Source organism: Aegilops tauschii, chromosome 7, assembly GCF_002575655.3.
Source record: "Aegilops tauschii subsp. strangulata cultivar AL8/78 chromosome 7, Aet v6.0, whole genome shotgun sequence".
Lineage (NCBI taxonomy): Eukaryota > Viridiplantae > Streptophyta > Magnoliopsida > Poales > Poaceae > Aegilops > Aegilops tauschii.
This window is the reverse complement of record NC_053041.3, coordinates 487,136,954-487,209,042: the sequence shown is the minus strand read 5'-3', so window position 1 is coordinate 487,209,042 and position 72,089 is coordinate 487,136,954. Positions and strand designations below refer to the sequence as shown.

Sequence of the window (72,089 nt, the reverse complement as noted above, 5' to 3'; positions counted from 1 at the left end):
TGAGGTGGTGAAGAAATTGTTGAGATCGCTTGATTCCTCATTTGATACTCTGGCATTGATGATACAAGAACGTGCTGATTACAAGTCACTTGATCCCGCTGATATCCTCGAGAGGCTAAATACTCATGAGTTCCAGCTTGCTGAAAAGAGAGATCTCTATGGTTCAAGCTATGGCAGATCACGTGCACTGAAGGCCAAGGCAGTTTCTGAGTCCGAAGATGAAGACTCTGGCAGCAGCCTTGGTGATCCTGAAGAACTGAGCCAGGAACTAGCACTGCTCGTGAAGAAATTTCAGAAGTTCTCAAGACGTGGTCGCTTTGGAAGATCCTCAAGGAGCTATGATTCCTCATCCAGTGACTACAAGAAGAGGCTTTGTCACAAATGCAAGAAACCTGGACACTACATTCAAGATTGTCCTCAGTTGGAAAAGGAATCAAAGAAGAAGAAATACAAGCATTACAGTTCTGATGATGCGAAGAAAAAGAAGAAATCCTCAAAATCTTCATCATCAAAATCCTCAAAGTCTTCATATCACAAGAAGAGCAGCTCCAAGAAGGCTCGGGCATTCATTGGCAAGGAAATGGACTCTGAAGCTGAATCTGAGGGACATGAGGAAGAGGAGGCATCTGAGGAGTCCGAGTCTGGAGTAGCGAGTCTAGCTCTCGCTACTGCATTCGTCAGCAAGTCTATCTTCAACTCTGAAGAAAATGGCTTCACCAACAAGGCTGATGAAGGCAATGATGACTACGCTCCCACCTATTGCTTCATGGCAAAGGGTGCCAAGGTACTCAAATATACCTCCTCTGAATCTAGTGAGAATGAATCTGATGAAAACCTCAAGCCCAGCTACTCTAAACTTGCTAAGATTGCTGTGAAACAACAAAGGGCTTTTGAAAAGGTTCAAAACATGCTAGACAAAAGTGATGATATGCTGGGTGAAGAAATGGATCGCACTAAAACCTTGACTGAAAATCTCCAGAGACTTCAGACTAGGTTTGACAACCTTCAAGGTCATCATAACACTCTCTTATCTGATCATGAGAAGCTTTCTTATGAATTTCTTCAAAGAAAGCAAGATCTTGAGAAGCTAAGAGTGAGTTATGAAGATCTTTAGAAGGAGCGCGATTCATTACTGGCTCAACAAATCAGCGCTGCTCAGGAAGAATTTGTTCCTCCATATTTGAAATGCATTGAACGTGAATCTGCTAATTCTTCACCTGAATGTTCAAATGCTTCTGCTACAAATTCTTCAACTGTCTCTGCTATCACTAATTCCTCATCTGAGGACATTGCTAGTATCACTGACGATGCAGGGCTGAAGGAATTGTACATGACAGGCATGTACAAAAGCCTCAAAGGGCATCAGACTCTTTGTGATGTGCTTAAAAAGCAGATCCTCAACAGGAACCCTAGGAAAGAGGGTATTGCCTTTGAGAGGAAACTCAATGCTGATGGTACATATTGGAAGCCTGAGCAGTACCCCAAAACCTCATGGGTTGCTGCAAAGGGACCTCCAGTTGATCCATCTATTTATCTGGCTTTACTTGTGAATCTTCTCATTCTTCTGATGAGTCATTTGACTCCAACTATAAATTGTTTAAAAATCAGAATGGTGAAGTATTTGCTAGATATGTTGGCACTAACTGCAGGAACGGTTCTCCTATGAAGAAAAGCTGGGTTCCCAAAAGGTGCCTTGAAAGTCTTTAGGTGAATGTCCTCATGACACCACCTGTGAAGAATAGGAACCCCAGATCAAATTCTTCATATGGATCCAAGTCCTCACACGGATTGAATTCCTCACGTGGATCATATTCCTCAAAAGGATCAAAGTCCTCATATGAACATCATCGTGCTAACAACTCTGTTTCGCAGGGAAGAGCTAAGGGCTATGAATATGAGCATTATTCTTCTAATCATTATGTTCATAAGTCCTCGAAGAATTTCTCTGCTTATTCATATGCTTACCCTAACTCCTCTTATGTGAAACGAAATGGATTGACTTCTATGCCACCTTTCTCGTATGGAGCTCGCAGAGTGATGAACGCTTTGCCACCCCTTCAGATGTGGGTGGTGAAGAAAAAGAACTAATCTCTTCTGCAGGGTCAGGTCTCCAGACGTGCTTGAACGTCTGAAGAATTTGCTGGAGACCTGAAGAGTGCCTGAAAGGACGCATGCTAATCATGAAGAAATGAACTTTCATTTCTCACGTCCTCATACTGTTTTAACTGTTGCATTTCTTGATGAAATTGGTCTGATGAATTGTGATGTCATATTCTTCACTGATGAAGTATATGAAGTTCGTAAGCTGCACTAATTCATCTGCAGGATGATCAACCCAAAGCCACTGAGTGGGTCCTCGATAGTGGATGTACAAATCACATGACTGGTGACAAGAATCTATTGATGGATGCTCCCTTATCACCATCGCATCTGAAGCATATCATCTTCGCTGACAAAGGCAAAAGTCAGGTATTGGGTCTAGGTAAGGTTGCGATCACAAAGGATCGACACATGGACAAAGTCATGCTTGTCGAGTCCTTATGATACAACATTATGTCTGTCTCAATGCTTGTTGATCTTGATATGGTTGTTGTCTTTGGCAAGTATCGTTGTGTTGTGGTTATGGAAGCTGACAATTCCAAAGTCTTCGAAGGCTTTAGGAGAGGAGACTTGTAATTGTTGATTTCTCTACATGACCGCAACCAGCCGTGTGCCTACTTGCAAAAGCTTCAGAAGGCTGGCTATGGCATCGACGACTTGGTCATGCAGGCATGAGGAATTTGCACACGCTTGCGAAGAAGAAGCACATCATTGGCATTGAGAATGTCAAATTCCTCAAGGATCACTTATGCGGAGCCTGTGAAGCTGGAAAGATGACCAAGGCTAAGCATCCAGCAAAGACTATCATGACCACTACTCGACCATTTGAATTGCTTCATATGGATCTCTTCGGTCCTAACCATTACTCAGCAGTCACAAATGATGCATCTCTCTATGGCTTTGTTATTGTTGATGATTACTTTTGTTACACTTGGGTACATATTGTCACTTACAAACATGAAGTGCGGGAAGTCTTCAAACGATTTTCCTCGAGGGCTTCAACCAACTTCGGTGTGAAAATCAAGCACATCAGAAGTGACAATGGAACTGAGTTCAAGAATTCTGGTCTTGATGACTATCTTGATGAACTTGGTATTACTCATGAGTTATCTGCTCCTTACACTCCTCAGCAGAATGGCGTCGTGGAGCGCAAGAACAGAACTCTTGTTGAGATGGCTCGCACTATGCTTGATGAGTACAAGACACCTCGTCACTTCTGGATTGAGGCAATTTATACTGCGTGCCACATCATCAATAGGGTATATCTTCACAAATTTTTCAAGAAGACTGCCTATGAACTCCTCACTGACAAGAAACCCAATGTGAGTTATTTCAAAGTCTTCGGTGCTAAATGTTGGATTAGAGATCCTCATCACAATGCTAAATTTGCACCAAAAGCACATGAAGGTTTTATGCTTGGTTACGGAAAGGACTCGCACACCTACAGAGTCTTCAACAACGTTCTTCACAAGGTTGTTGAAACTGTAGATGTGCGGTTCGATGAAACTAATGGCTCGAAAAGAGAGCACCTACCCTCTGTGATAGATGAACCAGCACCTGAGGAAACTATCAAGTTCAAGGCTACTGAGGATGTCATTCCTACCGAAGAATCTGCTAAAGAATTCATTCCAGAACGTGAAGAATGTCGAGCTAATGCACCTGAAGAAAATGCTGAAGAAAATGGTGTTGAAGAAAATGCTGATCAAATTCCTCGACGACAACCAGCTCATCCTCACGTTGCAAAAGAAGTGCAAGTTGAAAAGATCATCGATGACATTGAAGCACCAGGTCCTCTCACACGCTCAAAAGCTTCACATTTATCTAACTTTTGTGGGCACTATGCTTTTGTCTTTATCACAGAGCCCACTAAGGTAGATGAAGCATTTCTGGAGCCTGAGTGGATTCAGGCCATGCAAGAAGAATTACATCAATTCGAGCTCAACAATGTCTAGGAACTGGTCAAACGTCCAGATCCTCGCAAGCACAATATCATTGGCACGAAGTGGATCTACCGCAACAAGCAAGATGAAAATGGCCTTGTGGTGAGGAATAAGGCACGGCTTGTAGCTCAAGGCTACACACAGGTTGAAGGAATTGATTCGATGAAACTTTTGCACCTGTTGCTAGACTTGAGGCTATTCGCATATTACTTGCTTATGCTAACCATCATGATATCACTTTATATCAAATGGATGTGAAAAGTGCATTCCTCAATGGTAAGCTTGAGGAAGAAGTATATGTTGCTCAACCCCCAGGTTTTGAAGATCCAAAGAATCTTGACAAAGTCTTCAGACTCAATAAGGCCCTCTATGGCCTCAAGCAGGCCCCTCGGGCGTGGTATGATACTTTGAAGGAATTCCTCACGAAGAAAGGCTTCAAACCCGGTTCACTCGACCCTACTCTTTTCACTAAATCTTATGATGATGAATTGTTTGTGTGCCAAATATATGTTGATGATGTTATCTTTGGCTGTACTGACCAACGTTATAGTGATGAATTTGCCTATATGATGAGTGAAGAATATGAAATGTCTATGATGGGAGAATTGAAATTCTTCTTAGGTCTTTAAATTCGTCAACAACGCAATGGCATATTCATATCTCAGGAGAAATACCTCGAGGATGTACTGAGGAAATTCGGCATGCAAGATTGCAAAGGCGTCAAAATTCCGATGCCCACAAATGGCCATCTGTGCACTGATGAAAATGGTATTGACTTCGATCAAAAGGTATACCGCTCCATGATTGGTTCTTTATTGTATTTATGTGCATCTAGGCCAGATATTATGCTTAGTGTTTGCATGTGTGCCTGATTTCAAGCTACACCGAAGGAATCACACCATAAGGCTGTGAAGCATATTCTTCGATATCTAGCTCACACACCAACACTTGGATTATGGTACCCCAAGGGCTCGGCTTTTGATCTCATTAGATATTCTGACTCTGACTATGCTGGTGATCGTGTGGACCGCAAGTCAACATCTAGTGCATGTCATTTCCTCGGACGATCTTTGGTCTGTTGGTCCTCGAAGAAACAGAACTGCGTACCACTGTCTACTGCTGAAGCTGAGTACATTGCTGCTGGTTCTTGCTGTGCTCAATTGCTGTGGATGAAGCAAACTCTCAAGGACTACGGCGTCAACATGAAGAATGTGCCTCTCTACTGTGACAATGAGAGTGCCATCAAGATTGCTCACAACCCAGTTCAGCACTCGAAGACAAAGCACATTCAGATTCGTCATCATTTTCTTCGCGATCATGTGTTGAAGGGCGACATTTCTATAGAGCATGTGAAGACTGAAGAACAGCTAGCCGGTATCTTCACAAAGCCCTTGGATGAGAAGAGATTTAGCAAGTTGCGGTGTGAGCTAAATATCTTAGAATCTTCGAATGTTCTTTGAAAAGGACACTCATCCTAACACTTATGCAAATTTGATGACTTAGATGTGCAACACATCTAGAAACGTTTTTCTTCAATCAATGAAGAATAACACTCTAAGTGTGAAGAAATTAACGAAGAATTTGATTCTCAGAACCTACGACAATTGTACCCGGTGTCTGAAATCATCACTCTTATACGGTGGGTCACGCCACCACCAAAAGTTGAAAATGTTCAATTTGAGTTTTTCCTCAGTTTTGAAATTCCTCGGTTGTTCATTTTCTTCAACTTTGCAAAATCTTCACTGTTTCCGTCGTTTTTCTTCATTCGCTATATATATATATATATATATATATATATATATATATATATATATATATATATATATATATGAGTTTATGTCCTCTACAACATTCACTTATGGCTAATTCTTCAAGTTGGTTTTTCTGCCAAGTGAATGTGATCGGACCCTTCGCCCTCTATGCTATACTCAACCCAATCTATTCACAAATTCTTCATGTGCGTTCTATTTGAAACTCGTTCAAAATCTTCATTGTGTCCTTGTCAGCTGAAGAATTTGCGAACGGAACTTTTAACTTATCTTATCTAAATTTTCGGCTTTGCCGCTCAAACCGTTCCGCATCCCACGAAATACTTATCTATTCATCCACGATCTCCACTTCTCAGTACGTGGGTGACACATGCCAAGCGAATGAGAAGGGTCAGGGGCACGTTCGTCCAAAATCTTCGGGCGAACAGTTTTTCACCGTGGCTATAAATACCCCCTCCCCCCTTCCTCACTTCCTTTACTCCACTTGACCTCTCTCCAGCTCGAGGTTCTCAAACCCTAGCGCCGCCGCTACTTCATCGTCGCCGGTGAGAAAGAGCTTCACTGCCTCGACCTCGTCGCCGTCGTACTCGCGCCGGCCGCGAAAATCTTCACTCCGCCGCCGCCGTAGCCGTCTTCCTCCGCCGAGTTAGGGCGTGGAAGATCTGCACAGACGAACTTCTCATCTCTACCTCACAGTTCGTCGTGTTCTTCGTCCAGGGTAATTAAAAGTTACTTTTACTGCCCTCTTTGATTCAAATGATTTTTACAAAATCTTCAAAGGTGTTTATTCTTCAAATTCTTCACACACTAAACACCTCACAGGTCATCTATTCTTGATTCGTTTCTCTAAGCAATAATTTTTCTTCAAGATTTCTCAATTGTGTGGATCATCGATCTATACAACTCTGGAACCTAAGACAAAGAACGCTTAGTGAAATTCTTCAAGACTCATCTGGTCAAATTCCTCAAACTTGTTCTTTTTGAAAAACCTTCTGAGAACGCATATGACCTCTCCAAATTCCTCGCAACTATACTCTGTTCACAGGTACTCATGTCCGCTGCTGAATCTCTAGGTTCTCATCAACTTAACTCATTTGCAGCGTTCCTCGAAGAAAAGTTGCATACTTCTTCAGAGAATTCAATTGTTCAAATTCGTCATCTGAAGAAAATGGCTGATGGAAAGAAGCCACAGAAAGGAGGAAAGAGGATTGAGGTCAACACTGCATTTGAAATCCCTGAGGACATCTATGCTGGGTACTGCACACCCCTTGAGGAAGATAAAAATCAGCGCAAGGTGCGCATTCAGAAGATAGAGAGGAGATGGGCAAGAGAGTGGAGGGAGTACAGGTATGTGACTCCCAAGTACATGAAGAAATTCGCACTCAATCCTCCATGCCCAAGACCTCCGTTGGCACCTGACCAAGAAGCTGATCCCACCAGCCTCAAGCGTGGTGAGGATTATCCTGATGAATGGGCCAAGCGCCAGGCCAAGCTGGCTAGACAAGCCAGAGAAGCAGTGAGGGAATTCAATGAAGACTCTGCTGCTGCTGCTGCCGCTGAGGCCTCTGTCAAGCCGAAGAAATCCATGGCAAAGAAGCCTGCGCGTAAGCCAAGTGCTTCACCTTCAATTCCCTCACGGCCAGAATCCTCAAAGCCCTCACGGCCGATTCCTCATGCTGCTCCTGCTCCTCCAAAATCCTCAGCTCCTCTGCATAAGTCCTCAGCTGCTCCGACCAAATCCTCAGCACCTGTGCATCTTGCCATGTGCCAAAGGACTACAGGCATCTCTATTGCCTCTGGAGCTTCAGCTAGTTCCTCAGCTGCTCCAAATTCTTCAACAGGACCCTCTCTGCTGAAGACAAAGACCACTACTGGACGAGGTTCTCGCCCAAGTCCTCACAAGAAGCAGGTCGCCTTCCAAGTGCCGTCTGAAGAAGACGAAGCTGATGATGAAGAACTTGCTGAAATCATCAGAGATAGGCAAGTCAGGGCCGCTAGAGCCAAGGGCACAAATGTGCCTCTGTTTTTGGATCCAAAGTTGATCCTCGATTACATTGATCTCTGGCACAAGGACCCAAACACTCCTATGCCTGATTTCAAGTTGACTCCTGGCCAAAATCATATGCTGACTGCCTTCATCCAAGAAGAGAAATGGAAATTTGAGAAGGCCAGGCAGATGAAGAAAGCGCAGTACAGGAAGGAAAAATTCTTGAAGAACAACGTTGTCTCTATGACAACTGATGATCTTGTGAAGACCAGTCTGAAATCAAAGTCCTCAGCGATGATTTCAATGCTTACTATGCTGATTGGCAAGGAGCCAAGGTCAGGTTTGTTAAACTGGCTGAGAAGTTCACCTCCAATGTTGTAGCCCCATCACAACAAGAAATTCCTCAGACTGAAGCATCTTTTCAGCCAACTGAAGAACATGCCAGCACCGCTGATGACGTTCAGGCTGCTGAAGAAAATGTGAGTTCCAGGGCTGATGACTGCATTCCAGCCGCTGATGAAATTGCCGAGGTCAGGGCAACTGCATCAGTTGTGCCTGCAGAAAATCAAACACATTCCTCTGCTCCTCCTGCGCTTACTCCAACTCCAATCCTTCCATCTGCATCAGATGTGAAGAAGACCAAGGCTGCAGAGCGTGGAGCAGTGAAGAAAAGGAAAGCATCAGCTTCTTCAGATTCTTCAGCTCCGAAGAAGATGAAGAAATTGACCAGCTCAGTTGCAAACCCCATTGATGTTGTTCTGATCTCAACCATGCCATCAAAGGACCTTGTTCCTTTTGATGAAGAATATGTGATCCCTAGCGGACCTGATGAAGAAAACCCTTCTGCTGCTTCGTCAGAGCAAATGGATGAAGAAATTGAAGTGGATGAAATCCCATCAACTCCAGCTGTTTCCTCGCCTATGCCTCAGTTTACTGCTGAAGAGGCCGGCATTGAAGAAATAGAAGATGAAGACGTGGACATTGGCTGTACCACACCAGTGATGAATGATGACTTTTGGGAAAGTCAGCACCCCAACTCTCCACTCTTCACACATTTACAGCAAATTCCTCAGTCCCCTGTTGCTACTGAAGTACAAATAGGATATGAAGAACCTCGTGCAACCCCATCTGTCCATGAAGAAATTCTAGCCACTAGTGCTGAAGAAAATGTACATGAAGAATTGAAGACCCAGGCTGTCACTGGAGTAGAAGCTGAAATTCCTCAGCCTAAAGAACCTGAGATTGCGATTCCTGAGGTGATAATGCAATTGACTGACACTCCTCAGCACAAGCCAAAGGATCCATTCTCAAAGAAGCAGAAATTCAAGGCTGATGATTTCTTTGGCGAGCACGTGTTCTTCACTGACTACAATCCCTATGATTCTGCTCGTCTTAGAAGGAAGCGCTTCTGGACCGCCAGCCAGGCCAACTTCTATTCTTCACTGCTCTTCAACAAGGACAAAGTCTTCGACCACGAGCATATTCCTCATGTGGACATGGAATCACTGCCATGCTTCACTCCTGTCCTCAGTGTGCTTCATGACACAGGCCTCCTCAACTTTTGCACAGACATAGTTGATTGGAATGAAGAACTCATTCTTCAATTCTACGCAACTTTGCACATCACAGGAGATCCTGACGATGTGAACTCCTGGGTTTTGGACTGGATGACTGAAAACACTCATTACAAAGCACCGGCCTCTGAATTACTTCACGCCCTGCCCATTAGTCCTCCACCTGAAGGAGCTTGTTGCATGTACCAAGAGCCTGAGCTTACAGATCACTATATGCAAGTGCTGATGAAGCCATTGAAACCCGGTCAAGCCTCAAGGACAAAATTCCTCGTGAAGGAATTGCAGTATGTACCAAGGACAGTCTATCGCATTCTCACGAAGACTATGAGTCCAATCAAAGGCCACGACTCATCTGATGAGGAAATTGTTGGCATCATGAAGAATCTGGTATTCAACATCATTCATGGCATTCCTGTCAATTATCACGATTTCTTCATGAGGACTCTGGCAAATGTTGCACTCTCTCCTTTTGAGCTGAAGCCTTATGCACCTTGGATTATGAGATTCCTCGGAACAAGGTCTTCACTCAACTACAAGGCAGATTTTCAGAATCACCTCAGCTACTTGCCCCCAATTGAAGTCCTCAAGCAGACTTATTCTTCTGCTGACGAAAAGGGCAAGGCACCAGCTGTTATAGATGAAGGCATTCGTCCATTGGATGGTCAATTTCGCAAGGCTGCATCTTATTCCACCAATGATGACTCTGCCACTCATGATTCTGCTGCCCATGCCTCCAAGCCAAATCCTCAAGCTACTGCTCCTCGTGTGATGACTGACCATGAGCTTCTGCTAAGTCTTCACCAGAAGGTGGATCGAAACCATAAATGGGTTAAGCGTCAGTTTGGTTCAATTCTTCACAACATGACTGCTACACATAATGCAGTGAAGAAAAACCATTACTACCTCCATGAAGTCTTCGGTCGCACCTGGGCTATTCTGTCTCACATCTATAGCAAAGAAGAACTGAAGAATATGGGTCTCAAGGAAGACTTTGACTGGTCTGCTCCTCCACCAAAGAAATACAAGAAGGTCAAGGTTTTTTCCTTGGTGGCCAGCTCCTATTCTTCATCGCGCGGAACTGATGAGCATGAAGACTTGGACGACACTGCGGCAGGCCCTACATCAACAAACGACCCCAACAACGCTGGCGCTCCTTCATCAACTTGATATTCTTCAGGGGCGTTAGTCCTCATTTTCGAACCTTTTGGTCATTTGATGACAAAGGGGGATAAATTTGAGTTAGTCTTCAAGCGGGTCTATCTTTTATGGGCGTTTTTTTTCTAAGTTACAACTCTCGTTCTTCTGATGACTTTGTTGGATCGAGTTGTAAACTTAAAACTCTATGGTGGCCTGATACTTTTGCTGTTTCTTCTGCATGCTTATTCCTCGTTAATGTTATTGCACGCATGCTGAATTACATCAATCACCATATTTCATCATGCATCTCAAATTCTTCATATATTATGTCAAATGCGTGTATGAATTACAAGATATAGGGGGGAGATCTCCATGATTCAACTCTTCAAGTGTGCATTGCTTCAAAAGCAAATTCCTCACTATGCACATCTTCAGGGGGAGTTCTTCTATATCTTGCAATCAAATTCCTCAATATCAGTATTTACACTTCATATGTTTATCCCCGTTGAAAACTTAACCTATATTGTCATCAATCACCAAAAAGGGGGAGATTGTAAGTGCATCTAGTGCCCCTTAGTGATTTTGGTGTATTGAAGACTTATAGGTTAAGGGACTAATGTGTTTATGAGTGTACATAGGTCTATAAGTCTATGAGGAGTTTGATATTACAGAGAAAGTCGACCCCTAAAAATGAAGTTCTTCGACTGAAGTCTTTGGATTTCTGAAGACTTTCTGAAGACTTTGAAAGTGAAGAAATTGGTGTGACCTTGAAGACTTGGTATTCATTTGTGGAACATGAAGCGTGAAGACTTTTGTTTTTGTAGTTTCATTTTCTCTTTCTTGAGTCATAGGAAACACCGTACTGTTAAAGGGGGTCGAGGAAATACTAAGGAAAAATTTCCATGTGATGCTCAACTCAAAATCCTACACCTACCAATCCCTTCGAGTGAAGCCATTGGAAATCTCATACAGTTCAGTCATATTCTTCAGTGACAGAGACGAAGTTATTCTGGTCTCTGAGGAATTTGTTCTGACCGAGGAGTTAGGAATTCGCTAGTGCGGATTGCCTACACAGTGGGGAACATGATAGCCCTGAGGAATTTGATACTCAAATTTCCGACCGTTGTTGTGCTATGCGCCAGCTGTCCCAAAACATCTACCCACCTAACGGTCATATCATTGAAGGGCATTTATGTCTTATCATGTCGGGTTGCTCCCTAGGCTATAAATAGCCGCCCCCTACAACCACTAGCTGGTTGGCTGCTCCGAGAGAAACTGACACTTGTCATTTGAGAGCATCCCATCCTCCGAGGACTTTGAGCAAAAATCATCAAGTGAGGAAAAACCCAAACACCTACAAACCCAAAGTGATTGAGCATCACTGAAGAGATTGATTCTGCGTGGATCCGACGCTTGTTACCTTTGAAGACTGTGCTTCTTCCAGACGGTTAGGCGTCATGGTCTAGAGCATCCAAGAGGAAATTATGGATCGCCGAGTGACCGAGTTTGTGAAGGTTCGGAAGTCACCTGAAGACTTACCACGAGTGATTGGGCGAGGTCTGTGTGACCTTAGCTCAAGGGGAATACGGTGAGGACTAAGTGTCCTGGACTGCGTGTTCAGGACTGGGTGTCCGGGACTGTGTGTCTTCAGGTTTAAATACCTAGCCGCCCTAACCAGATGTACAACTGAGACAGCAGTTGGAACTGGTATACCAAATCATTGTCTTCACCAAGCTTACTGGTTCTATTTACTCAACTCTTTCATTTCCTCATAACTGTGTTGTGCACCTGTTCATATATGTGTTTGAAGACTTTGACTGAAGACTTTCTCAATTTCCTCAGTTCAATTTCTTCAGTCTGTTTGTCTTCATCCTGTGTTATCCTGTGTTTACGCTTTCTGTACTCTGTGCTTGTCTTCATTTCATCATGATGACCATGCTTGTGTTCTGCTATGTTTACTTTTGAGTACTTATTTCACTGCAAGTAGTTCTTCGCTAAGGAATTTCCTCACCTGCAAATTCCTCAGTGAAGAATTCATAAAAATCGCCTATTCACCCCCCCTCTAGTCGATATAACGCACTTTCAACATGTAACTTGAGTATTCAGTCTGTGCAAGGAAATGTGATGCTTGGTCTGAAGCCAATAACAATCTTTCTACATGTAAGAAGTTGAGGTAATATATTTGTTTCCATTTGGAAAAGGAATTCTATTGTTCTTGTGGATATATGTTATGTATTCTGTCAAAGCATGTGCGTGTGTAAACTTTGTTTTTTAGTATAGCATGGTTGGGACTGAGGTTCACAGTTTTATTTGTGTCTAGGTATATATGTACAGGCTTATTTTAGTACCATGTTCTATTTCTCCCCATCTGTAGTGCAACTTTATTGATATTTGTGCATAGACATGGTATTTTTTCCCTTAGGTTTCTTCGGCGATTGTATTTTTATGCTCTGCTTATTTGTGCTGCTATGTAATATTCATGTCAATGCCTACTAGGTACATACTTACCTTGTGCATTTGTTGGTCATGTCTTAAAATCAAGACTGTATTGTATATTCTTCTAACAAACTAAGCGGTAGGATGGTTCGATAGTCCACAATATGAATCTTTTAAATTATAACCGAGTTTTAGTACACCACGTCGATTAACCTGTGTCCGAGGCGAACATGAGAATGTACACCACGTCAATTAACCTGCGTCCGAGTCGAACATGAGAATGATACTCGATATGGTCCCACTTATTTTGGTTCACAAAATGCAGTAGGTAAGGAATTCATTTATTTTAGTTCCTGAATAGATTACTATTTGTAGTGTCAGTGCAAGGCAAGTATGTAGTTGTCGCCCAGCCGAAGGCGAGAAGAAGGGTGCATCATCTGGGGTCATGTATCCGGCTACAGTTCTTATTCTGTGAAATAAGTATGACTTTAAGTTTAGTTGTAGTTTTACCACAATATCCTAGGAGATGATATGCCTTCAGTGTCCAGTTAGTACATGTCTCTCCTTTTCTTTTCTTGATACGATCCATGATAGCACTCTTTTAGGTGGATTTGCTTTGTATTAAACCCTAAGAATAGTTAGTAATAGCTGTGCTTTTGCTCGTGTCATCTATAACGATGCCTATCTCTGTGGATGATTTCCTTTTTCTGGGGTGCATCGATAACGAGGCTTCCTACTGCTAGCGTGTTTATATGTATATTATGATCATGCTATCTCTGCTTGTGTTAAAGGAGCCCTTAATGATACTTAGATCTAAATTTTATATGCTACTTGCTCTTCAATAACTGTATATACTATGAACGGTCTGGTCTTGTTTTGTTCATATAGCTTGCTTCATGATAGAGTTGAATTATGTCTGAAAAAAGGTTATTCCATGTAACACCTTGGCTTTCCTATTCTGCATTATTTATCTCTTGTTTTTGATGAGTATCCTGTCTTCTAATCTTTTCTCCGGAGGCTATCTAATATTTGATGATTGCTATTTCTACAGATGGAGTTCAATCTTGTGTCCCTGCTTCGTCAGGGAAATACCATTTGGCGTATCCGTGTGTATGTCTCACGACTATGGCAGCACCGTGGTGGGATTGATAATGGACCCATTAAGGATACATACCGCCAGCGTACAATCATCCTATCGACTATGTGATTGTCGCCTAGACAGTTCTTTAATGCCCATTCTCACAAATGCTTACACCATAGTTCTTCGACTGCCAGGGTAACCACATGTACGCTGAGGTGCTATAAAAGAATATCAACATCTTCATGGAACATATTGAAGAAGGTGATGTCATCATGACTCCAGCAACTCCCTTACGCCATCCAGCAATCTTGCAGGAAATAGTTCTAATCCATCGGCTTCAGTTGGCATGTTACCTGAGGTAAATTCATTTTCCTCTTTGCCTATCTCTGTAGAGTTGATCGCCATGCCTCTGTGATCACATTACTTCCCATTTTCAGGGTCATACTTCCCATTACAGGCCGACGAGACGGCAGATTCGGTTAGTGAGAAGATCATCCAAAAGAACATCGTCGAGAAAGATAAGGTGACGCAAAGAGGTGATTACTGTTATTCTGCCAGTCGACATCGCTTCCACTGAAAATGTACCCATGTTTATTGTCTGGTATAATTTCCCCCCTTGTGTCCATGGTTTTCAGGTCTGAACCATCTGTTCCTATTATTGCCCCAGTGAGTGCGGGCAAGAAAGGCAGGAAGAAGTAATCCCATCCCTTCGGTTAGGTATTTATCTTCTCTGTTCTACCTTGCTTTGATGTGCATGTTACTATTTCCTTGCTTTCCTGTGTACTGATTGTTCTACTTCATTTGTCCTCCGTTATCATTTTACCTTGTATCAAATCATGGAGTGCTTTGCGCCCTCGCATGATGTGCACCATCCTTTGGAGTGCTTTTGGGCCCATGCATGTACTTGCCAATAGATTTGACTTTATTGCCTTGCCTTGATACAATGGTACTATAGATTTGACTCAGGCAATAAATTGTGGGATTCGGAAACAGTGTGCAGTATAATTGTATCAAATCTATTGGCATTTTTCATTATGCTTATTGATATATCTCCTCCCTCCCTGAACTATTATTGCAGCTGCTCTTGGCCAGGGGCGCAATGTATGTAGAGGTGTTCAATAGAGGGGTCATTCTGCCGCCCTAGAGCATCAGGAAGAGGAACAACAGGACCGGGCCGCCCTACACTATTTAACATTCAGTTTTGTTTTCTCAGTTCTTTGTAGAAGATGACATGAGGCCCCACCCTACACTGGCATACCCAGGCAGGACTGTATCCTTCCACTTGACATTTCCTTCTCAGTTTTGTATGTTTAACTTTTAGAGCCGTGGTTACTATGTAAACTGAGATGTGGAGATTGCAGTATTGATCTTAGTTCAGTTCATTCTATTATGTGGCCTCACTTTGTTATCCATGATTTCCCTCATTAGATTGATTTAACACATGTTCATTGACTAGATTATAGTCTACTTCATTTCTAAGTGATACTTGATTTCTTAGCATTGTTCATTGCCTCGAGCCATGTCTGATACTGAATTTGACCATGATCCTCTTGCAGTTATTATGACTTATTTGCTCACTATTATAATGTTTCTTTTCACATATTGCTAGCTCCTTAGGTGTAATGTTGTTTAAAAGATTTGTCATGGAGCTCCTTTGCTCCTGTTCTTGGTGTAGATAAACCAAAACTGCTCCTTTTAGGCCACCCAAGAGTGTGAAATGACCAACATTGTAATTAGCATATGTGGACATATATCCTACAATTCTCCCAACTATTTTTCAATGATAACTCTTGCTCCAAATTTTGCTTTCCGAGAGGTGGTTGAGGCAGATATTGTTGTGTTGTGGCAGTGCACACTACGGTGCCCGGTTGCATAGGGGCAATGCCCTTTCTTAGTATTCAAATAGCATGTGCTAGTTGAGTTCTCACTTTTTATTGCCTACTCACAGATGTAAGAATGTGGAAATGATGGCCAAGTAGCAGGTTGGAATTATCCCATGAATTATAGGAAATGGGGTTGTGGTTTTACCATCTCCACAACCAATGTGTTTGACTTTTGCTCTCTATGTTTATGTTCTTGGTGCCAAACTTACTGTCAGCTAATTAACTTTTGTAATCTCTTGACTGGTAAAAATATTGGTGACTACACTTTAGTATGTATAAATCTGTTAATTTGCAATGCTAAACACATATGTGACTTACCGTTTAATTACTTCTAGCCCAACTTATGGCTTGGTCTAAATGGTAGTATTACTGATGGTACATACCAAGGTTGCCGGTGACGGGACGCGACCACCGCTGCCGATCCCCGCTATTTTTTTATATTAGATTCTCTCCTGCTTTAGCTAAATCAGATAGAGGCTTTAAGCATATTTTGTTTTACGGGTCGTAAATCTGTACTGGCCTGTTCTGAAAAATGGCCTGCCAGATAGCTTCTGCCACTTTTCGTTATATTCAGGGGTAAATTAATTTGTACTCGTACAGCTCACTTCATAATGCAATCCAGACTCTGTCAATCTTATTTCATGAATAATGATTTGTCTTTGGTTATTTTGTTCAAATACCCCCAACCCAAGATGTATCTGTGTAATCTTACATTCAGAATTCAAAAGCTTATTGTTGAATTTGGCCACTACATTCTGCTGTTTGTTTAGCTTCTCAGTGTGCGACTAATGATCTGATGCATCTTGGGGCGACCCCCTCCTCATTGTCAGTGTATTTTGCTTGTGTCAGTATACTCTGCATAAGATATTTGTGTGGATCGTCTTATATGAATTTATGCAACAGCACTAACTCTTGTGTCTGGCCTGTAGTGTTTGGATGGTTTCTTCTTGTGGAAGCTGGGAAAATCCTTTGAACTTTTGGACTATGCTCTACGAGGTGTCTCTGTTTGAGAGGATACAATGGGATTGCTCCATATGCTAGGTAGTTATTCTTTTCTTTCATTGTCTATATGTACACCGGTAGCCTGTTGTTGATCTTACATAGTTGTTTCATAATTTGTTTTATACGTGCTCGTATGGACAAATTAATGGGTCTGATAGTGATTATTCTTTTGGGTATGATAGTGACTGTACTTTGTTTGTGTGTTGTGATTCGGTGATTTGTTAGTTATTTCTTCATCACCACAGGATGTTTGTTGTTTATTCTTCTAACCCGCGTCGGTATTCCGTTCGTTGTTTGTACTCAAAAGATATATAAGACAAGCCCTGTTAGTAAGCAGAGGCAATCTAACCAGGCTGGAGTATACACTAAAAATATATCTAACCAGGCCAGGCAATCTTTTTTGTCGTATGCAATGCATGTGTACCTATCTTTGTCTGTCATCCTTGCCTTACTAAGTTTGATGTATTTCAACATGCTCTGCTTCTGGATGGGGACTATATGATGATAGTTTTGTTATAAAGGTGAGATGTCACCACCATGTTTCAGTGGCTCATATCTGTCTGTACTCATTAGGCAGAACTTGTGTTGTAGTTTTTGTTCCGCGCTTCTCCAAATTCTCTCCTGGCCATCGTGTATTTCTCCTACATAACTAGCCCGGTGCCATGTCAGTAGCTAAATCAAAACTTTTTAAATGCTTGTGTAGCAAAATGTGTTTGGAGATCTTTCAGTTACTCTGTATGAAGTGTTTCTATTTGGTTTTGGTTACCGGTGATGTCTAATTCTCCAGGCTTTTAAAAATGATGGTTCTGCTCAACCTGCTCATACTAACCAACAATAACAACTCAGTTGTATCCAGCTTTCCTATTCATTGGTTACAATAATTGACTTGTGTGTAGGATTCTTCCAATATATATTATGGGATAAACAATGGTTGGGCAATGCTATTAGTTATTCATGAAAACTTCAAGGATGATTTCCGATATTATTTTATTGTTAACGAGTCATGCCAGTAAGCTTTCTGTGTTTGTTTGCCGTCAGGAGCAATGGGGCAATGCACACTTACCTGTGTGTACTGCTACCTGGTTATTGTTGGTCTTTGTATAAAGGCCTTGCTATCATTATGTATGGTCCTTCTTTAATAATGTGTATTATAAATGGTATTTCGACCTGTCGAATGTATTCCTAATCTTGGTCCATAGAACTGCCTTTTTGAACTTGATGTCTCAGTTGTACTGGACCAAAAGCGCACGGAGGGAGCTCTTCTACGCTACGCCGACGACAGGAACAGGGAAAATTCAGTCCATGTTGCCACCAATGAACAAGGTAAACGCGAGCTGTCGGTCACTTATAAATTCTGTACTTTTGTAGTGTCGATCTAGGGTTCTTGTGAGTAAATCTTACTGTTCCTTGGTCCGTGTATAAAAATACTGCTCGGTTTTTCAGTAGTAGCTGCAGTTCTATTGTTGTGAGAGTCTCATGGTCCATTAGAATACCCTTTTCGGAGAGAATACTCCAGATCTATTGATTGTGATTTAGTTGTGGCATTTATTTTTATTTAGTACGAATACTCACATAATGAATCTATTTACCAATCTAAATATCACCAACTTGCAGATTAGCTTATGCTACTGTTGAATTTTTACTTATCGTGTTATTCTTATTTTTGAGCTTGCAGGCCTGGCACATTCTGTTTCCAAATATATTATACCTATCTAATCATTTGGCGTCTCAGGCACAAGAGCATGAGGTGTTTGCACCAATTGTTTTCTTCACACCAAGGCCATGGCTTTGATCATCGATGGACGTCACCGATCACCTATTCTAACTCTGGCAAGTACCCGATGATACATGATGCCACCAGCTCTTGTGATGTACCGTGTAAACTACCGTGTGATCTCCCTCTTCTTTTGTTAACACGACCTCTTTGGCACATCTATCCATCCTTTTGTATTCAATATCTACCTTGTACCAACATTGCATTCTTTAATTTACCATGTATGAACATTTGCATCCTTTAAATGTGTTTACTATAGTTCTGGTCGCTATGGAGATGTGTTGGTACTATCATTCGGTATCCATTGATGATGTCTTGCTCCTATTATATGTGAATATTTTTTTCGTTATCCCTGCTTGAGAAAAACGTCGGGACCGGCACCCTTGCGCCAAGGTGCGATACCGATCTAGTTCACACTATAGGCAGAAGAATCACCGGCGGGCATGCTGCAAGCTGGTGTTTGCCTTGCCTCTACGTCCTGATGTGCTGCTTATCTCTCAATTCTGCAGTATCTCTGTTTGCTCTGGGCTGTAGCCTGTATCCCTGTGCCTGTTTTCCACCATATCGCTCACCTATTTTCTTGTTGTAGAAAGGCTTTAACGCCATACCATCTCTGGTTGACGGTTCCGTGTTTATATAGCAGGGTCGCGACCTCCCTGATAGCGTACAAGGTTCGGTAGTTGAGATACAACTTGTGCTACAAGGAATAGGATAGAGATAGAGAGAGTTGTTACAAAGATATAAAAGGAAAATACTAACAACCTAATCTATCTCTCCACCGTCGCACCTGATTCCTGTTGTAACCGTGACAACCATCGGGTGTGCTATGTTTAACACCCTCCCTTAATCATAACTCCATGAGATTGAGATTACGTTTGAATTCAGTAAAGTTCCTTGTAGGCAATGCCTTTGTGAAGCCATCTGCAACCTGGTCTCTAGAGTGAACAAAACGAATCTCCAACTGTCGATTAGCAACTAGTTCTCTGACAAAGTGAAAATCGATCTCAATGTGTTTCGTTCTTGCATGGAACACAGGGTTAGCAGACAGATAGGTAGCACCAAGATTATCACACCATAAGCAGGGAACATGTGTGGATTTTAGTCCAAGTTCTTTCAACATAGACTGAACCCAAATGATTTCTGTTGTGGCATTTGCAAGTGCCTTGTACTCAGCTTCTGTACTTGACCTGGACACAGTAGCATGTTTCTTTGCACACCATGATATAAGGTTAGGTCCAAAGAATATTGCAAACCCATCAGTAGAACGTCTGTCATCCAGACATCCTGCCCAGTCTGAATCAGAAAAGGCACTAACAAGAGTAGATGAAGATCTATTGAAGGTCAATCCAAGATTCATGGTACCTTTCACATATCTCACTATACGTTTTGCAGCTGTCCAGTGAACTGTGGTAGGTGCATGGAGAAACTGGCATACTTTGTTAACAGCAAAGGAAATATCAGGCCTTGTCAATGTCAAGTACTGTAGTGCTCCTACTAAACTTCTGTAATTTGTACTATCAACTTAGTTCAAAAGATCTCCTTCTGTAAGAGACAATTTTTCTGAGCTGGATAGAGGAGTTGGTGAGGGCTTACATCCTTGAAGGCCGGCTCTTCTCACCAGATCAGTAGCATACTTTTCCTGAGAGAGATGAAGACCATCATCATGTTTCTTGACTTTTCAATCCCTAGGAAGAAATGCAAATCTCCCAAATCCTTGAGGGCAAACTCAGCACTCAAGTCTTTCAATAATCCTGTCATTGCCTTGTCAGATGAGCTTGTGACAATAATATCATCAACATATATGAGAACAAATATGGATGTATTAGACTTATTGTAAATAAACAGTGACGTGTCAGACTTGGAGAAAACAAAACCAAGTGCCTGCAGCTTCTGACTTAAGCGTGAGTACCATGCTCTAGGGGCCTGCTTGAGTCCATATAAAGCTTTGTCAAGTTTGCACACATGATATGGTGAGCTTTTGTTTACAAACCCAGGAGTTGTCTCATGTACACTTCCTCTTCCAGAACACCATGAAGGAACGCGTTCTGTACATCTAGCTGTCTAAGGCACCATCCCCTGGAAACAGCAATAGACAACACAAGACGGATAGTAGCAGCCTTAACCACAGGACTAAAGGTGTGCTCATAATCTATACCATATCGTTGTTTGAATCCTTTTGCAACGAGTCTGGCTTTATAGCGGTCTATGGTTCCGTCAGATTTCCTTTTAATTCTGAAAACCCACTTGCAATCAATTAAGTTTTTACCTTGCCGTGGGGGAACCAAATGCCATGTTATGTTTTTTTGTAGTGCCATGTATTCTTCTTCCATGGCTTTCTTCCACCGGGGATCTCTAAGGGCTTCTTCAACCGTGTTAGGTTCACCTGAAGAATAAGCAACAAGACCAAATTTGGTTTTATAGTTCATATGCTGGATTACCCCTTTTTGGAGCCGTGTGCGTGGCTGTACAGGAGATGCAGCAGCAGGCCGTGGCGTAGAAGATCCTGTCCTCAATCTCGAAGCAGATCCCCCTGACGCAGGTGCAGCCCCGTCAGGTGCGCCCGGATTCTTTGTGGCGTCAGGACGTGGCGGGTGTGGTAGAGATGGCGCAGAGGATCCCGAGCCAGATCCCGCACCTACCACACCCTCATCATTGCCGGATGATTGCACTGGGCCGGCAGGATCAGCGTCGGATCGCGAGCCCGTGGGCCCAGACGAATCAGCGCCGGTGGACACGCGTGCCGTTTGTCGTCGCTCGTAGCAGCGGGGCCCTCCTGGCGCCCAACGACTCTCAGGCAGCCGCGTGTCGGCCGCGGATTGGTGCGGGTCAGCGCCCGCGCGGGGACGAGTTGGAGTGCGCCGCACGGTAGCCGCTGGTTCGCTGCTGTCACGTCTGGCAGGTGATGCGGTTTCCTGCGCGACGTCGTCTCTGGGCGACGCGGATCCCGGGTCAGATCGCCTGGGCAGATTCTACGGCAGCGATCCCAAGGAGGATCTGTCCCCCAATGGTGAACACATAAAATGTGCCCTTCTGGACTGATCTCCTGACTGTTTCGGCCATTTCCTTCGCCATTTTCTTCGCTGAGTGCATCTGCATCTGTATCACAGCAAAGCTCATGTAGATGGTTATGATGATTAGTCAATGTATGGTCATCACAACTGTTGCCCCCTTGATCTAATCCGCTAAGTTGAGGTGGAAGAAGTTGGATTTCTTGGCGAAGGAGAGCGCTGGCATTTGGATGGAGATCAGCAAATGGAAATTTAGTCTCATCAAAAACCACATCGCGAGAAATATAGACACGGCCGGTGGACACATCAAGACATTTAACGCCTTTGTGCTGGGCACTGTATCCTATGAACACACATTGTTTGGAGCGAAACATAAGCTTGCGGTTATTATAAGGTCGAAGATTCGGCCAGCAAGCGCATCCAAACACACGAAGAGAGGTGTAGTCCGGTTTGATGTTGAGAAGCCGTTCCATGGGGGTTTCATTATTGATAACACGACTGGGAAGCATGTTTATGATGTGAACGGCAGTGAGGTACGCCTCATCCCAAAATTTGAGAGGCATGGAGGCACCCGCAAGGAGAGCTAAACCAACCTCTACAATATGCCGATGCTTACGTTCGGCCGACCCATTCTGTTGATGGGCGTGAGGACAAGACACGTGATGAGAGATTCCAATTTCTTGGAAGAAAGAGTTCAACTTCTCATATTTGCCCCCCAATCAGATTGGAGGGCGATGATTTTTCTATCAAATTTTGGTTCAACGAGTGCTTGGAAATTTCTAAAAACTTGGAACACATCGGATCGTCTTTTTAAGAGATAGATCCAAGAATATTTGCTATAGTCATCTATGAAACTGACATAATACGTGTGTCTACCAACAGAGGAGGGGGCAGGCCCCCATACATCGGAAAAAATGAGTTGTAAAGGTTGAGTAGAAACACTTGTCGAAATTGGATAAGGCAATTGATGACTTTTAGCTCGCTGACAAGAATCACAAATAGTTTCGACATCATGCTCTCCAACATATGGGAGCTTATTTTTCCTAAGCACACGTTGAACTAAAGAAAAAGCTGCATGTCCTAATCGATCATGCCACCGTGTTGAAGACACTTTGGTGGCACTAAAAGCTTGTTTATTGAATCTTCTAATCTCTGGAATCAAAGGGTAGAGCCCACGAACGCATCTACCTCGATAGAGCACCTTCTTCGTTGCCTGATCCTTGATCAAAAAGAAGTAAGGGTGAAATTCAAGAAAGACATGATTGTCAAGAGCAATACGATGAACGGAAAGAAGACTTTTTGAGGCACTAGGAACATGCAATATTCTTCTAAGATGAATGTTTCTGCTAGGGGTTTTAACAATTGTGTGACCAACATGACGAATCTTCATACCTTCTCCACTTGCAGTGTGGATGTGGTCTTGTCCGCGGTACTTTTCCCTCATGGTCACCTCCTCGAGCTCGCCGGTGATGTGGTTTGTAGCACCACTGTCAACATACCAGTTGGTGTCCACTCCATATGACCCGTCCGCTGCTCCGGCCATCTTCTCATCTTGTGATGAGTCGTCCTCATCTTCTTCATACCTGTACCAACAATCCTTAGCCGAGTGGCCAGGTTTGCAGCAGATCTGACAGCGGATGGCATCTGGACGTGATCTGTTGGAGGAGTTGGAGTTTGTGCGGCGGCCCCTGTTGTTGTTGGAGGAGGGCCTGCCGCCGCCACTGCTGTTGCCGCGGGAGTTGTTGATGTTGGCTTGGCCGCCGGTGTTGCGGCCCCTGCCGCGCGCCGGTCCTCGATGGCAAGAGCTGCCCCCACGACCACGCATGGCTGCGTTGGCCGAGGACTTGAACCCGCTGCCGTGCACGCCCTGATAGAGGGCGACCCTCTGGTCGAAGTTGCTCATCATCGCGAACAGATCGTCGAGGGAGACCGGTTCTGTACAGGCGTCGAGCGCGGAGATGAGCGGCTGGTACTCCATGTCGAGGCCTGCGGTGATGTAGGAGGCCAGCTCGTCGTCACCGAGTGGTTTGCCCGCCGCCGCGAGCTCGTCAGCAAGCGAGCGCATGTGCGCGAAGAAGCTTGCCACAGATTGCGTCCCCTTGCGTGCATTGGCGAGGGCGACGCGTATGTTGTTGACGCGGGACAACGACTGCGACGAGAACATGCTCGACAGCGCTGTCCAGAGATCATGGGCATGGCCGATCGATGTGACCTGCACAAGTACCTCTTTGGAGAGATTATTCAGAAGGTATCCTAGTACCTGTTGATCTTCACGGATCTAGATCGGATGAAGGGGGTTCGGTGTAGACTCCTCCTTCCCGTCCTTGTCCTTCGTGACGATGACTTTGGCCGGCTCCGGCATGCTGCCGTCAACGTAGCCGAAGAAGCCCGCACCTCGGAGCTATGGCGTGATCTACATGCGCCACAGGATGAAGTTGGTGCGGGTCAGCTTTTCGGTGATCTGGCCAAAGAGGCCAGAGTTCGCGACGCTGGAGAAGGCGGCCACGGCGAAAGCTTTTCTGTGGATGGCGATAGGCTAGATGTATTGTGGAAGAGTTAGACTCTGGTTACCATATAGAAAGGCTTTAACGTCATACCATCTCTGGTTGACGGTTCCGTGTTTATATAGCAGGGTCGCGACCTCCCAATAGCGTACAAGGTTCGGTAGTTGAGATACAACTTGTGCTACAAGGGATAGGATAGAGATAGAGAGAGTTGTTACAAAGAGATAAAAGAAAAATACTAACAACCTAATCTATCTGTCCACTGTCGCACCTGATTCCTGTTGTAACCGCGACAACCATCGGGTGTGCTATGTTTAACACTTGTTACATTTCTTTTCTTTCTGTCTCCCTTGTAAGGATTGCTGCGGTTTCGCTAATGTAACTGGGGAGAAAGAAAATCCCTTTTATCAACAAAAAAACGAAGAGAGAGAAACTCTGGCAACCCGACAAATGGTAAGACCAATGTCGTTCCCATTTTGCATTATACATTTAGACTTTAGAGGTAACTCAGGTCAGGTGTAGGATTTCTTTCTTGCATCATTATTCTAATATGTATGCTTGCTACAAAATGTCCATAGAAAGGCCGGCATTCTGAAGTCCAAGCACAAACCAGGTGCGACCGGTGACAACACAGTTTCACAAGTCCCAACGTACACCTGGTAACATCACTCAAGCCTCTAACTGGGCACCATGAACCCCTGCCAGCAAGAAGAGACACCCCCCCATCCCGCGCCACGTCAAAAAACCAGTTGGCCCGCCCGCCCGATCATGCCGAACGGCGGCGAGTCCTCAGTCCTCGCCCAGCATCTGCATGATGATGTCGTTCCACGCCTCGATCGGACCGGGCAGGCACCAGTGCAGGCAGTCGTTCTGCACCTTGCCGGCGTCGGCCCCCTTGGCGAACGGCTGGTACGCCCGGTACGGCCCGGCGTGGGCGTCGGGCCGCTGCAGCGACATCTCGTACGTGTCCAGCAGCCTCAGGCGGCGTCTCTCCCCGCCGTCGTCCGCGGCCGCCTTGGCGAACTCCGCGCGCTCCACCCGCCACATGAGGTTGTCCAGCGCGCGGTCACCGGCCTCCCGCGGCTTGAACGGGGCCTTCCGGTCGCACCGCCCGCCGCTGAACCACTCGCCGCCCTCGAAGTGCGACGGTGACCAAGTCCGGTAGAACACCACCGGCCGGTGTGCCGATGTCGTGATGAACCGGAAGGCCTCCCGGAGGGCCCTGCGGAAGGAGTAGTCGATGCTCACCTCCCTGAGGCTCTTGTCCTGGCAGAAGTGGCAGCCGATCACCGCCCCCTTCTCCAGGTACACCGCCTTCTTAAAGAACCACTGCCCCGTCGAGATGATCACGTAGTCGAAGGTGGTCCATTGGCTTATCCAGTTGGCGTCGAGCACGTCGAAGGTCAGCCGCGGCTCCGCCGACGAGAATCCGTTCTCGTCCTCGAATACATCCGCCTTGACGAGGAATGGTGCCCACACCAGGGAGAGCGTGAAGTTGTAGGATGGGAAGTGCCATCTCCGGGACTGGTAGGTTTTGTCATGATACACCTCTGTAGGATCTTCAACCTGAAGAAGGTAACAGAATTATTTAATTACATGCTGAAAGATTTTTGGCTTCTGATAAATCCTGTTATGTTGTTACTCCCTCGGTTGTACTAAATCAGCGACACTTATTTTGGGACGAAGGGAGTACAAAATTCAGCCAAGCACAAATGATAGCATCAACTACATGCCATACAGAATAATGTACCACAGAAATCTGAATGTTGGAAAGGGCAAAGATGGATTTCAGAAACTAGAGTTATTACTAGGTGTTAAAATGACACACCGGTAGCTGGGCAATCGGCCTCAACAAGAATATAATCCATCAAAGATTCTTCAGAATTACCTCAATTATATTTGTTACCTCCGGATTTTGACATATCATCAGTGGATTTTTATCAAGTATAAGAACATAAAAAAAATGCACAAGGTCGAATGTCTGATCATAAGGTGATAAATTCACAGTGCGCAAGACCCATCGAAGTTGCAGCGAAAAATGCAGAGGGGGATAAATACCTCTAAGGATCTTTAGTATGTATTTTGTTTTTTTGCGAGCATAGTAAGTTAATATGTCGTCTGATACCCCTTTGCTAACGGAAAGTAATGAAACTGCAAACTATTCATCTTATTAACAAGGACAAAATAAACACATCATTCTTGACCACTTTGTATCCTTCTCTAGTTCTCTTAAGCTTGATACGATTAGTTATTTTTTTGTCGGAATGATACAGTTCGTTATGCGTACTACTAAAGCTTGACACATGCCTAAAACAAATTCTGCGGCAACGAAACACCTACTTAAACAAATGCTTTACATGTGTAAACACTAAATTGTTCATATATGTATGATATGAATCCTTTCTTCATACTAGAGGCGCAAAATACAAAGAAGAACACGCTTTAAAATTCCATGGAATTACCTTGGAAAGAAGGCAGAGCAACGATTGGACATGGTTGCGGAGGATCGAATCCCCGACTAGTGCCCAGTGTTTGCCCCTCATGTCCTCCAGAAACGTCTTGCTCTCAAACGGCGGTACCTCGCAGCCATATGGCTTCCATTTCCAGTACAGATAACCATCGTCAGGCCTTCCATTTGACATACAGTTCTGTGGAGTCTCAATGAACCGGCAGGTTGCATTGGTGTAAGCTGGGCCAGAGGAATCATGGACCCATTCCCCATGGAAGAGATCGCACATCCCTGCACCTGTCAGTGAAAAACAAGAGAACACCATTACCAATCAAGTCACTGGTGGTAGTAGTACCCTGTGGTACCACTGTGACACTGTTCTGAAGGCAACACCGACAGTTCACAGAGGATCTATATATCTAATCGCATCGGTTTGTTTCAGTAAACTAATGATAGGGATGAATGAATCAATCACAATCTTCTTTCACTCCCCCAAAAATTTAATGCAGGTAGCACATGCCGCAGATCAAGCCCGACTGTAGCAAAACATGCATCTAGGGTCAAAGACAGAACAGAATAATAAGCTCATGGAACGAGAGGAGATCCACACGTCCCCCCACGGAACTATAAACTATATTTTAAGTTGAGATTTCTGAACATGATAGCCATACTGCAGAACTTTCTGAGCTTGGAAAGTTTGATCATTTCACCCAAGAAAATTTTACTGTTCTCTTCTCATATATACTTTGTTTTCATTTTTGTTAACCAAGAACTCATATGTGAATCATACACATTGGAGATTCAAGTCATCCCTCACTGGAAAACGCAAATATTCCCCCACACTCACACACAAAAAAAGAAAATATCCCCCTATTGTCCAGCTCCAATCAACTGATGATTTTCAGAAACCTACAAAAGATACCCTTTTATGCTGCATATCCGAGTATAAATTGTGGCCAATAGTACATGCTAAACCCAGAATTAATTGTACTGGAAGCAATGTTAATTTTCCACTAAAAGCTGTAGCTACCCATCCATCCATCTGTCGGTAGTGAAGAGCGAAACAGAAGAGGAAAGCATTTTTTTCAGGGAGCAGAAACGGAAAGTAGAAAATGGCAACGAACGAAGAGCATCCCAAGAACCAGCTGTGCTCACCGCTGGGAGTTACGGGCACCCCGTCCCCGCCGCCGGCCTCCTCCTGCGCCGGCGGCGCCGTCACGGCGAGCGCCGCGGCCTCCTCCGTCCGGGTGGTGGGCGGCAGGAGCCGGGAGGCGCAGCGGTCGGCGAGCAGCCGCATCGCGAGGCCGACGAGGAGCAGGGCTAACAGCAGCTTCAGGGCCGCCCGCCCGCCCGCCGCCGGCTTCTTCGGCGCCGGCTCGTACTCCATCCCCATCCCCCCGAATTCCTCCGAACGACGCCGGCACCCCGCACGCGCGCTCGCGCAGTGAAGTGGAGTGGTGCCGCGTCGGTGGTTGGTGGGTACTAGGTAGGGCAGGAGCTGCTGAGCTGATCTTGATGCCACGGTGAATCGCGGGTGTGTCAGCGCCGGTGTTACCGCTGTGTATCCGCGGCCCTCCGGGGAGACGACGGGAGAGAATATATAAGCGTGTGGACGGGGGTGAAATGACGCCGTGGTGTTCGGGTCATCAGGTGACTGTCGGCGTTGGACTGTTGATCTTGCACAATTTGCAGGAACCACCTCAGGTTTTCGCTGAAAGGTGGCCGTTTGTAGAGGCCCTCCTTTTTGGTATTTTATTTACTTTCCACTTGTATCTATGCCATTTGTTTTCCTTTCTATCCGGGGCTTGTCTTTTCATCTAGTACAGTACAAGAAAAACAATCAGCATTGCGAACAAGTGTAGGGTTTCTGGGGTACATCCCATACTTGACAAGTTCTTTTTTCTTTTCTTTTTGCCGGTTCTCACACTTGACAAGCAACTCACTGACTATAATACTCTTGAACGTGCCACTAATGGAAATGGGTCCACTTGAGATAAAATCTTACTAAACTCCTTACACCCTACTAGTGGAAGGGGTCATAGACAAGACTACGTTAGAGAAATTACAAGAAATTGGGAGTCCGGAAATCCCGGAATATAACACAAGGAGGCAATGCGCTCGACGTCACTATGGACAACTAGATTGATAACGGCTACTTTCCTCTCGACAAAACGGAATCGAGTGTGAGAGTAGCTGGGCAAGAGCCCTAGACCGACAAATTTATGGTCAAGGGGAGTCCCGACAATCGCAGAAGGCGCCAAAAACTTCACCATTATGACGTATGCACCACAGTTGGCATTGTCGTGCACGAAACTAGCCAAATGCAGATACGTGGTATGGAGCACCATTTGGTTGCACCATGATATTTGTGTGCCAAACGTGCATTACACATAAAGTAGAAAGTAATATAAGATCGTCCTCGGGTAGTTGAGGTATATTTATGTGTAATCCTAGTTATAAACTGTAAAAAAATGTCTTAATATTGGTTTACATAGGGTAATATGGTTGAAGGGGTTTGCTTTCCTTTACTTTTTAAGCAATTTCTAAAAACCTCAGGGATGGTGTTCAAAAAGGGTCATCACGGATCAGGAGAACCAAAAGTTGTGTAGCCCTTGGAACTGTGACACCGCAGGAGGGTTCACCATCACCAGCGTGTTTGCTTTTTGTGGGGAAACCTCGCACTGGTAAATTTTCTGGCCCTGGCCCCGGTGCATGCGGCCACCGAGCACACGTGCTCGTGCGTTTGACGTGTGGCGTGCCCTTGCCTACGTGTCCGTTTATATTATACTGTACGCACTATCGTTGTGCACCGTATAGGATGAACGCTGCGGGCTGCGGGTGGAGTCAGTACAACCCGTGCATGCAATTTTGCATCACCATCTATCTCAAAGATACATTTTTCCGTCCTAAAAAGACAAAAGAAGATATATTTTCACGAAAATATTGAATAAAGATATCACGCTTGGATTAGCAAAATGAGCAGCCAGGTGCACGTCATGGGAAAGAGGCACGGAACTGGACACATGTGGTGTTTTAATGTGTGTAGCTGGACAATTGTTGGGAAGGGATTTCCCTTTTATTTATTTTCCATTTCTGACAAAAAAAAAACAGCACACTTGTACTCCATGTATTATTTTTTCTATTAATGTTTATGGTACATCTGTACATAAACAATAAATGAAAAGAACTTAGAGCATCTCTAGTAGAGTCCTCAAAAGTCATATTTGAGAAGAACATTTTAGTTTTAAGAAATTAAGCATCGGCTAGTAGATCCCTCAAAATCATTAATCCATAAAATACGACCACCCCCATTCCAAAAATAACAATGGCCACCTCAAATTTAGCCTGCCATTCTCTCCCAGTTGTGCAGCATCCCACTCACCTGCAACTTTTTCACGCGACCCCGCCCCCGTTATCCTCTCCGACGGTCATCCCCGACCTCGATGACCGGTGGAATGGAAATCCCTCCCTCGCCGCACCCCAACGACCCTTACCGATGTCAGAGAGACACCGCCGATAGTGATTTCAGCGCCGCAAGAAGCAAAGTAGTGGCGCCAAGGCAAGAACCTCACTGAGCCATCTCGGTCGTCGATAGTGCTCGCCGCTCACTCTGTCGGCACCACCCTATCGTCTTTGTCCAAGCTGGTCGGCAAGCCGTTTAGGTCATATTGGTCTAAAGCGCATGAAGAAACTCCATGCAGATGGACTTTTGGAATCACTTGGTTATGAATCATTTGATACTTGCAAACCATGCCTCATGGGCAAGATGACTAAAACTCCGTTCTCCGGAACAATGGAGCGAGCCAATGACTTATTGGAAATAAACCATACTGATGTATGCGGTCCAATGAGTGTTGAGGCACGCGGTGGGTATCGTTTTTTTCTGACCTTCACAGATGATTTGAGGAGATATGGGTATATCTACTTAGTGAAACACAAGTCTAAAACATTTGAAAATTTCAAAGAATTTTAAAGTGAAGTGGAGAATCATCGTAACAAGAAAATAAAGTTTCTATGATCTGATCGCGGAGGCGAATATTTGAGTTACGAGTTTGACCTTCATTTAAAACAATGTGGAATAGTTTCACAACTCACGCCACCTGAAACAACACAACGTAATGGTGTGTCCGAACGTCGTAACCTTACTTTATTAGATATGGTGCGATCTATGATGTCTCTTACCGATTTACCACTATCGTTTTGGGGTTATGCATTAGAGACAGCTGCATTCACATTAAATAGGGCACCGTCTAAATCCGTTGAGACGACACCGTATGAACTATGGTTTGGCAAGAAACCTAAGCCGTCGTTTCTTAAAGTTTGGTGTTGCGACACTTATGTCAAAAGGCTTCAACCTGATAAGCTCGAACCCAAATCGGAGAAGTGCGTCTTCATAGGATACCCTAAGGAAACAATTGGGTACACCTTCTACCACAGATCTGAAGGCAAGATCTTTGTTGCCAAGAATATAACATTTCTAGAGAAGGAGTTTCTATCGAGAGAAGTGAGTGGGAGGAAAGTAGAACTTGCTGAGATAATTGTACCTTCTCTCGAATTGGAAAGTAGCACATTGGAGAAATCCGTTCCCGTGATGCCTAACCAACTAGAGAGGAAGCTAATGATAATGATCATGAAACTTCAGATCAAGTTAATACAAAACCTTGTAGATCAATCAGAGCACGATCCGTACCAGAGTGGTACGGTAATCCTGTCCTGGAAGTCATGTTACTAGACCATGGCGTACCTACGAACTATGAAGAAGCTATGATGAGCCCAGATTCTGACAGATGGCTTGAGGCCATGAAATCTGAGATAGGATCCATGTATGAAAACAAAGTGTGGACTTTGGTGGACTTGCCCGATGATCGGCAAGCCATAGAGAATAAATGGATTTTCAAGAAGACCGACGCCGATGGTAATGTTACTGTCTACAAAGCTCGACTTCTCGCAAAAGATTTTTGACAAGTTCAAGGGGTTGATGTAACGCCCACGATGCGGCTATATCTCCCACGTGTCGAGGCACGACTTAGAGGCATAACCGCATAGTGGTTTTGTCGCAAGAAGGGTCATCTTCACACAATCCCATGTAATAAACAAGAATGGGATAAAGAGTTGGCTTACAATCGCCACTTCACACAATACATAAATAACATTCATACATCATCCAAAATACAATCATATAGACCGACTACGGTCAAAATCCAGATGAAAATAAGACAACCCCAAATGCTAGATCCCCGATCGTCCCAACTGGGCTCCACTACTGATCATCAGGAAAAGACACATAGTAACGACCACGTTCCTCGTCGAACTCCCACTTGAGATCGACGCCATCATCTGCACTGGCATCGTCGGCACCTGCAACTGTTTTGGTAGAATCTGTGAGTCACGGGGACTCAGCAATCTCACACCCGCGAGATCAAGACTATTTAAGCTTGTAGGAAAAGATGGTGTAGAGAGGTGGAGCTGCAGCGGCAAAAGCATATATGGTGGCTAACTTTCGCAAATGAGAGCGAGAAGAGAAGCAATGGAACGGACGTCATCTAGCAATGACCAAGAAGAGGTCCTGAACACCTACTTACGTCATACATAACTCAGACCGTGTTCACTTCCCGGACTCCGCCGAGAAGAGACCATCAAGGCTACACACGCAGTTGATGTATTTTACTTGGGTCAAGCGACAAGTTATCTACAACCGGACATTAACAAATTCCCATCTGCCTCATAACCGCGGGCACGGCTTTCGAAAGATAATACCCTGCAGGGGTGTCCCAACTTAGCCCATCATAAGCTCTCACGGTCAACGAAGGATAAACCTTCTCCCGGAAAGACCCGATCAGTCTCGGAATCCCGGTTTACAAGACATCTCGACAATGGTAAAACAAGACCAGCAAAGCCGCCCGAATGTGCCGACAAATCCCGATAGGAGCTGCACATATCTCGTTCTCAGGGCACACCGGATGAGCAGTCCGTACAACTAAAACCAATCCTCGAGTTTCCACAAGGTGGCGCTGCAAAGGGCTCTAGTTTGGACCAGCACTCAGAGGAACACTGGCCCGGGGGTTTAAAATAAAGATGACCCTCGGGCTCTAGAAAACCCGGGGGAAAAAGGTATAGGTCGCAAATGGTAAAACCAAGGTTGGGCCTTGCTGGAGGAGTTTTATTCAAGGCGAACTGTCAAGGGGGTCCCATAAATCACCCGACCGCGTAAGGAACGCAAACTCAAGGAACATAATCCCGGTATAACAGTAACTAGGGCGGCAAGAGTGGAACAAAACACCAAGCATAAGGCCGAGCCTTCCACCCTTTACCAAAATATATAGATGCATTAATTAAATAAGAGATATTGTGATATCCCAACATATCCATGTTCCGGCATGGAACAAACTTCAACTAGCAACGCTATAAGAAGGGCTGAGCAAAAGCGGTAACTTAGCCAAACAACGGTTTGCTAGGAAAGGATGGTTAGGGCTGACATGGCTAAAATGGGAGACATGATATAGCAAGTGATAGGTAGCGAGCATGGCAATAGAGCGAACAACTAGCATAGCAAAGATAGAAGTGATTTCGAGGGGTGGTCATCTTGCCTGCAAGATTCTCAGAGTTGTCGAAAGCTTGATCCTCGTAAGCGTACTCGACAGGTTCCTCGTTCACGAACTCGTCTCCCGGCTCTACCCAAGACAAGAACACAAAAAAACGGAACCACAATCAACAACGAGAAATGCGCAAGCAACATGATGCAAAACATGTATGATATGCAAGATATGATATGCGATGCGTATGCGTGCTCCGGAAGGAAAATGATGAACATGGCAGTAACTTGGCAAACCAAGCATGCCACTGGAAAGATGGGATGATTTTGGTCGAAATCGATATAAAGATCACCGGAATCGGATGCACGGTTTGCAAATGGCAAGCAAAACAAGAATGACACTAATCTGCGATAAACAGCAAGATAGCACTTAAAATGCAACAAACAGCAATGCTACAGCACCCCAACATAGCAACAAAGGACATGGAAGTAATCTACAGGAGATGCTTGACAAAAGATGAACACTGAGCTACGGCTAGTTCACAACATATCAAGCTCAAACAAGCATGGCAAAAGTGCAAAAGATTACAGGTTCACAGACTTAGTGAAAAACTGGACATGGCAGTGAACAGCATCAGGTAGCAATGTTCAGAGCACGAAATCAACATGCTACAGGAACTTAACGTAGCAAAATAAAGCATGTTAGTGTTCTAATAAATGCACATGACAAAAGTTCCTTAATAACCATAAGCCAAAAAGGAACAGAAGATATGGTGGCAAGCATGAAAACATAGCAAGTTTCGTTATCAGGTTTCAGACTTAGCAGAAAACAGATCATGGCAGAAATAATAATATGTAGGCATCTTTGTGAGCTTTATGCACTCACTACAGAGTAATGCATGACAACCCAAGCATACCTACAGCAATATGGCATGTTTATGAAGCTAACCATGGCAAGAACAATTACATAGCATGTATGGATCAACTACAATAAGCTTGGCAAAAATGCATGTCATGTTAAGAATCTGCCAGAAATATTTTATAGCAAAAGTAGAGCAAGATTGAGTCATGCTTTGGCACTCCATAATTGCAAAAAATTGCAGGCATGGATCAATTACAACTATAGCTACAAAACATTCTTATTGAACATCTTTAAAATATGCATGGATCTCTCTGTAGCATCAAGTTTACATGGCAACAAAATTACAGTAGACAAGACTTGGAGAAATCACTAAGTCCCTGAAATCAGAAATATTACGGGGCCTACTTTGCATGCTTGTGCTAGTCGCCACAGAGATCAGAAAAATACAAGGACTATACCACTGGAAAGATGGCATGGCATACTTCAAAACATATGTAGAGCTCATGCTCAAAAGATGCACAGAATAAATGATATAAAAATGACAAATGTCCAAGTTCTGATAAGAACCAGAGATTAACAGCAACTAGCCCTCTTCCAACGAAGATTTGGGCATCAAGATGACCTCTAATGAACATGGTGCAATTAAACAAAATGAAGAGCATCACGAGGCGAACAATTTGACATATTACACGCGCGAATCGAAACTACATGCAAGAAGTTACGGCATCTGAAACAGAAGCACATGCTGAGAAATGTTGAGGACTTGGAAGAAAAGACAGGGCTCGGGGGAAAGTCAACGGGAACAGTGCTAAACCAGATCCGATCGGACAAAGGCCGGGCGGCGCTTGCCGGCGACGGGGAAGAAGAAGGAGAGGAAGGCGCATCGGCGAGGGAGGCCGGAGGAGGAGGGGCGGCAGAGCCCCGGGCTGCGGCCGGAGGAGGAGGCCGGCGGCCGGCGGGCACGGGCGGCGGGGCTGCGGAGGCCGGAGGAGCAGCACGGCCGGCGGCGACCGGAGAGCTCGCCCGACGCGGCGGAGATGGCGGGACCGGCCGGCGCCGGCGAGCCACGACGAGCTACGGGCGGCGGGAGGCGAGGGCGCGCTCGCGGGCGCGCGGCGGCGGAGATGGGCCTCGCGGGCCCGATCCGGGCCCGGCGGGCCTGGCGCGGCGGAGACGGCGGCGGGGCGACGTGGCGCGATGCCACTGGCCGGGAGCGGCGGCGCGACTTATCCGGCGGCGGCTGGACACGTCCGGCGGCGCGGAGGGAAAAATCTAGGGTTTCATCTGCAGTTTCGTTTTTCGGGATGCCCACCTATTTATAGGTAGAGGGAGCTAGGAGGCTCCAAATGAGGTGCGGTTTTCGCCCACACGATCGTGATCGAACGACCTAGAGCATGGAAGAGATTTTGGTGGGTTTTGGGCTGGTTTTAGAGGGGGTTTTTGCTGGACACTCAAATGGACTTTGCGGATGCCCGGTTAACCGTTGGAGTACCAAACGACCTCCGAATGGAACGGAACTTGACCGGTAGTCTTCGGGTGGTATAAGAAGACCACTTGACAAGCCTCAGTCCATTCCGAGGAAGTTTGACACACGCACATGAAAGAAAACTAGAGGGGTGCACCGGAGGAGATAGGAGCACCGGATTGGAAAACGGACAACGGGGAAAATGCTCGGATGCATGAGACGAACACGTATGCGAATGCAATGCATATGAAGACATGATATGAAAATGCATGACATGACAAAATACAAAACGAAAGACAAAACCCAACAACGGAGGAAAAATCATAACACATAGCCGGAAATGGCAAGAGTCGGAGTTACAAATATGGCAAGTTACATGCGGGGTGTTACAACACTCCACCACTACGAGAGGATCTCGTCCCGAGATCTAGGACTGAAAGAACTCCGGATATTCGGAACGGAGATGGTCCTCGCATTCCCAGGTGGCTTCCCGGTCGGAATGGTGCGACCACTTCACTTTCAGGAATTTGATTGACTTGTTGCGAGTCTTGCGCTCAGTTTCTTCAAGAATAGCTACGGGGTGCTCATGATAAGACACATCTTCTTGGAGGTCAATCTCTTGGAAGTCGATAGTGCGCTCAGGCGTCTTGAAGCACTTGCAGAGCTGTGACACGTGGAACACATCGTGCACGTTCGCGAAGTTGGAAGGAAGCTCAAGTTGATAGGCGAGGTCGCCTCTTTTGCCAATGATCTTGAAAGGACCCACGTATCTAGGGGCAAACTTCCCTTTGATACCGAAGCGACGAGTGCCTTTCATTGGAGAGACGCGGAGGTAGACATGGTCTCCGATCTCGAAAGCCAAATCACGGTGCTTACTGTCATAGTAACTCTTCTGGCGCGATTGTGCGGCTTTGAGATTATCACGGATGACTTTACACATTTCTTCAGCTTCAGTGATTAAGTCATTGCCATGAAGTTGGCGTTCACCAGTCTCTGACCAATTGAGAGGAGTATGGCACTTTCTGCCATAGAGAATCTCGAATGGGGCCTTGCTCGAACTCGCTTGGAAGCTGTTGTTGTAGGAGAATTCAGCATAAGGAAGACAATCTTCCCATTTCATGCCAAAGGAAATGACACAAGCCCTGAGCATATCTTCAAGAATTTGATTGACTCGCTCGACTTGGCCACTAGTTTGAGGGTGGAAAGCTGTGCTGAAGCGAATGTTTGTGCCCATGGCCTTCTGGAAGGAGTCCCAGAACTTAGAGGTGAAGATGCTTCCACGATCTGAAGAAACCAATTGTGGAATGCCGTGCAAAGAGACAATTCTGGAGGTGTAGAGCTCTGCCAGCTGAGCTGCTGTGATGGATTCTTTGATAGGAAGGAAATGAGCCACTTTAGAGAGCTTGTCGATGACAACGAAGATAGCATCATTTCCGCGCTTGGACTTGGGAAATCCAGTCACGAAGTCCATTTCGATATGATCAAACTTCCACTCTGGGATAGCAAGAGGTTGGAGGAGACCAGCTGGTCGTTGGTGTTCTGCTTTCACTCTTCGGCAGACATCACATTCATTCACGAATTGAGCAATTTCTCGCTTCATTTGAGTCCACCAATACGACTGCTTGAGGTCATGATACATCTTCGTACTTCTAGGATGAATGGAGAGGAGAGAATTGTGCGCTTCGTTCATTATGACTTTCCTTAGATCACCTTTCGGAACCACAATCCGGTCCTCGAAGAACAAAGTGTCTCTGTCATCAATGCGATAGCACTTGTATTTGGAAAGACCCTTGTCGATACCACGTTTCACCTTCTTCACCATGGCATCAAGGAGTTGTGCCTCACGAATTTGATCTTCCAAAGTAGGAGATACTATGAGGTTGGCAAGAAAGCCTTGAGGAACAACTTGGAGATTCAGCTTGCGGAAAGCTTCACAAAGATCCGGTTGGAAAGGCTTGAGGATTAAGCTGTTGCAATAAGCCTTCCTGCTTAAAGCATCTGCAATGACATTAGCCTTGCCTGGAGTATATTCGATACTCGAATTGTACTCTTGAATCATTTCGACCCATCGAGTCTGCCTGAGGTTGAGGTTGGGCTGAGTGAAGATATACTTGAGACTCTTGTGATCAGTGAAAATGTCCACTTGTCTTCCCAACAAGAGATGTCTCCACGTAATCAACGCATGGACAACTGCCGCCAACTCAAGATCGTGAGTGGGGTAGTTCTTCTCGTTGGGCTTCAACTGCCGAGAGGTATAGGCCACAACTTTCTTCTCTTGCATTAACACAGCACCGAGACCTTGGAGAGAAGCATCACAGAAAACTTCATACGGCTTGGATTCATCAGGAGGAGTCAAGACAGGAGCTGTGACTAGTTTCTCTTTGAGAGTGTTGAAAGCAACGTCACACTCAGGAGACCAGACATACTTCACATGCTTCTGTAGGAGGTTGAAAAGAGGCTTTGCAATCTTGGAGAAATTCTCAACGAATCTTCGGCAATAGCTTGCAAGACCCAGAAAACTGCGGAGCTGCTTGACATTTTGAGGAGGTTTCCAATCCAGAACTGCGGACACCTTCTCGAGGTTAACAGCGATGCCCTTGGCAGAGATGATGTGACCAAGGAAAAGAACTTCATCGAGCCAAAACTCACATTTAGAGAACTTCGCATAGAATTGATACTCTCTGAGCTTGTCGAGCACCAATCGCAAATGTTTGGCATGATCCTGCTTTTTCTTGGAGAAGACCAAGATATCATCGAGATACACCAGAACAAATTCATTGGTATAGGGGTTGAAGATGAAATTCATCATCCGAGAGAACACCGGAGGAGCATTTACAAGGCCGAAAGACACGACAGTATATTCATAAGAACCAAAGCTCGTTCTGAATGCTGTCTTGGGAATATCTTCTTCACGAATGCGAATCTGATGATAACCCATACGAAGGTCAAGCTTCGAGAATACTTTAGCGCCTTTGAGTTGCTCAAATAGCTCATTGATGTTGGGAAGTGGATACTTGTTCTTGATTGTCTTCTTGTTCAATGGACGGTAGTCGACACAAAGTCGGTCTGTGCCATCCTTCTTCTTGACAAAAAGAACACCACAACCCCATGGAGAAGAACTCGGTCTGATCAAACCCAGACGTTCTTGATCATCGAGCTGCTTCTTCAATTCCTTCAGCTCGTTGGGTCCAAGCTTGTATGGACGCTTGCAAACGGGTTCAGTGCCAGGCTCTAGTTCGATAACGAACTCAACTGGCCGATGAGGAGGCATACCCGGAAGCTCTTCTGGAAAGACATCTTGGTACTCGCAAACGACTGGAATTTGCGAGATGGCATTCAATTCACCCTTCTCATTGAGAGAAAATAACCGAATGGTTTCATCACGAGCGGCATAAATAATCACATCCTCAGACGAGTGTGTCAATTGAATTTCCCTGGCAGCACAATCAAGTAGAGCTTTGTGCTTAGAAAGCCAGTCCATCCCGAGAATTAGATCAATATCCGAGTCACCAAGAACAATTGGAGAAGACAGAAATTCATAGTCGCCCATCTTGATTGTGGAATCCCGAACGAATGCTCGAGAAGTCAGTTGTCGAGCCGGAGAAACAATAGATAGAGGACTCGGCAATACTTCAGTAACCAGATCATGCATAGCCACAAAAGGTCTAGAAATGAAAGAATGCGATGCACCAGTATCAAAAAGAACTTTTGCAGGAATATCATTAACAGGAAGATTACCCATTATCACATCAGTAGATTCCTCCGCTTGAGCTGCATTCATCATGTTCACCTTTGCAAACTTTGGATTATGCTTGACCACTGCATTGCTGGAAGATCTGACAGGAGGAGGAGGAGGAAGACGCCTTTGGTTGAAGCACTTGTTAGCATAGTGACCTTTCTGCTGACATTTGTTGCAAGTCACCTCTGAGAGTGGACGGTGATAAGGAGCATTGGACTTTGGAGCTTGATTCTGAGAGTTGTTCTGATAGCCAGAGTTGGAAGAGTTTGAAGAACCATGGCCACCTTTGTTCTTCTGTTGGTAAGGCTGACGAAACGGAGGAGGAGGAGGCAACCAGAACTTCTGTTGCTTAGCTGTCACAAGTGAGGAAGAAGAAGACTGAACTGCGTATCTGACTCTCTTCTTAGAAGCCTCACACTTGAGCTGAACAGCCTCTTGCTTCAGTGCCATATTGTAGAATTGATCAAACTGAGTAGGCTCAACAAGAACGAGAGCTAACTGCAGATCCTCTTTAAGGCCACCTCTGAAGTGATAGATCATACTCTTCTCATCAGGAACGTCTTGTTTAGCGAAGCGAGCAAGTTTCTGAAACTGAATGTTGTATTGATACACAGACATGTTGCCTTGCTTGAGATTGCGGAACTCCTCACGCTTGCTCTCAACAACACTTTGTGGAATGTGGTGCGCTTTGAAGTCCCGACAGAAGTCAGTCCAAGTAATCACACGACCTCCTCTGGAATCTTTGTATTGTTGATACCAATCAGCAGCTTTGTCCTTGAGCTGGAAAGAAGCGAACTAGACATAGTCCTCAGGCCTGACATTGCTACATTCAAAATGCTTGTTGATGTCCACGAGCCAATCATCGGCATCCGTGGCCTCGGCACAGTAGCTGAAAGACTTGGGCTGATTTGCGAGAAACTGGTTGAGAGTGGCAAAGTGAAACTGATTGTTGCCTTGACCTTGATTGCCTTGATTGCCTTGCCCTTGAGTACGTTCTTGCAAGAGTTGCAGAATCATCTGAGCATTGGCGTTGGTGGCTGCCATGATTGCTTGCCATGCCTCCGGAGGTGGAGGTGGTGGCGGAGGGTTCGCTTGACTCCCTTCATTGCGATCCGGATTCTGACGCGTTGGCCGAGCCATCCTGAAGAGGGTGACATCCGTTAGCATCTTGATAGACAAATAGATAAGTAGAATCAACGGATAGAAATTGCAACAAATAGTCTTCACAATAAACATTCGAATGAAGATGAACGAATGAATTCCGTAGTACATCATCACACTTCCATAAGTTGAGAAGCCACTTGAAAAAGATATGGAATGAACATATGAATTCGAAGCAACTCGAATACCACAATACAAAACAAACAAAGTATTGGCTTGCAGAATAAGCCGGAACAAACATATGATAGATATTTCGTCCGAAGTTTTCGTGGTGGGGCCCACACGGGCTCAATCGTACAGCACCATCATGTACAAGGCTGTGCACATGACATACGAAGCGTCCCCGAGTCGGCAAAGCAATGGACTCTTTAAGACACAACGAGACCACTGTAAAATCAACCGTGGAAAGGCGGACCACTAGACGTCGAACCCCAATCTCATATCATGCGTCTGTCGGAAAGATATCCTAAGGCTACTTGAATTCCCACTTATAAACTCCCGAAACTTTCTGGTTATGCAATCTGGTGTAAGGGGATACAGGGGACACAAAATATATCACCCAAACTAACAATCCCTAGATCCAGCTGTATCCATCCGTCAACACATAACCAAGAAACCTTCGGAAATCGTTTACCTCAACCTTCGAAAAACATCCGTTATACAAGTTATGGCAATACTCCCGAACTCCCGCCCCAGTACTGGGTGGCGTCGAGGTGCTCTCACCAACAACTGCATAAAAGAGATTTCGATGTCGGCGAAACTCAGGTATTCCAGAACTGCAACGATAAAATTGTGACGACAACACCTCGGAGCTCAACTCTCCGGGACACTGCCACAACCCCTAAATGTCAGGAGGCACCAAGAACAATGTTCTCGTCACAAATCGATCGGAACGATTCCAAGATACCCGCATGATCCTAATTTTTTTTAGTGAAATTTGAGGAGAGGATAGTCAAAACTTCTACGTCAGGAGACCTCACCAGAGCGACGAAGGGACTGAGGAGTAAAAAGAATCCTACTCTTCGATATATATAATCCTAAGACTCAAAACATTTTTATTCTCGACTCAACAACGCCAGCGATTCGATCAAGCAGGGGGCTCCTAAGTTGGGGATGGCTCTGATTACCAACTTGTAACGCCCACGATGCGGCTATATCTCCCACGTGTCGAGGCACGACTTAGAGGCATAACCGCATAGTGGTTTTATCGCAAGAAGGGTCATCTTCACACAATCCCATGTAATAAACAAGAATGGGATAAAGAGTTGGCTTACAATCGCCACTTCACACAATACAGAAATAACATTCATACATCATCCAAAATACAATCATATAGACCAACTACGGTCAAAATCCAGATGAAAATAAGACAACCCCAAATGCTAGATCCCCGATCGTCCCAACTGGGCTCCACTACTGATCATCAGGAAAAGACACATAGTAACGACCACGTTCCTCGTCGAACTCCCACTTGAGATCGACGCCATCATCTGCACTGGCATCGTCGGCACCTGCAACTATTTTGGTAGAATCTGTGAGTCACGGGGACTCAGCAATCTCACACCCGCGAGATCAAGACTATTTAAGCTTGTAGGAAAAGATGGTGTAGAGAGGTGGAGCTGCAGCGGCAAAAGCATATATGGTGGCTAACTTGCGCAAATGAGAGCGAGAAGAGAAGCAATGGAACGGACGTCATCTAGCAATGACCAAGAAGAGGTCCTGAACACCTACTTACGTCATACATAACTCAGACCGTGTTCACTTCCCGGACTCCGCCGAGAAGAGACCATCAAGGCTACACACGCAGTTGATGTATTTTACTTGGGTCAAGCGACAAGTTATCTACAACCGGACATTAACAAATTCCCATCTGCCTCATAACCGCGGGCACGGCTTTCGAAAGATAATACCCTGCAGGGGTGTCCCAACTTAGCCCATCATAAGCTCTCACGGTCAACGAAGGATAAACCTTCTCCCGGAAAGACCCGATCAGTCTCGGAATCCCGGTTTACAAGACATCTCGACAATGGTAAAACAAGACCAGCAAAGCCGCCCGAATGTGCCGACAAATCCCGATAGGAGCTGCACATATCTCGTTCTCAGGGCACACCGGATGAGCAGTCCGTACAACTAAAACCAATCCTCGAGTTTCCCCAAGGTGGCACTGCAAAGGGCTCTAGTTTGGACCAGCACTCAGAGGAACACTGGCCCGGGGGTTTAAAATAAAGATGACCCTCGGGCTCTAGAAAACCCGGGGGAAAAAGGTATAGGTCGCAAATGGTAAAACCAAGGTTGGGCCTTGCTGGAGGAGTTTTATTCAAGGCGAACTGTCAAGGGGGTCCCATAAATCACCCGACCGCGTAAGGAACGCAAACTCAAGGAACATAATCCCGGTATAACAGTAACTAGGGCGGCAAGAGTGGAACAAAACACCAGGCATAAGGCCGAGCCTTCCACCCTTTACCAAAATATATAGATGCATTAATTAAATAAGAGATATTGTGATATCCCAACATATACATGTTCCGGCATGGAACAAACTTCAACTAGCAACGCTATAAGAAGGGCTGAGCAAAAGCGGTAACTTAGCCAAACAACGGTTTGCTAGGAAAGGATGGTTAGGGCTGACATGGCTAAAATGGGAGACATGATATAGCAAGTGATAGGTAGCGAGCATGGCAATAGAGCGAACAACTAGCATAGCAAAGATAGAAGTGATTTCGAGGGGTGGTCATCTTGCCTGCAAGATTCTCAGAGTTGTCGAAAGCTTGATCCTCGTAAGCGTGCTCGACAGGTTCCTCGTTCACGAACTCGTCTCCTGGCTCTACCCAAGACAAGAACACAAACAAACGGAACCACAATCAACAACGAGAAATGCGCAAGCAATATGATGCAAAACATGTATGATATGCAAGATATGATATGCGATGCGTATGCGTGCTCCGGAAGGAAAATGATGAACATGGCAGTAACTTGGCAAACTAAGCATGCCACTGGAAAGATGGGATGATTTCGGTCGAAATCGATATAAAGATCACCGGAATCGGATGCACGGTTTGCAAATGGCAAGCAAAACAAGAATGACACTAATCTGCGATAAACAGCAAGATAGCACTTAAAATGCAACAAACAGCAATGCTACAGCACCCCAACATAGCAACAAAGGACATGGAAGTAATCTACAGGAGATGCTTGACAAAAGATGAACACTGAGCTACGGCTAGTTCACAACATATCAAGCTCAAACAAGCATGGCAAAAGTGCAAAAGATTACAGGTTCACAGACTTAGTGAAAAACTGGACATGGCAGTGAACAGCATCAGGTAGCAATGTTCAGAGCACGAAATCAACATGCTACAGAAACTTAACATAGCAAAACAAAGCATTTTATTGTTCTACTAAATGCACATGACAAAAGTACCTTAATGACCATAAGCCAAAAAGGAACAGAAGATATGGTGGCAAGCATGAAAACATAGTAAGTTTCGTTATCAGGTTACAGACTTAGCAGAAAACAGAGCATGGCAGAAATAATAATATGTAGGCCTCTTTGTGAGCTTTATGCACTCACTACAGAGCAACGAATGACAACCCAAGCATACCTAAAGCACGATGGAATGTTTATGAAGCTAACCATGGCAAGAACAATTACATAGCATGTATGGATAAACTACAATAAGCTTGGCAAAAATGCATGTCATGTTAAGAATCTGCCAGAAATATTTTATAGCAAAAGTAGAGCAAGATTGAGTCATGCTATGGCACTCCATAATTTCAAACAATTGCAGGAATGGATCAATTACAACTATAGCTGCAACATATCCTTACTGAACATCTTCAAAATATGCATGGATCTCTCTGTAGCATCAAGTTTACATGGCAACAAAATTACAGCAGACAAGACTTGAAGAAATCACTAAGTCCCTGAAATCAGAAATATTACGGGGCCTACTTTGCATGCTTGTGCTAGTCACCAAAAAGATCAGAAAAATACAAGGACTATACCAATGGAAAGATGGCATGGCATACTTCAAAACATATGTAGAGCTCATGCTCAAAAGATGCACAGAATAAATGATACAAAAATAACAAATCTCCAAGTTCTGATAAGAACCAGAGATTAACAGCAACTAGCCCTCTTCCAACGAAGATTTGGGCATCAATATGACCTCTAATGAACATGGTGCGATTGAACAAAATGAAGAGCATCACGAGATGAACAATTTGACATATTACACGCGCTAATCGGAGCTACATGCAAGATGTTACGGGATCTCAAACAGGAGCACATGCTAAGAAATGTTGAGGACTTGGAAGAAAAAACGGGGCTCGGGGGGAAGTCAACGGGAACAGTGCTAAACCAGATCCGATCGGACAAAGGCTGGGCGGCGCTTGCTGGCGACGGGGAAGAAGAAGGAGAGGAAGGCGCGTCGGCGAGGGAGGCCGGAGTAGGAGGGGCGGCGGAGCCCCGGGTTGCGGCCGGAGGAGGATGCCGGCGGCCGGCGGGCATGGGCGGCGGGGCCGCGGAGGCCGGAGGAGCAGCACGGCCGGCGGCGGCCGGAGAGCTCGCCCGGCGCGGCGGAGATGGCGGGACCGGCCGGTGCCGGCGAGGGCAGGCGGCGGCGAGCCACGGCGAGCTACGGGCGGCGGGAGGCGAGGGCGCGCTCGCGGGCGCGCGGCGGCGGAGATGGGCCCCGCGGGCCTGGCGCGGCGGAGACGGCGGCGGGGCGACGTGGCGCGATGCCACTGGCCGGGAGCGGCGGCGCGACTTGTCCGGCGGCGGCTGGACACGTCCGGCGGCGCGGAGGGAAAAATCTAGGGTTTCATCTGCAGTTTCGTTTTTCGGGATGCCCACCTATTTATAGGTAGAGGGAGCTAGGAGGCTCCAAATGAGATGCGGTTTTCGCCCACACGATCATGATCGAACGACCTAGAGCATGGAAGAGAGTTTGGTGGGTTTTGGGCTGGTTTTAGTGGGGTTTTTTGCTGGACACTCAAATGGACTTTGCGGATGCCCGGTTAACCGTTGGAGTACCAAACGACCTCCGAATGGAACGAAACTTGACCGGTAGTCTCCGGGTGGTATAAGAAGACCACTTGACAAGCCTCGGTCCATTCCGAGAAAGTTTGACACACGCACACGAAAGAAAACTAGAGGGGTGCACCGGAGGAATAGGAGCGCCGGATTGGAAAACGGACAACGGGGAAAATGCTCGGATGCATGAGACGAACACGTATGCGAATGCAATGCATATGAAGACATGATATGAAAATGCATGACATGACAAAATACAAAACGAAAGACAAACCCGACAACGGAGGAAAAATCATAACACATAGCCGGAAATGGCAAGAGTCGGAGTTACAAATATGGCAAGTTACATGCGGGGTGTTACAGTTGACTACGATGAGACCTTCTCAGCCGTAGCGATGCTTAAGTCCGCCCGAATCATGTTAGCCTGCATTTTATGATTATGAAATCTGGCAAATGGACGTCAAAACTACATTCCTCAATGGATTTCTTAAAGAAGAGTTGTATATGATGCAACCAGAAGGTTTTGTCGATCCTAAAGATGTTAACAAAGTGTGCAAGCTCCAGCGATCCATCTATGGACTGGTGCAAGCATCTCGGAGTTGGAATATACGCTTTGATGAGATGATCAAAGCATATGATTTTTATACAGACTTACGGTGAAGTCTATATTTACAAGAAAGTGAGTGGGAGCTCTGTAGCATTTCTGATATTATATTTGGATGACATATTGCTGATTGGAAATGATATGGAATTTCTAGATAGCATAAAAGGATACTTGAATAAGAATTTTTCAATGAAATACCTCGGTGAAGCTGCTTACATATTGGGCATCAAGATCTATAGAGATAGATCAAGACGCTTGATAAGATTTTCAATGAGTACATACCTTGACAAGATTTCGAAGGAGTTCAAAATGGATCAGTCCAAGAAGGAGTGCTAGCCTGTATTGTAAGGTGTGCAGTTGAGTAAGACTCAAAGCCCAACCACGGCAGAAGATAGAGAGAGAATGAAAGTCATTCCCTATGCCTCAGCCATAGGTTCTATAAAGTATGCCATGCTGTGTGCCAAACATGTTTGTGTACTTTGCCATGAGTTTGGCAAGGGGGTACAATAGTGGTCCAGGAGTAGATCACCAGACAGCGGTCAAAATTATCCTTAGAGGACTAAGGAAATATTTCTCGGTTATGGAGGTGATAAAGAGTTCGTTGTAAAGAGTTACGTTGATGCAAGCTTTTACACTAATCCAGATGACTTTGAGTCTCAATCTGGATACGTATTGAAAGTGGGAGCAATTAGCTAGAGTAGCTCCATGCAGAGCATTGTAGACATAGAAATTTGCAAAATATATACAGATCTGAATGTGACAGACCTGTTGACTAAACTTCTCTCACAAGCAAAACATGATCACACCTTAATACTCTTTGGGTGTTAATCACATGGCGATGTGAACTAGATTATTCACTCTAGTAAACCCTTTGGGTGTTGGTCACATGGCGATGGGAACTATGGGTGTTAATAACATGACGATGTGAACTATTGGTGTTAAATCACATGGCGGCGTGAACTAGATTATTGACTCTAGTGCAAGTGGGAGAGTGAAGGAAATATGCTCTAGAGGCAATAATAAAGTTGTTATTTATATTTCCTTATTCATGATAAAGGTTTATTATTCATGCTAGAATTGTATTGATCGGAAACTTAAATACATGTGTGAATACATAAACAAATACCGTGTCCCTAGTAAGCCTCTACTAGACTAGCTCGTTGATCAAAGATGGTTATGGTTTCCTAACCATGGACATATGTTGTCATTTGATAACGGGATCACATCATTAGGAGAATGATGTGATGGACAAGACCCACCCGTTAGCTTAGCATAATGATCTTTCAGTTTATTGCTATTGCATTCTTCATGTCAAATACTTATTCCTTCGACTATGTGATTAGGAAACTCCCGGATACCGGAGGCATACCTTGTGTGCTATCAAACGTCACAACATAACTGGGTGATCATAAAGATTCTCTACAGGTATCTCCAAAGGTGTTTGTTGAGTTGGCATATATCAAGATTAGGATTTATCACTCCGAGTATCGGAGAGGTATCTCCGGGCCCTCTCGGTAATACACATCAGAAGCTTGCAAGCATATGACTAAGGAGTTAGTCGCGAGGTGATGTATTACGGAACGAGTAAAGAGACTTGCCGATTATGAGATTGAACTAGGTATGAAGATACCGATGATTGAATCTCGGGCAAGTAACATATCGATAGACAAAGGGAATTACGTATGTTGTCATAAAATTTCTCTTTGTTCAGTAATAACTTAATCTTGCAATAAATCACTCTTGCTTGGAAGGTATGGTAAAGGTAAACTGTTTCTATTTTTTGATATAAAAAAGTGTTCGACCGATAAAGATCTTCGTAGAATATGTAGGAGCCAATATGGGCATCCATGTTTCGCTATTGGTTGTTAACCGGAGAGGTGTCTTGGTCATGTCTACATAGTTCTCGAACCCATAGGGCCCGCACGCTTAACGTTCGTTGACGATATAATATTATATGAGTTATGTGATTTGGTGACCGAATGTTGTTCTGAGTCCCAGATGAGATCACGGACATGACGAGGAGTCTCGAAATGGTTGAGAGGTAAAGATCGATATATAGGACGATGGTATTCGGATACCGGAAGTGTTTCGGAGGGTACCGGGTACGTCACCCGAAAGGAGTTTCGTGAAGGAAATATGCCCTAGAGGCAATAATAAAGTTATTATTTATTTCCTTATTTCATGATAAATGTTTATTATTCATGCTAGAATTGTATTAACCGAAAACTTGTTACATGTGTGAATACATAGACAAAACAGAGTGTCCCTAGTATGCCTCTACTTGACTAGCTTGTTAATCAATGATGGTTAAGTTTCCTAGCCATAGACATGTGTTGTCATTTGATGAATGGGATCACATCATTAGAGAATGATGTGATGGAAAAGACCCATCCGTTAGCTTAGCATAATGATTGTTTAGTTTTATTGCTATTGCTTTCTTCATGACTTATACATGTTCCTCTAACTATGAGATTATGCAACTCCCGAATACCAGAGGAACACCTTGTGTGCTATCAAACGTCACAACGTAACTGGATGATTATAAAGATGCTCTACAGGTGTCTCCGAAGGTGTTTGTTGAGTTGGCATAGATCGAGATTAGGATTTGTCACTCCGTGTATTAGAGAGGTATCTCTGGGCCCTCTCGGTAATGCACATCACTATAAGCCTTGCAAGCATTGTGACTCATGAGTTAGTTGCGAGATGATGCTTTATGGAACGAGTAAAGAGACTTGCGGGTAACGAGATTGAACTAGGTATGAGGATACCGACGATCGAATCTCGGGCAAGTAACATACCGATGACAAAGGGAACAACGTATGTTGTTATGCGGTTTGACCGATAAAGATCTTCGTAGAATATGTAGGAGACAATCTGAGCATCCAGGTTCCGCTATTGGTTATTGACCAGAGATGTGTCTCGGTCATGTCTACATAGTTCTCGAACCAGTAGGGTGCGCACGCTTAACTTTCGATGACGATTTGTATTATGAGTTATGTGATTTGATGTACCGAAGGTTGTTCGGAGTCCCGGATGAGATCACGGACATGACGACGAGTCTCGAAATGGTCGAGACGTAAAGATCGATATATTGGAAGGCTATATTCGGACATCGGAAAGGTTTCGAGTGGTTCGGGTATTTTTCGGACTACCGGAGAGTTACAGGAATTTGCCGATAAGTAATGGGCCTTATTGGGCTTTAGTGGAGAGAGGGGAGAAGGGCCAAGAGGTGGCGCGCGCCTCCCCCCTACCCAAACCGAATTGGACAAGGGGTGGGGGCGCGGCCCCCCTTTCCTTCTCCCTCTCCCTCTCTTTCCTTCTCTCCTACTCCGAATAGGAAAGAGGAGGGGAATCCTACTTGGACTGGGGAGTCCTAGTAGGATTCCCCACACCTGGCGCGCCCCCTTGGGCCCGCCACCCCTTCCCTCCCCTCCTTTATATACGTGGCCAGGGGCACCCCAAAGGCACTCAAGATTTGTCTTAGCCGTGTGCGGTGCCCCCCTCCACAGTTACACACCTCGGTCATATCGTCGTAGTGCTTAGGTGAAGCCCTGCGCCAGTAACTTCATCATTACCTTCGCCATGCCGCCGTGCTGACGGAACTCTCCCTCGGCCTCAACTGGATCAAGAGTACGAGGGACGTCACCGAGCTGAACGTGTGCAGATCGCGGAGGTGCTGTGCGTTCGGTACTTGATCGGTTGGATCCCGAAGACGTTCGACTACATCAACCGCGTTACTTAACGCTTCCGCTTTCGGTCTACGAGGGTACGTGGACACACTGTCCCCGCTCGTTGCTATGCATCTCCTACATAGATCTTGCGTGATCGTAGGATTTTTTTTGAAATACTGCGTTCCCCAACATTTCGGGCACCCCCGGCAAAGATATGGGCCTTATGGGCCAAGAGAGGGAACACACCAACCCACAATGGGCTGGTGCGCCCCTATATAGGCCAGCCCTATGAGGAGGAGAAGGAAAGAGGGGAGGGCAAGGAAAGTGTGGAGTAGGACTCCCCCTTCCTTCCCTCTCCCCCCTCTTTCCTTCCCCCATGTTTATACAAGGAAAGGGGGGGGGGCGCAGGGCAAGGTAGGAGCCCTAGGGGCCGGCGGCCAGCCCTAGGGCGCGCCTGGCTGCCTCCCTCCCCTCCCACCCATATATATGTCGGGAGGGGGCGCCACACAAGGACACACACCATTGTCTTAGCCATGTGCGGCGCCCCCGTCCACCGTTTACTCCCTCGGTCATATTTTTGTAGTGCTTAGGCGAAGCCCTGTGGAGTTCACATCACCATCGCCGTCACCATGCCTTCGTGCCAACAAAACTCATCTACTACCTCGCCGTCTTGCTGGATCAAGAAGGCGGAGGACGTCACCAAGCTGAACGTGTGCAGAACGCGGAGGTGTCGTGCGTTCGGTACTAGATCGGTTGGAGCGCGAAGAAAGTTCGAATACATCAATCGCGTTGTGAAACGCTTCCGCTTACGGTCTACGAGGGTACGTAGACACACTCTCCCCTCTCGTTGCTATGCATCTCTGCTACTTCTTGAGCTTGCGTTGGTTTTTCCCTTGAAGAGGAAAGGGTGATTCAGCAAAGTAGAGATAAGTATTTCCCTCAGTTTGAGAACCAAGGTATCAATCCAGGAGGAGACAACGCGCAAATCACCGAATACCTGCACAAACAATCAAACAACTTGCACCCAACGCGATAAAGGGGTTGTCAATCCCTTCACGGTTACTTGCAAAAGTGAGATCTGATAGAGATAAACAATAAAGTAAATATTTTTGGTATTTTTGCTTTATTACAAGAATAGTAAATCGGAAACTAATATTGTAGATCGGAAACTTATATGATGGAAAATAGACCCGGGGGCCATAGGTTTCACTAGAGGCTTCTCTCAAGATAGCAAATAATACGGTGGGTGAACAAATTACTGCCGAGCAATTGATAGAAAAGCGCAAAGTTATGACGATATCTAAGGCAATGATCATGAATATAGGCATCACGTCCGTGTCAAGTAGACCGAAATGATTCTACATCTACTTCTATTACTCCACACATCGACCGCTATCCAGCATGCATCTAGAGTATTAAGTTCATAAAGAACGGAGTAACGCATTAAGCAAGATGACATGATGTAGAGGAATTAACTCAAGAAATATGATAAAAAACCCCATCTTTTTATCCTCGATGGCAACAATACAATACGTGCCTTGCTACCCCTACTGTCACTTGGAAAGGACACCGCAAGATTGAACCCAAAGCTAAGCACTTCTCCCATTGCAAGAAAAACCAATCTAGTTGGCCAAACCAAACCGATAGTTCGAAGAGAATTACAAAGATACCAAATCATGCATAAAAGAATTCAGAGAAGATTCAAATAATATTCATAGATAAGCTGATCATAAATCCACAATTCATCGGATCTCGGCAAACACACCGCAAAAAGGTATTACATCGAATAGATCTCCAAGAACATCGAGGAGAACATGGTATTGAGAATCAAAGAAAGAAAAGAAGCCATCTAGCTACTAGCTATGGACCTGTAGGTCTGTGGTAAACTACTCACGCTTCATCGGAATGGCAATAGGGTTGATGTAGAAGCCCTCCGTGATCGAATCCCCTCCGGCAGGGTGCCAGAAAAGGTCCCTAGATGGGATATCACGGTTACAGAAGGTTGCGGCGGTGGATAAGTGTTTTTGTGGATGCCTCTGGTGGTTTGGGGATATATGGGAATGTATAGGAGAAAGAATTAGGTCAAGAGGCTCACGGGGGGCCCACAATGGTGGGGCGCGCCCTCCGTCCTTGTGGCCGCCTCGTGGCTCCTCCGACTTCATCTCCAAGTCTCCTGGTTGTCTTCTGGTCCAAGAAAAATCATCACGAAGGTTTTATTCCGTTTGGACTCCGTTTGGTATTCCTTTTCTGCGAAACTCAAAAACAGGGGAAAAACAGGAACTGACACTAGGCTCTAGGTTAATAGGTTAGTCCCAAAAATAATATAAAATATCATATTAATGCATATAAAACATCCAAAATAGATAATATAATAGCATGGAACAATAAAAAATTATATATACATTGGAGACGCATCAAGCATCCCCAAGCTTAATTCCTGCTCGTCCTCGAGTAGGTAAATGATAAAAACAGAATTTTTGATGTGGAATGCTACCTAACATATTTATTCGTGCAATTTTATTTATTGTGGCATGAATGTTCAGATCCATAAGATTCAAAACAAAAGTTTAATATTGACATAAAAACAATAATACTTCAAGCATACTAACAAGGCAATTATGTCTTCTCAAAATAACATGGCCAAAGAAAGCTTATCCCTACAAAATCATATAGTTTGGCTCTGCTCCATATTCATCACACAAAATATTCAAATCATGCACAACCCCGATGACAAGCCAAGCAATTGTTTCATACTTTTGATGTTCTCAAACCTTTTCAACTTTCACGCAATACATGAGCGTGAGCCATGGACATAGCACTATAGGTGGACTAGAATGTGGTTGTGGAGAAGACAAAAAGAAGGAGATAGTCTCACATCAACTAGGCGTATCAACGGGCTATGGAGATGCCCATCAATAGATATCAATGTGGGTGAGTAGGGATTGCCATGCAATAGATGCACTAGAGCTATAAGTTTATGAAAGCTTAAAAAGAAACTAAGTGGGTGTGCATCCAACTCGGTTGCTCATGAGGACCTATGGCAATTTGAGGAAGCTCATCATTGGAATATACAAGCCAAGTTCTATAATGAAAAATTCCCACTAGTATATGAAAGTGACAATCATAGGAGACTCTCTATCATGAAGATCATGGTGCTACTTTGAAGCACAAGTGTGGTAAAAGGATAGTAGCATTGCCCCTTCTCTCTTTTCTCTCATTTTTTTATTTGGGCCTTCTCTCATTTTTTTGGCCTTTTTTTCGTCCGGAGTCTCATCCCGACTTGTGGGGAAATCATAGTCTCCATCATCCTTTCCTCACATGGGACAATGCTCTAATAATGAATATCATCACACTTTTATTTACTTACAACTCAAGAATTACAACTTGATACTTAGAACAAAATATGACTCTATATGAATGCCTCCGGCGGTGTACTGGGATGTGCAATGAATCAAGAGTGACATGTATGAAAGAATTATGAATGGTGGCTTTGCCACAAATACGATGTCAACGACATGATCATGCAAAGCAATATGACAATGATGAAGCATGTCATAGTAAACGGAACGGTGGAAAGTTGCATGGCAATATATCTCGGAATGGCTATGGAAATGCCATAATAGGTAGGTACGGTGGCTGTTTTGAGGAAGGTATATGGTGGATTTATGGTACCGGCGAAAGTTGCGCGACACTAGAGAGGCTAGCGATGGTGGAAGGGTGAGAGTGCATATAATCCATGGACTCAACATTAGTCATAAAGAACTCACATACTTATTGCAAAAATCTATCAGTTATCGAAATGAAGTACTACACGCATGCTCCTAGGGGGACAGATTGGTAGGAAAAGACCATCGCTCATCCCCGACCGCCACTCATAAGGAAGACAATCAATAAATAAATCATGCTCCGACTTCATCACATAACGGTTCACCATACGTGCATGCTACGGGAATCACAAACTTTAACACAAGTATTTCTACAATCCACAATTACTCACTAGCATGACTCTAATATCACCATCTTTATATCTCAAAACAATCATAAGGAATCAAACTTCTCATAGTATTCAATGCACTTTATATGAAAGTTTTTATTATACCCCCTTGGATGTCTATCATATTAGGACTAAATTTATAACCAAAGCAAATTACCATGCTGTTTAAAGACTCTCAAAATAATCTAAGTGAAGCATGAGAGTTCATCAATTTCTATAAAATAAAACCACCACCGTGCTCTAAAAAGATATAAGTGAAGCACTAGAGCAAAATTGCCTAGCTCAAAAGATATAAGTGAAGCACATCGAGTATTCTAATATATCATGATTCATGCGTGTCCCTATCAAAAGGTGTGTATAGCAAGGATGATTCTGGCAAATTAAAAAGCAAAGAATCAAATCATACAAGACGCTCCAAGCAACACATATCATGTGGTGAATAAAAATATAGCCTCAAGTAAAGTTACCGATAGACGAAGATGAAAGAGGGGATGCCTTCCGGGGCATCCCCAAGCTTAGGCTCTTGGTTATCCTTGAATATTACCTTGGGGTGCCTTGGGCATCCCCAAGCTTAGGCTCTTGCCACTCCTTATTCCATAGTCCATCAAATCCTTATCCAAAACTTAGATAACTTGAGGGATGAAGTGGCTCGGACCAACCTTACATGTCCACGCACATGAGACCGGTTCCACCGACTGACATGCAACTAGTTTTGCATAAAGGTGGCTGGCGGGTGTCTGTTTCTCCTAATTTAGTTGAATCAAATTTGACTACGACCGGTCCTTGAAGAAGGTTAAAACAGCAAACTTGACGAAACACCGTTGTGGTTTTATGCGTAGGTAAGAACGGTTCATGCTAGAATCCCCTAGCAACCACGTAAAACTTGTAACAACAAATTAGAGGACATCTAACTTGTTTTTGCAGGGTATGTTGTGATGTGATATGGTCAAGACATGATGAGATATACATTATTGTATGAGATGATCATGTGTTGTAAGATATCTGGCAACCGGCAGGAGCCGTATGGTTGTCTCTTTATTGTATGAAATGCATATGCCATGTAATTGCTTTACTTTATCGCTATGAGTTAGCAATAGTTGTAGAAGCAATAGTTGGCGAGACGACCATGTTGGGGAACGCAGTAATTTCAAAAAAATTCCTACAATCACGCAAGATCTATCTAGGTGATGCATAGCAACAAGAGGGGAGAGTGTTGTCCACGTACCCTCATAGACCGAAAGCGGAAGCGTTTAGTAACGCGGTTGATGTAGTCGAACGTCTTCGCGATCCAACCGATCCCAGTACCGAACGCACGGCACCTCCGTGATCTGCACACGTTCAGCTCGATGACGTCCCTCGAACTCTTTTGATCCAGTTGAGGCCGAGGGAGAGTTTCATCGGCACGACGGTGTGGTGACGGTGATGATGAAGTTACTGGCGCAGGGCTTCACCTAAGCACTACGACGATATGACTGAGGTGTAAAGCTGTGGAGGGGGGCACCGCACACGGCTGAAAGATCAACTTATGTGTCTGTGGGGTGCCCCCTTCCCCCGTATATAAAGGAGCAGAGGAGGAGGAGGGCCGGCTGAAGGAAATATGCCCTAGAGGCAATAATAAAGTTGTTATTTATATTTCCTATATCATGCTAATTTTTTATTATTCATGCTAGAATTGTATTAACCAGAAACTTAGTACATGTGTGAATACATAGACAAACAGAGTGTCACTAGTATGCCTCTACTTGACTAGCTCGTTGAATCAAAGATGGTTAAGTTTCCTAGCCATAGACATGAGTTTTCATTTGATTAACGGGGTCACATCATTAGAGAATGATGTGATTGACTTGACCCATTCCGTTAACTTAGCACTTGATCGTTTAGTATATTGCTATTGCTTTCTTCATGACTTATACATGTTCCTATGACTATGAGATTATGCTACTCCCGAATAATGGAGGAACACTTTGTGTGCTATCAAACGTCACAACGTAACTGGGTGATTATAAAGATGCTCTACAGGTGTCTCCGATGGTGTTTGTTGAGTTGGCATAGATCGAGATTAGGATTTGTCACTCCGATTGTCGGAGAGGTATCTCTGGGCCCTCTCGGTAATGCACATCACTATAAGCCTTGCAAGCAATGTAACTAATGAGTTAGTTACGGGATGATGCATTATGGAACGAGTAAAGTGACTTGCCGGTAACGAGATTGAACTAGGTATAGTGATACTGACGATCGAATCTCGGGCAAGTAACAAACCGATGACAAAGGGAACAACATATATTGTTATGCGGTTCGACCGATAAAGATCTTCGTAGAATATGTAGGAGCCAATATGGGCATCCAGGTTCAGCTATTGGTTATTGACCAGAGAGGTGTCTCGGTCAGGTCTACATAGTTCTCGAACCCGTAGGGTCCGCACGCTTAAACGTTCGCTGACTATATAGTATTATATGAGTTATGTATGTTGGTGACCGAATGTTGTTCGGAGTCCCAGATGTGATCACGGACATGACGAGGAGCTCCGAAATGGTCCGGAGGTAAAGATTGATATATGGGATAATAGTGTTTGGTCTCTCGAAGGGTTCCGGAATTCACCGGAAGGGGTTCCGGATGTTTCCCGAAATGTTTGGGTACGAGAACACTTTATTTGGGCCAAAGGGGAAAGCCCACAAGGCTTTTGGAAAGTGCAAAAGGAAGTTTTGCGAAGACCAGAGGCTAGACGCCAGGAACCCTGGCGTCTAGGGGGTAGACGTCGGGAACCCTGGCGTCTAGCCCTGGAGTCCATGTAGGACTCTTGCCTTTCGGGGAAAACCGACTTTGAGGAGGTTTTCACTCCAAGTTTCGACCCCAGGGCTCAACATATAAATAGAGGGGCAGGGCTAGCACCAAAGACACATCAAGAAACACCAAGCTGTGTGCCGGCAACCACGTCCCCTGTAAGTGCATCTAGTGCCCCTTAGTGATTTTGGTGCATTGAAGACTTATAGGTTAAGGAACTAATGCGTTTGCGAGTGTACACAGATCTGTAAGTCTATGAGGAGTTTGATATTTACAGAGAAAGTGGACCCCTAAAAATGAAGTTCTTCGACTGAAGACTTTGGATTTCTGAAGACTTTGAAAGTGAAGAAATTGGTGTGACCTTGAAGACTTGGTATTCATTTGAGGAACATGAAGCGTGACGACTTTTGTTTTTGTAGTTTCATTTTCTCTTTCTTAAGTCATAGGAAACACCGTACTGTTAAAGGGGGTCGAGGAAATACTAAGGAAAAATTTCCATGTGATGCTCAACTCAAAATCCTACACCTACCAATCCCTTCGAGTGAAGCCATTGGAAATCTCATACAGTTCAGTCATATTCTTCAGTGACAGAGACAAAGTTCTTCTGGTCTCTGAGGAATTTGTTCTGACTGAGGAGTTAGGAATTCGCCAGTGCGGATTGCCAACACAGTGAGGAACATGATAGCCCTGAGGAATTTGAACCTCAAATTTCCGACCGTTGCTGTGCTATGCGCCAGCTGTCCCAAAATATCTACCCACCTAACGGTCATATCATTGAAGGGCACTTATGTCTTATCATGTCGGGCTGCTCCCTAGGCTATAAATAGCCGCCCCCCTACAACCACTAGCTGGTTGGCTACTCCGAGAGAAACTGACACTTGTCAATTGAGAGCATCCCATCCTCCGAGGACTTTGAGCGAAAATCATCAAGTGAGGAAAAACCCCAAACCCAAACACCTACAAACCCAAAGTGATTGAGCATCACTGAAGAGATTGATCCTGCGTGGATCCAATGCTTGTTACCTTTGAAGACTGTGCTTCTTCCAGACGGTTAGGCGTCATGGTCTAGAGCATCCAAGAGGAAATTGTGGATCGCCGAGTGACCGAGTTTGTGAAGGTTTGGAAGTCACCTGAAGACTTACCACGAGGACAAGATCTGTGTGACCTTAGTTCAAGGATAATACGGTGAGGACTGTGTGTCCGGGACTGGGTGTCCTCAGGTTTAAATATCTAGCCGCTCCAACCAGACGTACAACTGAGACAGCAGTTGGAACTGGTCTACCAAATCATTGTCTTCACCAAGCCAACTGGTTCTATTTCCTCAACTCTTTCATTTCCTCATTACTGTGTTGTGCACTTGTTCATATCTGTGTTTGAAGACTTTGACCGAAGACTTTCTCAATTTCCTCAGTCTGTTTGTCTTCATCCTGTGTTATCCTGTGTTTACGCTTTCTGTACTCGGTGCTTGTTTTCATTTCATCATGATGACTATGCTTGTGTTCTGCTATGCATACTTTTGAGTACTTATTCCGCTGCAAGTAGTTCTTCTCTAAGGAATTTCCTCACCCACAAATTCCTCAGTGAAGAATTCATAAAAATCGCCTATTCACCCCCCTCTAGTCGATATAACGCACTTTCAATTGGTATCAGAGCAAGGTACTCCCTTGTTCTGTGTGATTTTGGTTTAACCGCCTGGAGTTTTAGTTATGTCAACCGCAGGTATGATCAAGGTCTCTGCTGGGTGTCCTACCTTCGATGGGACAGACTACCCCTACTGGAAGAATAAGATGCGAATGCATCTTGAGGCAATTAATAACGATCTCTGGTATGTTGTGGAAAAGGGTGTTCCCTCTGTCTCACCCTCAATAAACGCTTCCGATGTGAAGAGATTCAAGCAACTCGATTCCCAAGCGAAGAATATCATATGTGGCCATCTGAGCAAAGGACAGTATGGAAGAGTGAGGGCTTTGGAAACTGCAAAGCTTGTCTGGGAGAGGCTGTCCAAAGTAAATGAAGGAGTCTCAACACAGCGTGACTCTTGAGTTGACGTTCTTCGCAATCTCTTCAACCGCTTCAATAGACTTGACAATGAAAATGTTCAACAAACCTTCGATCGCCTCACTGACATCTCAAATGAGCTTCAAGCACTTGGTGCCACTGACATCACCGACCACGAGGTGGTGAAGAAACTGCTGAGATCGCTTGACTCCTCATTTGATACTCTGGCATTGATGATACAAGAGCGTGCTGATTACAAGTCACTTGATCCCGCTGATATCCTCGAAAGGCTAAATACTCATGAGTTCCAGCTTGCTGAAAAGAGAGATCTCTATGTTTCGAGCTATGGCAGATCACGTGCACTGAAGGCCAAGGCAGTTTCTGAGTCCGAAGATGAAGACTCTGAAAGCAGCCTTGGTGATCCTGAAGAACTGAGCCATGATCTTGCACTGCTCGTGAAGAAATTCCAGAAGCTCTCAAGACGTGGTCGCTTTGGAAGACCCTCAAGGAGCAATGATTCCTCATCCAGTGACTATAAGAAGAGGCTTTGTCACAAATGCAAGAAACCAGGACACTACATTCAAGATTGTCCTCAGTGGGAAAAGGAATCAAAGAAGAAGAAATACAAGGATTACAGTTCTGATGATGCGAAGAAAAAGAAGAAATCCTCAAAATCTTCATCATCAAAATCCTCAAAGTCTTCATCTCAAGAGAAGAGCAGCTCCAAGAAGGCTCGGGCATTCATTGGCAAGGAAATGGACTCTGAGGCTGAATCTGAAGAAAACGAGGAAGAGGAGGCATCTGAGGATTCCGAATCCGGTGTGGCGAGCCTAGCCCTCGCTACTGCATTCGTCAGCAAGTCTATCTTCAACACTGAAGAAAATGACCTCACCAACAAGGCTGATGAAGGCAATGATGACTACGCTCCCACCTATTGCTTCATGGCAAATGGTGCCAAGGTACTCAAATATGCCTCATCTGAATAAAGTGAAAATGAATCTGATGAAAACCTTAAGCCCAACTATTCTAAACTTGCTAAGATTGCTGTGAAACAACAAAGGGCCCTTGAAAAGGTTCAAAACATGCTAGACAAAAGTGATGATATGTTGGGTGAAGAAATGGATCGCACTAAAACCTTGACTGAAAATCTTCAGAGACTTCAGACTAGGTATGACAACCTTCAAGGTCATCATAACACTCTTTTGTCTGATCATGAGAAGCTTTCTTATGAATTTCTTCAAAGAAAGCAAGATCTAGAGAAGCTAAAAGTGAGTTATGAAGATCTTCAGAAGGAGCGCGATTCATTACTTGCTCAACAAATCAGCGCTGCTCAGGAAGAATTTGTTCCTCCATGTTTGAAATGCATTGAACGTGAATCTGCTAATTCTTCACCTGAATGTTCAAATGCTTCTAATGCTACAAATTCCTCAACTGTCTCTGCTATCATTAATTCCTCATCTGAGGACATTGCTAGTATCACTAACAATGCAGGGCTGAAGGAATTGTACATGACAGGCATGTACAAAAGCCTCAAAGGGCATCAGACTCTTTGTGATGTGCTTAAAAAGCATATCCTCAACAGGAACCCTAGGAAAGAGGGTATTGCCTTTGAGAGGAAACTCAATGCTGATGGTACATATTGGAAGCCTGAGCAGTTCCCCAAAACCTCATGGGTTGCTGCAAAGGGACCTCCAGTTGATCCATCTAATTTATCTGGTTTTACATGTGAATCTCCTCATTTTTCTGATGAGCCATTTGACTCCAACTATAAACTGTTCAAAAATCAGAATGGTGAAGTATTTGCTAGATATGTTGGCACTAACTGCAGGAACGGTTCCCCTATGAAGAAAATCTGGGTTCCCAAAAGGTGCCTTGAAAGTCTTCAGGTGAATGTCCTCATGACACCACCTGTGAAGAATAGGAACCCCAGATCAAATTCTTCATATGGACCAAATTCTTCATATGGATCCAAGTCCTCATACGGACCAAATTCCTCACATGGATCAAATTCCTCAAAAGGATCAAAGTCCTCATATGAACATCATCGTGCTAACAACTCTGTTTCGCAGGGAAGAGCCAAGGGCTATGAATATGAGCATTATTCTTATAATCATTATGTTCATAAGTCCTCGAAGAATTTCTCTGCTTATTCATATGCTTACCCTAACTTCTCTTATGTGAAACAAAACGGATTGGCTTCTATGCCACCTTTCTCATATGGAGCTGCAGATTGATGAACTCTTTGCCACCCCTTCAGATGTGGGTGGTGAAGAAAAAGAACTAATATCTTCTGCAGGGTCAGGTCTCCAGACGTGCTTGAACGTCTGAAGAATTTGCTGGAGACCTGAAGAGTGCCTGAAAGGACGCATGCTAATCATGAAGAAATGAACTTTCATTTCTCACGTCCTCATACTGCTTTATCTATTCTATTTCTTGATGAAATTGATCTGATGAATTGATGTCATATTCTTCACTGATGAAGTATATGAAGTTCGTAAGCTGCACTAATTCATCTGCAGGATGATCAACCCAAAGCCACTGAGTGGGTCCTCGATAGTGGATGTACAAATCACATGATTGGTGACAAGAATCTATTGATTGATGCTCCCTTATCACCATCGCATCTGAAGCATATCATCTTCGCCGACAAAGGCAAAAGTCAGGAATTGGGTCTAGGTAAGGTTGCGATCACAAAGGATCGACACATGGACAAAGTCATGCTTGTCGAGTCCTTAGGATACAACCTCATGTCTGTCTCAATGCTTTGTGATCTTGATATGGTAGTTGTCTTTGGCAAGTATCGTTGTGTTGTGGTTATGGAAGCTGACAATTCCAAAGTCTTCGAAGGCTTTAGGAGAGGAGACTTGTATATTGTTGATTTCTCTACAGGACCGCAACCAGCCGTGTGCCTACTTGCAAAAGCTTCAGAAGGTTGGCTATGGCATCGACTACTTGGTCATGCAGGCATGAGGAATTTGCACACGCTTGCGAAGAAGAAGCATATCATTGGCATTGAGAATGTCAAATTCCTCAAGGATCACTTGTGTGGAGTTTGTGAAGCTGGAAAGATGACCAAGGCTAAGCATCCAGCGAAGGCTATCATGACCACTACTCGACCATTCGAATTGCTTCACATGGACCTCTTTGGTCCTAACCATTACTCAGCTGTCACAAATGGCGCATCTCTCTATGGCCTTGTTATTGTTGATGATTACTCTCGTTACACATGGGTACACATTGTTACTTACAAACATGAAGTGCAGGAAGTCTTCAAACGATTTTCCTCGAGGGCTTCAACCAACTTTGGTGTGAAGATCAAACACATCAGAAGTGACAATGGAACTGAGTTCATGAATTCTGGTCTTGATGACTATCTTGATGAACTTGGTATTACTCATGAGTTATCTGCTCCTTACAATCCTCAGCAAAATGGCGCTGTGGAGCGCAAGAACAGAACTCTTGCTGAGATGGCTCGCACAATGCTTGATGAGTACAAGACGCCTCGTCACTTCTGGATTGAGGCAATTTATACCACGTGCCACATCATCAACAGGGTATATCTTCACGAATTCTTCAAGAAGACTGCCTATGAACTCCTCACTGACAAGAAACCCAATGTGAGTTATTTCAAAGTCTTCGGTGCTAAATGTTGGATTAGAGATCCTCATCACAATGCTAAATTTGCACCGAAAGCACATGAAGGTTTTATGCTTGGTTACGGAAAGGACTCGCACACCTACAGAGTCTTCAACACCGTTCTTCACAAGGTTGTTGAAACTGTAGATGTGCGGTTCGATGAAACTAATGGCTCACAAAGAGAGCACCTACCCTGTGTGATAGATGAACCAACACCTGAGGAAACTATCAAGTTCAAGGCTACTGAGGATGTCATTCCTACCGAAGAATCTGCTGAAGAATTCATTCCAGAATGTGAAGAACGTCGAGCTAATGCACCTAAAGAAATTGCTAAAGAAAATGGTGCTGAAGAAAATGCTGATCAAATTCCTCGACGACAACCTACTCATCCTCGCGTTGCAAAAGAAGTGCAAGTTGAGAAGATCATCGATGACATTGAAGCACCAGGTCCTCTCACACGCTCAAAAGCTTCACATTTATCTAACTTTTGTGGGCACTATGCTTTTGTCTCTATCTCAGAGCCCACTAAGGTAGATGAAGCATTTCTGGAGTCTGAGTGGATTCAGGCCATGCAAGAAGAATTACATCAGTTCGAGCTCAACAACGTTTGGGAACTGGTCAATCTTCCAGATCGTCACAAACACAATATCATTGGCACAAAGTGGATCTACCGCAACAAGCAAGATGAAAATGGCCTTGTGGTGTGGAATAAGGCACAGCTAGTAGCTCAAGGCTACACACAGGTTGAAGGAATTGATTTCGATGAAACTTTTGCACCTGTTGCTAGACTTGAAGCTATTTGCATATTATTTGCTTATGCTAACCATCATGATATCACTTTATATCAAATGGATGTGAAAAGTGCATTCCTCAATGGTAAGCTTAAGGAAGAAGTATATGTTGCTCAACCCCCAGGTTTTGAAGATCCTAAGCATCCTGACAAAGTCTTCAGACTAAATAAGGCCCTCTATGGCCTCAAGCAAGCCCCTCGGGCGTGGTATGATACTTTGAAGGAATTCCTCATGAAGAAAGGCTTCAAACCCGGTTCACTCGACCCTACTCTTTTCACTAAATCATATGATGATGAATTGTTTGTATGCCAAATATATGTTGATGATATCATCTTTGGCTGTACTGACCAACGTTATAGTGATGAATTTGCCTATATGATGAGTGAAGAATTATCAAATGTCTATGATGGGAGAGTTGAAATTCTTCTTAGGTCTTCAAATTCGTCAACAGCGCAATGGCATATTCATATCTCAGGAGAAATACCTCAAGGATGTACTGAGGAAATTCGGCATGCAAGATTGCAAAGGCGTCAAAATTCCTATGCCCACAAATGGCCATTTGTGCACTGATGAAAATGGTATTGACTTCGATCAAAAGGTATACCGCTCCATGATTGGTTCTTTATTGTACTTATGTGTATCTAGGCCAGATATTATGCTTAGTGTTTGCATGTGTGCCCGATTTCAAGCTACACCGAAGGAATCACACCATAAGGCTGTGAAGCATATTCTTCAATATCTAGCTCACACACCAACACTAGGATTATGGTACCCCAAGGGCTCGGCTTTTGATCTCGTTGGATATTCTGACTCTGACTATGCTGGTGATCGTGTGGATCGCAAGTCAACATCTGGTACATGTCATTTCCTCGGACGATCTTTGGTCTGTTGGTCCTCGAAGAAACAGAACTGCATATCACTGTCTACTGCTGAAGCGGAGTACATTGCTGCTGGTTCTTGCTGTGCTCAATTGCTGTGGATGAAGCAAACTCTCAAGGACTACGGCGTCAATGTGAAGAATGTTCCTCTCTTCTGTGACAATGAGAGTGCCATCAAGATTGCCCACAACCCAGTTCGGCACTCGAAGACAAAGCACATTCAGATTCGTCATCATTTTCTTCGCGATCATGTGTTGAAGGGCGACATTTCTATTGAGCATGTGAAGACTGAAGAACAGCTAGCCGATATCTTCACAAAGCCCTTGGATGAGAAGAGATTTAGCAAGTTGCGGTGTGAGCTAAATATCTTAGAATCTTCTAATGTTCTTTGAAAAGGACACTCATCCTAACACTTATGCAAAATTGATGACTTAGATGTGCAACACATGAAGAAACGTTTTTCTTCAATCAATGAAGAATAACACTCTAAGTGTGAAGAAATTAATGAAGAATTTGATTCTCAAAACCCTACGATAATTATACGCGGTGTCTGAAATCATCATTCTTATACGGTGGGTCACGCCACCACAAAAGTTGAAAATCTTCAATTTGAGTTTTTCCTCAGTTGAAATTCTTCAGTTGTTCATATTCTTCAACTTTGCAAAATCTTCACTGTTTCCGTCGTTTTTCATCATTGGCTATATATATATGAGTTTATGTCCTCTACAACATTCACTTATGGCTAATTCTTCAAGTTGGTTTTTCTGCTAAGTGAATGTGATCGGACCCTTCCCCCTCTATGCTATACTCAACCCAATCTATTCACAAATTCTTCATGTGCGTTCTATTTAAAACTCGTTCAAAATCTTCACTGTGTCCTTGTCAGCTGAAGAATGGGCCAAGCGCCAGGCCAAGTTGGCCAAACATGCAAAAGATGGAGTGAGGAAATTCAACGAAGATTCCACAGCTGCTGCTGCTGAGGCCTCTGTAAGGCCGAAGAAATCCATGGCAAAGAAGCCTGCGCACAAGCCAAGTGCCTCGTCTTCAATGCCCTCACGACCAATTTCCTCAGCTAAGCCCTCACGGCCAATTCCTCAAGCCGCTCCTGCTCCTTCAAAGTCCTCAGCTGCTCCGACAAAATCCTCAGCACCTGTGCATCTTGCCACATGCCAAAGGACTACAGGCATCTCCATTGCCTCAGGAGCTTCAGCTAGTTCCTTAGCTGCACCAAATTCTTCAACAGGACCCTCTGTGCTGAAGACTAAGACCACTGCTGGACGAGGCTCTCGCCCAAGTCCTCAGAAGAAGCAGGTCACCTTCCAAGTACCGTCTGAAGAAGACGAAGCTGATGATGAAGAACTTGCTGAGATCATCAGAGACAGGCAAGTCAGGGCCACTAGAGCCAAGGGCACAGAAGTGCCACTGCTTTTGGATCCAAAGTTGATCCTCGACTATATTGATCTCTGGCACAAGGACCCAAACACTCCTATGCCTGATTTCAAGTTGACACCTGGCCGAAGTCACGTGCTGACCCATTTCATCAGTGAAGAAAAATGGAAATATGAGAAGGCCAGGCAACTCAAGAAAGCACAGTACATGAAGGAGAAGTTCCTGAAGAACAACGTTGTCTCTATGACAACCGATGAACTTGTAAAGCTCCAGTCTGAAATCAAAGTCCTCAGCGATGATTTCAACACTTACTATGCTGATTGGAAAGGAGCCAAGGTCAGGTTCGTCAATCTGACGAAGACACTCACTTCAAGTGCCGCTGCCCCTGTGCATATTGAAGTCACTCCGGCTGAAGCATCTGCTCAGCCAACTGAAGAACATGCCAGCACCGCTGATGACAATCAGGCTGCTGAAGATAATGTGAGTTCCAGGGCTGATGACTGCATTCCAGCCGCTGCAGAAATTGCCAGGGCACCCACTAGTGGTGCGCCTGAAGAAAATGAAGAGGTTAGGGCAACTGCATCAGTTGTGCCTGAAGAAACTGAACCAAATTCCTCCTCTTCTCCTGCGCCTACTCCAACTCCAATCCTTCCATCTGCATCAGATGTGAAGAAGACCAAGGCTGCAGGGCGTGCAGCTGTGAAGAAAAGGAAAGCATCAGCTTCTTCGGATTCTTCTGCTCCGAAGAAAATGAAGCCTATGACCAGCTCTTTTGCAAACCCGATTGATGCTGTTCCAGTCTCAACCATGCCATCAAAGGACCTTGATCCTTTTGATGAAGAATATGTGATCCCTAGCGGATCTGATGAAGAAACTCCTTTTGCTGCTACGTCAGAGCAGATGGATGAAGAAATTGAAGTGGATGAAATCCCTTCAACCCCAGTTGTTTCATCGCCTATGCCTCAGTTTACTGCTGAAGAGGCCGGCGTTGAAGAAATTGAAGATGAAGATGTGGACATTGGCTGTACCACACCTGTGATGAATGACGACTTTTGGTAAAGTCAGCATCCCAATTCTCCACTCTTCACTCCACTGCAGCAAATTCCTCAGTCCCCAGTCACTACAGTTCAAATGGGATCTGATGAAGCTCATGAAGACATTCTAGCCGCTAGTGCTGAAGAAACTGAATACGAAGAATTCAAGAACCAGGCTGCCACTGAAGAGGAACCAGAAATTCCTCAGCTTGAAGAACCTGAGATTGCGATTCCTGAGGTTGTGATGCAACTCACTGACACTCCTCTGCCCAAGCCAAAGGATCCATTCTCCAGGAAGTAGCAATTCAAGACTGATGCCTTCTTTGGCGAGCATGTATTCTTCACTGGTTACAACCCTTATGACTCTGCTCGCATAAGGAAGAGGCGTTTCTGGACTGCCAGCCAGGCAAATTTCTATTCCTCAGTGCTGTTCAACAAAGACAAAGTCTTCGATCATGAGCACATTCCTCACGTGGACATGGAATCTCTGCCGTGCTTCGAGCCAGTCCTCAGTGTTCTTCATGACGCTGGACTGTTAAATTTCTGCACTGACATCTGTGATTGGAATGAAGAAATTATTCTTCAATTCTATGCAACGCTGCACATCACCGGAAACTCTGAAGATGTGAATTAATGGGTGCTGGACTGGATGTCTGAAAACACTCACTACAAGGCACCAGCTACTGAATTGCTTCGTGTCTTACCTCTCAGTCCGCCCCTTGAAGGTGCTTGTTGCGTCTACAAGGAACCTGAGCTAACCGATCACTACATGCAAGTGCTGATGAAGCCTTTGAAGCTAGGTCAGACCCCAAGAACAAAATTCCTTGTGAAGGAATTGCTGTATGTGCCTCGGACTGTCTATCGCATTCTGACGAAGACATTGAGTCCAATCAAGGGCGACGACTCAAATGAAGAAGTCGTTGGCATCATGAAGAATCTGCTTTTCAATATCATTCATGGCATTCCCATCAACTTCCATGATTTCTTCATGATGACTCTGGCCAATGTCGCCATGTCACCATTTGAGTTGAAGCCTTATGCACCTTGGATTATGAGATTCATCAGGACAAGGTCTTCACTCAACTATAAAGCTGATACACTGAACCATTGCAGCTACTTGCCCCCAATTGAAGTCCTCAAACGAACATTTTCCTCAGCTGATGAAAAGGGTAAGGCTACTGTTGTAATTGATGAAGGCAATCGTCCATTGGATGGACAATTTCGCAAGGCTGCATCTTACTCCACCAATGATGACTCTGCCACCCATGACTCTGCCGCCAACGCACCCAAGCAAAATCCTCAAGGCACAGCATCCAGGGTGATGATTGACCGTGAACTTCTCCTCAGTCTTCACCAGAAGGTTGATCGCAATCATAAATGGGTCAAGTGTCAGTTTGGTTCAATTCTTCACAACATGACTGCTACCCATAATGCAGTGAAGAAAAACCACTACTACCTTCATGAAACCCTCAACCGCACCTGGGCTGTTCTGTCTCAAGTCTATAGTGAAGAAGATCTGAAGAAAATGGGTCTCAAGGACGATCTTGACTGGGCTGCACCTCCTCCGAAGAAGTACAAGAAGGTCAAGGTTCCTTCCTTGGTGGCCAGCTCCTATTCTTCATCACGTGACACTGATGAACATGAAGATTTGGACGACACTGCGGCAGGACCTACTCCAACAAACGACCCCAACAACACTGACGCTCCTTCATCACCTTGATATTCTTCAGGGGCGTTAGTCCTCATTTTCGACCCTTTTGGTCATTTGATGACAAAGGGGGAGAAATTTGAGTTAGTCTTCAAGCGGGTCTATCTTATATGGGCATTTTTTCTCTCTAAAGTTGCAACTCTCGTTCTTTTGAAGACTTTGCTGGATCGAGTTGTAAACTTAAACTCTATGGTGGCCTGATACTTTTGCTGTTTCTTCTGCATGCTTATTCCTCGTTAATGTTATTGCACGCATGCTGAATTACATCAGCCACCATATTTCATCATGCATTTCAAATTCTTCATATATTATGTCAAATGCGTGTATGAATTACAAGATATAGGGGGAGATCTCCATGATTCAATTCTTCAAGTGTGCATTGCTTCAAAAGCAAATTCCTCACTATGCACATCTTCAGGGGGAGTTCTTCTATATCTTGCAATCAAATTCCTCAATATCAGTATTTACACTTCTTATGTTTATCCCCGTTGAAAACTTAACCTATATTGTCATCAATCACCAAAAAGGAGGAGATTGTAAGTGCATCTAGTGCCCCTTAGTGATTTTGGTGTATTGAAGACTTATAGGTTAAGGAACTAATGCGTTTGCGAGTGTACACAGATCTATAAGTCTATGAGGAGTTTGATATTTACAGAGAAAGTCGACCCCTAAAAATGATGTTCTTCGACTAAAGACTTTGGATTTCTGAAGACTTTCTGAAGACTTTGAAAGTGAAGAAATTGGTGTGACCTTGAAGACTTGGTATTCATTTGAGGAACATGAAGCGTGAAGACTTTTGTTTTCGTAGTTTCATTTTCTCTTTCTTGAGTCATAGGAAACACCGTACTGTTAAAGGGGGTCGAGGAAATACTAAGGAAAAATTTCCATGTGATGCTCAACTCAAAATCCTACACCTACCAATCCCTTCGAGTGAAGCCATTGGAAATCTCATACAGTTCAGTCATATTCTTCAGTGACAGAGACGAAGTTCTTCTGGTCTCTGAGGAATTTGTTCTGACTGAGGAGTTAGGAATTCGCCAGTGCGGATTGCCTACACAGTGAGGAACATGATAGCCCTGAGGAATTTGAACCTCAAATTTCCGACCGTTGCTGTGCTATGCACCAGCTGTCCCAAAATATCTACCCAACGGTCATATCATTGAAGGGCACTTATGTCTTATCATGTTGGGCTGCTCCCTAGGCTATAAATAGCCACCCCCTACAACCACTAGCTGGTTGGCTGCTCCGAGAGAAACTGACACTTGTCAATTGAGAGCATCCCATCCTCCAAGGACCTTGAGCGAAAATCATCATGTGAGGAAAAACCCCAAACCCAAACACCTACAAACCCAAAGTGATTGAGCATCACTGAAGAGATTGATCCTGCGTGGATCCGACGCTTGTTACCTTTGAAGACTGTGCTTCTTCCAAACGGTTAGGCGTCATGGTCTAGAGCATCCAAGAGGAAATTGTGGATCGCCGAGTGACCGAGTTTGTGAAGGTTTGGAAGTCACCTGAAGACTTACCACGAGTGATTGGACAAGGTCTGTGTGACCTTAGTTCAGGGAGAATACAGTGAGGACTGTGTGTCCAGGACTGGGTGTCCTCAGGTTTAAATACCTAGCCGCTCCAACCAGATGTACAACTGAGACAGCAGTTGGAACTGGTCTACCAAATCATTGTCTTCACCAAGCCAACTGGTTCTATTTCCTCAACTCTTTCATTTCCTCATTACTGTGTTGTGCACTTGTTCATATCTGTGTTTGAAGTCTCTGACTGAAGACTTTCTCAATTTCCTCAGTCTGTTTGTCTTCATCCTGTGTTATCCTGTGTTTACGCTTTCTGTACTCTGTGCTTGTTTTCATTTCATCATGATGACTATGCTTGTGTTCTGCTATGCATACTTTTGAGTACTTATTCCGCTGCAAGTAGTTCTTCGCTAAGGAATTTCCTCACCCACAAATTCCTCAGTGAAGAATTCATAAAAATCGCCTATTCACCCCCTCTAGTCGATATAATGCACTTTCATCCCCTCTAGTTTATCCTCCGTCATAGTTTTCGTAGTGCTTAGGCGAAGCCCTGCGGAGATTGTTCTTCACCAACATCGTCACCATGCCGTCGTGTTGCCGGAACTCATCTAGCACTTCGCCCCTCTTGCTGGATCAAGATGGCGAGGACGTTATCGAGCTGAACGTGTGCTGAACGCGGAGGTGCCGTACGTTTGGTACTTGACCGGGAAGGATCGTGAAGGTGTACGACTACATCTATCGCGTTGATAAACGCTTACGCTTTCGGTCTACGAGGGTACGTAGACACACTCTCCCCTCTTGTTGCTATGCATCTCCTAGATAGATCTTGCGTGATCGTAGGATTTTTTGGAATTACTGCGTTCCCCAACAGTGGCATCCGAGCCAGGTCTATGCGTAGATGTTATATGCATGAGGAGAATAGAAATGAGTTGTGGGCAATAATAGTCATACTGCTTACCAGCATGTCATACTTTGATTCGGCGGTATTGTTGGATGAAGCGGCCCGGACCGACATTACGCGTACGCTTACGCGAGACTGGTTCTACCGACGTGCTTCGCACACAGGTGGCTGGCGGGTGTCAGTTTCTCCAACTTTAGTTGAATCGAGTGTGGCTACGCCCGGTCCTTGTTGAAGGTTAAAACAACACACTTGACGAAAAATTGTTGTGGTTTTGATGCATAGGTAAGAACGGTTCTTGCTCAGCCCGTAGCAGCCACGTAAAACTTGCAACAACAAAGAAGAGGACGTCTAACTTGTTTTTGCAGGGTATGTTGTGATGTGATATGGTCAAGACGTGATTATATAAATTGTTGTATGAGATGATCATGTTTTGTAACACAGTTATCGGCAACTGGCAGGAGCCATATGGTTGTCGCTTTATTGTATGAAATGCAATCGCCATGTAATTGCTTTACTTTATCACTAAGCGGTAGCGATAGTCGTAGAAGCAATAGTTGGCGAGACGACAACGATGCTTCGATGGAGATCAAGGTGTCAAGCCGGTGACGATGGTGATCATGACAGTGCTTTGGAGATGGAGATCAAAGGCACAAGATGATGATGGCCATATCATATCACTTATATTGATTGCATGTGATGTTTATCCTTTATGCATCTTATTTTGCTTAGTTCGGCGGTAGCATTATAAGATGATCTCTCACTAATTTCAAGGTACAGGTGTTCTCCCTGAGTATGCACCGTTGCGAAAGTTCATCGTGCCGAGACACCACGTGATGATCGGGTGTGATAAGCTCTATGTTCACATACAACGGGTGCAAGCCAGTTTTGCACACGCAGAATACTCGGGTTAAACTTGACAAGCCTAGCATATGCAGATATGGCCTCGGAACACTGAGACCGAAAGGTCGAGCGTGAATCATATAGTAGATATGATCAACATAGTGATGTTCACCATTGAAAACTACTCCATCTCACGTGATGATCGGACATGGTTTAGTTGATATGGATCACGTGATCACGTAGATGATTAGAGGGATGTCTATCTAAGTGGGAGTTCTTAAGTAATATGATTAATTGAACTTTAATTTATCATGAACTTAGTACCTGATAGTATTTTGCATGTCTATGTTGTTGTAGATAGATGGCCCGTGCTGTTGTTCCGTTGAATTTTAATGCGTTCCTAGAGAAAGCTAAGTTGAAAGATGATGGTAGCAACTACACGGACTGGGTCTGTAACTTGAGGATTATCCTCATTGCTGCACAGAAGAATTACGCCCTGGAAGCACCGCTAGGTGCCAAACCCGCTGCAGGAGCAACGCTAGATGTTATGAACGTCTGGCAGAGCAAAGCTGAAGACTACTCGATAGTTCAGTGTGCCATGCTTTACGGCTTAGAACCGTGAATTCAACGACGTTTTGAACGTCATGGAGCATATGAGATGTTCCAGGAGCTGAAGTTAATATTTCAAGCAAATGCCCAGATTGAGAGATATGAAGTCTCCAATAAGTTCTACAACTGCAAAATGGAGGAGAATAGTTCTGTCAGTGAACATATACTCAAAATGTCTGGGTATAACAATCACTTGATTCAACTGGGAGTTAATCTTCCTGATGATAGTGTCCTTGAAAGAATTCTTCAATCACTGCCACCAAGCTACAAGAGCTTCGTGATGAACTA

General features: G+C 44.6%; 1 protein-coding gene across 1 annotated transcript; it reads right to left on the bottom strand.

The window, feature by feature from the left end:
• Positions 1–24,714: 24,714 nt before the first annotated feature.
• Positions 24,715–28,307, bottom strand: LOC109775266 (protein trichome birefringence-like 23). Its single transcript, XM_020334015.4, has 3 exons — positions 27,800–28,307; positions 26,658–26,941; positions 24,715–25,761 (listed from the first exon to the last, which is right to left on the bottom strand). The coding sequence occupies exons 1-3, from the start codon at positions 28,035–28,037 to the stop codon at positions 24,985–24,987; spliced, it is 1,299 nt and encodes a 432-aa protein (XP_020189604.1). The 5' UTR covers positions 28,038–28,307; the 3' UTR covers positions 24,715–24,984.
• Between the last annotated feature and the right edge of the window lie 43,782 nt (positions 28,308–72,089).

Coding starts and splice junctions, on each gene's coding strand:
- LOC109775266 (XM_020334015.4), bottom strand. CDS start 28,037: ATGGGGATGGAGTACGAGCCGGCGCCGAAGAAGCCGGCGGCGGGCGGG. Junction 26,942..27,799: donor GGTGCCCGTAACTCCCAGCG/GTGAGCACAGCT, acceptor TTTCACTGACAG/GTGCAGGGATGTGCGATCTC. Junction 25,762..26,657: donor TGCTCTGCCTTCTTTCCAAG/GTAATTCCATGG, acceptor TACCTTCTTCAG/GTTGAAGATCCTACAGAGGT.